Below are 68,036 nucleotides of genomic sequence, written 5' to 3'. Positions count from 1 at the left end.
CCTTTTGGTTTTTCTGTGAAGGATCTACGTATGGGGAAGGTAATAACGAGATGCAATAGTTCGGGGGACCTCTATCCTGTAACCACACCCACTAGTTCATCCACTTGTCTTGCCAAGACATTCACCGCAGCTACCACTCCACCTACCTGGCATGATAGTCTTGGACATCCGGGAAATTCTATTTTAAGTACTCTTAGGTCTAAAAATCTTATTTTTTGTAATAAGGAGCATGACTCTATTTTTTGTGTTTCTTGCAAATTAGGAAAACATACTCGTTTGCCGTTTCATAATTCAAATAGTAATTCTTCCACTGCTTTTGAAATCATACATGCCGATTTGTGGACTTCTCCTATTCGTAGCATTAATGGTCACAAATATTATCTGGTTTTATTGGATGACTTTACTCACTTTGTTTGGACAATACCCTTAAAATTCAAATCCCAAACTTTTCAATCACTTCTGAATTTTAGAGAGTATGTTAAAACCCAATTTGAGCGTCTCATCAAGTCCTTTCAAAGTGACCATGGTAGAGAATTTGATAATGATCCTTTTAAGTCTTTTTGTATCACTAATGGGTTAGTTTTTCGATTCTCGTGTCCTCACACATCATCTCAAAATGGGAAGGCCGAACGCATGATTCGTACCTTAAATAATATTTCCCGCACTCTTTTGATGCATGCTTAGATCCCACCTTCCTATTGTCATATATCTATTGAAACGGCAACACATCTTTTAAACATCCTGCTACTAAAGCTCTAGCTAACTCCACTCCTGCTTTTGCTTTATTTCGCAAAACACCCTCATATGACCATCTACGTGTGTTTGGATGTCTATGTTTTCCTAATCTATCCGCTACGGCCCCGCATAAGTTGGCACCCGACATGTCACATTTGATGAATCCACCTTTCCGTTTCGTAATTTGAGCAAATTTCGAAACTCGGATTATGAATTCCTAAATTCTGATCCAAGCCCTTTGCTTTTTCCTTTGTGGCGTCATCCCCAAACCCAACAATTTGGTTAGGCCCAGCATTATAGCCCACCTTCCAGCCCAACATGCGCCACTCCCCCTTCTTTACATGCACATCAGATTAGTACGCAGGCAGGCTGCGGAACGGGCCCTTCACACGCGGGCCACCTGCAGGGACTAACCTGTCCTCTCCCTCATCTAGCACGACTACAGGCCCACACTCCCCTCAACCCACTCCATTGACTATACTTAGCCCACAACAACACACACAACTTTATTCTCCTCAACCTATGCGTGGAGTGCAACTTATTCAACCCACTAGACCTCCACCCCCTTCCCCGCCTATCACTCGTTTCGAGGAATTTTCAAACCAAACTCCAAATATAACTCTGCTAATATGACCATCACTTCTCATGAATCACCGCTCCCCAAGACATATAAAAGTGCTCTAAATGACCCTAATTGGAATGCGGCGATGCAAGATGAATATAATGCTCTTATTAAAACAGGGACTTGGGATTTGGTACCTAGGCCTACGGGGTGAACATTGTTAATTGTATGTGGTTGTTTAAACACAAATTCAAGTCTAATGGTGATCTTGAAAGGCACAAAGCTTGTCTTGTTTGTGATGACATGTCACAAGAAGTTGGTATGGATTATGATGAGACCTTCAGTTCGGTAGTTAAACCGGCCACTATTCGTACTGTTCTCAGCTTATCTATGGCTAAAAAATGGTCGATACATCAATTAGATGTCAAAAATGTCTTTTTACATGGTGATTTGCAGGAAACTGTTTATATGCATCAACCTCCGGGTTTTGTTGATCGGAGAGCACCCTCCCATGTATGTCGGCTTCGTAACGCTCTATATGGGTTGAAGCAAGCTCCTCGACTTGGTACCAGCGCTTTGCGAATTTTTTGGTCAAAATGGGTTTTGTCATTGCTAAAAGTGACAACTCTCTTTTTACTTTCCGACAAGGTGATGATATGGCATATTTGCTTCTTTATGTTGATGATATTATATTAGCTACCTCTTCTGACAGGTTGCATGAGGGGATCATATCTCAGTTGAAAACTAAGTTCCCTATGTCTGACTTGGGCCCTCTGAGTTATTTTTTAGGGATTGCGGTGAACCGTACTCCCTCTTATTTGCTACTTTCACAAGAAAAGTATGCACAAGAGATTTTAGAGCGTTCGGGTATGGGATCTTGTAAACCTGCAGCTACTCCATCTGACACTAAGTCCAAACTTAGTGTAGATGCAAGACCACCTTTTCGGGATCCTACTTTGTATCGCAGTTTAGTAGGTGCTCTTCAGTACCTCACTTTCACCAGGCCAGATATTGCATATGCGGTACAACAGTTGTGTCTTTTTATGCATGATCCTCGAGAACCTCATTATGAGGCATTGAAACGCATTCTGCGTTATGTTCAGGGTACTATTGATCATGGTTTACATTTATATCCGACCGCTTCTCATCGTTTGATTACTTACACTGACGTTGACTGGGGTGGTTGTCCCGACACTCGTCTTTCCACATCGGGTTATTGTTGTTTCCTTGGGGACAACCTCGTTTCCTGGTCATCTAAGCGTCAACATACTTTATCTCAATCGAGTGCAGAAGCAGAATATCGAGGCGTCGCAAATGTTGTCTCTGAGGCATGTTGGCTCCGTAATCTTTTATTGGAGTTACATTGCCCTCTTCGACAGGCTACTATTGTTTATTGTGATAATGTTAGTGCTATCTACCTTTCTGGCAACCCGGTCCAACACCAACGCACCAAACATGTAGAGATGGATATTCATTTTGTTCAAGAGAAGGTTTCTTTAGGGCAGGTACGGATTCTCCATGTTCCTTCTAGATATCAGTTTGCAGATATTTTCACGAAAGGCTTGTCACGAGAATTATTTTTGGAGTTTAGATCCAGTCTTAGCGTACGAACTCCTCCCGCTAGGACTGCGGGGGTGTGATAGATATTATATTTACGATAATAATTGTTGCAGATTAGGATAATTTTGTATATATTCTGTTATACCTCGTATCTTTATCATAATAGGATTACGACTCTTGTAAACCTCTATAAATATTAAGCAATGGTACATACTCCAACTCAAGGAGTTTTCCCGAAATCCAACATATATGTATATATATATATATATATATATATATATATATATATATATATATATATATATATATAAAGTGAACAAAAATAAATTAAGGCATATAATTATAGCAAGGGTAAACAATTTAACGAGCAGATCGTGAGGTATTTGACTCGAAACTTTAACGAGCATGAGTTGAACAGGTTTTATTAGCTCGAAACTTTAGTGAGAACGAGTTGAGCGCATGTAAAAAGTTTTTGAGTCTAGTCGAGCACCCTTCAACTCGTTATCGACTCGCTCAATAAGCACCCCTAGTATGGATGAACAAAGTTTCAAACTTAACGTTTGATCTTTGGATCCAAAACCTCATTGAAATCCAAATCAAATGTGAAAATTTAATTTCAAACCTTAGCTAAATTTATTTGGTCCAACATGTATGCCCTTAACACACATCTACAACATTTTGGATGAGAGGAATTGAAAGAAAAAGATTTATATCATTACTCAATAACCCATATTTAAATCTAAAAACTATCCATAGTTGATTTAAGAAATAAAAATAAAGGAGGTTAAGGTAAATCCCCTTAATAAAAATAAAAATTGAGTGAAAGAAACAAGCAACGTATGTAGCTTGATTCAATTCATTGTTGGTGAGCATTACATCTTTTAATATATTTTTGTGTGAGTGCCTTTTTTACTGTGTTAAACCATAGAAGTAATCGTTAAATGTGATGTGTTAATGTGTTTCCTTTTAGCCCATAAAAATCGATTTAAATATTGTGAAAACAAAGGTGAAAAATTGTTTTGAGGTAAAGATTGAGTAATCTTTACGAATCAATGCAGAGTTGATTAAGACAATACTAATAGTTTTTGGTACAATGCAAGTTAACATGGTTAATTTGAGGACAAATGTCAGAGTCAACAGATGAATATGATCCATTATACTTCCTTCTTTTTTTTTTATTTCACCATAAGGGATTTCACGCTTGCCAATGTATTACTTTGACTATTAATATCTTTAGTTATATTTTTATAAAAATTATAAAAAATTAATATTTTAAAAGTAGATTTTGAGACGAATCTAACTAGATGTCACATGACTATGTTATTCCTAATGGATAAATCACAAAAGATGGTCAAAGAAGATTAAATGAATAGTGTAAAAGTCTTTATGGTGCAATAAAAGAAAAACGGAGGTAGTATGTAAGTTGGTGCTAATGTTCAAGTAAGAAATAATGCTCTGAATCAGGAGCTAGGAAATTCGGGAGCTAGAAAACTTGTGTTGCGTAGTTGGGACGTTGCAGCAAGACATGGGCATGCCTCGACGAGGGAAGATGCAGTGAGACACACCCATGCCTTAAGGAGACATGGACGTGCCTCAACGCAGAATATGAGCACCACATTGGCACGCCCATGTCAAGACATGCACGGGTCGTTTTGTTTTCAAGTTACTGCTTTGTTTCTGATTCAGGGCACGCCTATGCCCCTGTGACACACCCATGCCTTAGGGAGACATGGGCGTGCCTCAACGGAGAATGTGAGCACTCACACTGACATACACACCCATGCATGTCAAGAGATGCCCGTGTCGTTTTGTTTTCAAGTTACTGCTTTGTTTCCGATATAGGGCACACCCATGCCTGGGGGGTTTTTGGTCGATTTTGGCCGATTTGTTTATGGGATTTATTTCTTTAATTAAAGTCTTTATTTACAAGTATAGGGGTTATTATAAATACTCTTAGGTTATTTCCTACCCAATATGATATTATTATCAATCTACCCAATATGATATTATAAAGTACAAGTGTTGCAATTAACCATCAACGGAGGGAGTATTTCATTAAGTTCTAGTTTAATCTACTCCCTCCGTTAATGGTTAATTGCAACACTTGTACTTTTTGCGGAAACCAAAACAAAAGTTTTAAAAGTTGTTTAGGAGAGTGTTATTGTATAAAGGGGCATGTGATTAGTATTAAAAAAGGAGGGAAGTGGGGGCCCGTTTTTTTTTTTTTTTGTAAGGAAAGAGAATCTGAAAAAAAAAAATTGGGGGGAAAATTTTTGGGTTAAATTTTTCCCTCATTTTTTTTACCCCCTTTTTCCCACCAAATTGTTGACTCTATTTTCACATGGAGTAATTTTTTTCCCTCCAAACATTTCACTGTTTTAAAACCCCAACATTGTCCCCTCCAATTAAAATTTTCATTCACTATTTAAAGTCCCTGCCAACAGAAATCAACATTGAAAAAAACCTGCAAATTTTTCCCTACACTTGACTTTTCCAATCAAGTGAGGGTATTTAACATACAACCTGCCATATTCTCAATTCAACTGTCACAGACAAATTCAAAAGCAAAAGTCAAAAATTTTCATTACACCATTGTTAACAAAAGCAAGCTACCAGTCTACTACTAATTAGTCCTAAGTTAGAAGCAGCATCTTCAATCCTCAGAAGAGTTCTGGTTCAGCACAGCATAGCCCAAAAAAAATCAGCCACCATCTTCATCACCAGCCCCAGAATATGTGGAACTCAGGTTCAGTAAAATGTCAAGCATGGCAGACATGTTCACTGATGGTTTTTTCAGCATTGACCAGATGCTCAACGAAGAAGGCAACATGGAAGACCATTATTCAAGCAATGAGGGAACTCACAACTATCAACACAATGAGAAACATCAACAGACAACACAAAATGCCAGAGCCAAGAAAGAGCTCACTGTTTCCCAGAAAAGACAGATTGCATATGCATTTTTATTAAACAGAGAGGGTGGGGAATTACCCAGAGGGTTTATAACACAGCAAGCACACAAGTTCCAGGTACACAGGATAACTATTCACAGACTATTGACAGATATTAAGTCACAAATGGAAGTGGGGAATGTGATTGATGTTAGAAGCAAGAAGGTGGGAAAAACAGGATCAAAGCCAACAGAATACACAGATGAGTTTTTGCAATCAGCCCCTTTGTACAAGAGGATAACAGAGAGAAGCTATGGAGCTGCCCTTAAAATATCACATGTCACCATCCATAAGTTAAAAAAAAAGGGAGAATCAGAACACACACAAGCACACATCACCCTGCACTGACAGCCAACCATAAGATTGCAAGACTGAAATGGGTGTTAAGTCATCTACTACCAGCTGAAGACAATGGGGACCCACGGTTTGTGGATATGCAGCAAGTAGTGCATATTGATGAGAAATGGTTCTACTTGAACCCAGAAACCAGGAAGTTCTACCTCCTGCCCAATGAACCTAACCCTTACATGTGCCAACAGTCAAAAAGGTTCAAGGTTAAAGGCATGTTCATGGCTGCCATTGGGAAGCCAATTTTTGGCCCCCAAGGAGTAGTATTACATGATGGAAAATATGGGATGTTTCCATTTGTTTATGAAAGCATAGCCAAGAAAAAAAGTAAAAACAGGGATGTTGGTGCTGTGGAAACAAAAGCAATACAAAATGTGAACAAAGAGGCAATCAGGGCCATGCTGTTGGAAAATGTGATACCTAGCATCAAAGCTAAATGGTCATCCCACCTATCTAAGGAAATTTGTATTCAGTGGGATAATGCAAGACCCCATTAAATTCCCAGAGATGAGGAATTTAATGCAGCCTGTCAGTCAGATGGTTTCAATATCAAGTTCATTTACCAGCCAGCTCAGTCCCCTGACCTAAATGTCCTAGATTTGGGGTTATTCAATGTGATTCAATCCATACAGTACCAATCATTTCCTACGAACTTAATGGAACTCATTCAAAAAGTGAAAGAGGCTTACGACTTGTTTAATCCAGTTCTAAACAAGTATTGCTGGATAACCTTACAATGTTGCATGGAAGAAATATTGAATCATCTGGGGGGGAATAATTTTAGCCCACCACACAAAGGGAAGAAAAAGCTGGAAAGAATAGGCATGCTGCCAGAGGTTCTACATGTGGACAGGACTCTTGTTCAACAGGCTGTTGAACACCTCAACAACATGTTCATACAAATAGGTGAAGGCAATGAAGATGATGAAGGGATGCAAGTTGATGCAGACTAAGACACCATAGACAACACCTCAAGCCTACAGTGAGACTGCCACACATAACTAGTGAAGATCAAGCAAGCAACTAGGTAGTGTTTATTGTTTTATTTAGGAAAATTTTTTGTGTTGCATTGGTTATGTGTATTTTGTTTATATTCATGGTCTATATGGTAAGGTATTCTTGACTAGGTTATGTTCAGCATGTGTAAACTTTTGACAATCCATATCATATTAATGGTGAAGTTTTTATGTACAAGAAGCAATTACATTGTTATTAGTAAACTGTGAAACAAAGACAGATACATTAGAGTAAATCCATCAGATGGGTGTTTTGTTTTCACAAAAAATGCATAGATGGTTCCCTCAACAACAACTTCTAGTTAAAGTTGTTGGAGCAATCCCAGTCATGCAATTTTTTTTTCAAATGAGTCCCTTCATCACTTGGATTTTAAAAAGGCCAAAAACACTCGGTTAAGGGACTCCTAGGTAAGTTGGGACCACACAATTAGGCCACAATGTTTTGTGATTTAGCTAAACAGAAGGGACTCAACAGCAGGGGACTTATATGCATGAAGAGAAGCTTTGTGATTTAGCTTTCAAACCATTCAAAGTAGGCAACATATTCATCATCATTCATCAAATCACAAACCCCAAAGCCATGACTGCCAATTAACTGTAACAAAATGACCAACCCCAACAGAAGCTCACACAACAGACTAACTCCCAAACACAACCAAACAGAAGGGACTCAACAGCCACAATTTTTACTGAAAATATCACAAACAGCCACCACAATCCCAACACTTAGAAAACACCCCAACAGCAACTTTAATAACCAACTGTTATCATAACAACACAGACATGATCAATAACAAGGCAAAGCATACCCAACAGAAGCTCAGAAAGCAGACTAACTCCAAAACACAACCAAACAGAAGGGAGTCAACAGCCACAATTTTTACAGAAAATATCACAATCAGCCACCACAATCCCAACACTCAGAAAACACCCCAACAGTAAAACAATAAACCCACTGTTATCATAACAACACAGTCATAATACTACCATCCACTTCCATAAATAAAAATAGAGGACTAAAAACCCCATTTTAAACAACATCAACGCCCACAATTATCAACAACAACCCAGATTTAGAAATCATGAAATTAACCCAGAGAAATTACCAAAATCATGCACGAAATTAGGCCAATGGACACAGAATAGCAAAAAGGGGCTATTTTTCATAACCAACATGCAAATCAAAGAGTTAACATCATTGAAAAAAGGAAATCCGACAAAATTAAAGGTAAGAAAAGAGTTACGCTGCGTAATTAGGTACTAGGGTTGTCATTGACAAGACCCTTAGCAGCCTCGTCAACAGGGGACCCAGATCTACCCCGTTTCTTGCCACAAACCACTCCAGCAGGCCCAGATGTACCACCATCTTCATTTTTTTCAGGCGTAGGGGCTACGGAAAGGGGTTCAACAGCCTCACTGTTCACCACATCAACAGAACGCCCCTCCGTCTCCAAACCCTCACCGGTTTTGCCGAGATCTGCACCCTTAGACTCCTCACCTTCCTCATCAGAGTGGTAAGGGGCAAGCTTTGCACCCACACCATACATACGACGCATATCCAGGTAGGTAGCCCTACACGTTCCAAACAGCCGCATCTTCCCAGTACGGCGCTGACATTTGTAGGTAGCAATAACTTCGTACTCTGGTATTTTCTCTTTTGGGGGACTCATTGTTATGGGGTTTTCAGGAAAGAAACTGGGAAAACCAGATCTGGATGAATAGGGTTTGCACGATGAGAGAGAGTGAGGTGAACCAGAAAGACAGAGGAAAGGGGGGGTGTTTCGTAAACCAGATGTAATGAACAGAGGAGAGAGAAGAGAGATCAGGAAATTAGTAGGGGTTGAAGGGCCTCATTAATGGAGGTAGGTGAGAGGACGAACACAGTGAGCAATGAATGGAAGATGAAAAGAGGATGTGATGGATGAGTGGGAAGAAGAATCTAGATGAGGGGGGTTTTGGTGGGAATAATTAGGATAGATGTTCAGATAATAGGGTTTTTAGATTATAATAACAAAAGGGATTAGTTTATAATCTAATTTTAATAAGGGTAGAATGGTAAATTTATCATTAAAAAAGTTACTGAAAAAGGAAAAAAAAAAAGATGTGTTGCAACTAATAGGTAGCACCTATTATTAGTAAGTGTTGCAACTAACCGTTAACGGAGGGAGTAGTTAAAAAGACATTCATGCTTTTGATGCATACAAACATACATTGTTAGAAAAATAATACGCCACGCCCGCCTCTGAAGGGAAATTCCTAATATAACAAAGTACATTGAATATATACATTACGAAATCTTAACCCAATAAATATGTTCCTCGTAACTAAGTACTCTGTACTTCGTATTATTAAGAGCTTCCTTCGTAAGAATGGTCCTCTTATATTAATCCTTTTGTCAGTACTTGTTTGTCCCATTGGTCTTTACACGGTCTCCAAGACTCGTCTTGTAACATAAATAACTTTATTTTTATAGACATAAAAATTATAAAAACTTGATATTAATAAAATATACTCCCTCCGCATTTAATTATCTGCAACATTTACCATAAATGGATGCTACCTATTATCTGCAACAAATTTTTTTCTTTCCTTTTTTAGTAAATTTTATATAATAAAATGACCACCTTACCCTTACTTTATTTTTTAAACTTTGTTTAATATCTTATAATTACACTTATTTACCAACTAATTACCACCTTACCTTAGCTCAACCCTACCTACCACCAGCCCAACCACCAGCCCAGCCCAGACGAAACTAGAGCACCACCCCCACCACGACTACACCCCATCGCCGCGCCAATCTCCGACCACACCCTAGCTCGTCACCCCATTCTTCGACCAACCCCATCGCACCCTAGAACCAGACCCCACTACTCCACCACAACCATTAATCTGAATTCGTGGGTTTTGCGGTGGGTTTCGTGGTTAGACCTGGGGTCGTGGGTTGGGCGGTGGGTTTCGATTCAAGATCTGGGGTCGTGAGTTGGGTGGTGGTTTAGATTCAAGATCTGGGATCGTGGCTTGGTGGTGGGTTTCGATTCAAGACCCGGGGTCGTGGGTTTCGTGGTGGGTGTCGGTGGTCTGAGTTCGTGGTGGGTGTCGGTGGTCTGAGTTCGTGGTGGTTCTAGGTCAGTGGTGGGGGTTGCGTGGATGTGGGATTAATTATCCCTTCCCTCTCCTTTTAATTTTCAGTAGTCATGCTTAAGAAGTTTTGCCTAACAGTCCGTAAAAAGTACAATTGTTGCAAATAACTAAATGCGGAGGGAGTATAATGAAACGAATCCAACAAGACAAGCTCACATTACTATAATACGGAGTACCTCTTATCAATTAATGAGAATTTGTCAAATTTTTTTATGTTTAACCCATTATTTGTAATGGGGCAAAAAATTAAGAAAAGATGGATTTTGTTTTTTTAGACTACTCTGTACCTGTATCATCATGTAACCTCAACCAAATATCAAAATGAATAAATCAATTATATTAAATTTCTTCAATCAACAACAAAAAATATTTATATATTTAAAGGATTATTAATACAGGTTTAAAAAAAAAAGGATTATTAATTCATAAAATACTAATGATAAAATAACAAGCAAAAATATTGCAATCAAATTTGTCAAGTTACCTTCCTCTATTTCCTCGAAAAAAAAATTAAAAAAATAGCCCTCTTTCAATTAAAGATGAAATTCCCATACTACCCTCACCACGAAAGCCGCTCAAGTCAAGTGTACAAGGGCAAATCCGTCCAAGCACCAGAAACATGACCATTTTCACAAACATAAGCTCTAACAACAGGCTCTCCATCATCATGAAACCCAAACCCTCTCTTCAAACAAAACGCTGAGTGCAAATCCCACGTCTCTTTACAACTACAAAACGCACAGTTTAGATCAATACTACTCCGATTCCCGTCGTTTATCGTTCGCCACACTCGGGTTCGCTTGAAGTTCTTAAAAACTCCTCTAAACAACATGTAATTCCGCTTGTCCTCAATATGAACACACCCTGGCCATTCACTTATGTACAAACAATCGTCTCGAAATCGACTCGCTAACAACTTACTTCCTTGTTCCCTACTCAGGTTCCACACTCCTGAAGCCAGGTGAGACCGTTGCGGCCTCGAGACCTTACGTCTCTTGGCCGCCTCATTGTTTTCATTGTTTGTAACAATAAACTCCGAGTCCAGATTCGACAGCCCTGTGGTTATCTCCATAGGGGTGGTGGACTCGGAGTTATCGTAGATTGTATCGAAGTACAAATCATCGTATAATGACCAACCCCCAAACTCGGGGTTATCATTATTACCACTATCGATTTCATTTGAGTTAATATCTGTTACAATTTGTGTTTCAATACCATTGTCATCCTTGACGGTTGCTAGTTCTGATGTTGACGACGACAACAACGAATCAGATATCGTATTGGTTTCGGTTTTGGTTTGGATTAGGGTTTCGAGTTGTAGATATTCCTCGGTAGCTCCGATTTCGCGGCCGAGACCGAAATCGGAGTTATCGAGCAAAACCCCGGCATGGAGGAGACCAGGGCAGCAAACAGCGCTCTTCAACAAAGAATCCCAACCGTCCGAAGACGATACCGAAAGAAGATCGGAAGAAACAGAAGGAAGAAAACTTAGACATTTTGATCTACAACATACCGTAGATATCAATGAGCTAAACTTCTTACAAACGCAAGACAAACGCGCCCAGTGACGCGGATCATCTTCTAATAAGAAGAATATCTTAAGGGTTACGTCGTCGGATAGCTTTGAGAAGGTGGTGTCTGTCATTGACGAGACGGTTATCGTTGATTTTAGACTCTGACGGTGGTGGTGTGGTGGGGATTTAGATGGAGGAGAAAACAAGAGGAAAGAAAGAGAAAGAGATTATGATGATGATGAAGCGGAGAAAATGGAGAGGGTGTTTGGTGTTAGTTAAGTTGGGAAATTTGTGGAGGGAAATGCATGAAGAAAAATGTTGGTATCGTGTCAATATCTGGTCCAAATAAGCAAAGTTAAGGTGGGGTACTTTAATTTATCTTTGTTGGGTGTATGTGAGTGTGAAAGTTTGGTGTTCTGATGGTTTTTTTCTGGTCAGTATTAAAGCATGTGGTATTAAAAGAATATAATAATGTTGTAAAAAAAAAGAATATTAATAATTTAACAAGTTGTCAGTATGAAGAATGAGAATGAGTACATCTGGTTGGACTGAGAAGCCGTTGAATTGCTTGGTATAACAAAGTACACGATCCAATGGCTAATAGGTTGTGTATTACGGGGTATTATCAGGTAATGTTGCATGCAAATTCAATATGGTGGCATACATTTACAGAGAGAAGTATTTTACTTTATCATCTAAAGTTTTTATTTTGCATAAAGTCTTATATGTGGCTAGTCACATGTTGTGGTTACTTCACATGATCGCATACAAAACAATTAAATAAGTAATAGGGGGTTACGGTGATGAGGAAATAAGGTTACATTGACGCGTATGTAGGTTACTTTAATGAGAAATAAGAATTACTCTCTTAAATAAATAGAATTATTCTTTTACTTTTTCAATAAAACAATAGGGAGTTACTCAAATGAACAAATGGAGTTTACTTATTTTTTACATTACTTAAATTCACTTGTACAATGAATTTGGGTTACTTTTATGGACAACAGGAGGTTACTCTTATGAAAAATTGAGAATACTCATACATATAAATGAATATTACCCTTATAAATTAATGTGGTCACAGTCACACCGTATGGCTAACCATATAGAAGACTTACCCATTATTTAGGTATGATTCTCTTTCTCAAAAATAAAAATAAAAATAAAAAGTTACATTCGTCTCACATTGACTTATACGAATGAAGTATGTTTAAAGATAGGGCAATCGGATTGATCAGGTTGGGTATGGGTATAATCAAGTTATTTTGAATTGGGTGATTTATTTTTGGGTCTAGTAGTGGACAATTAGGTTGTGTTAAAGTTGAGTCTGATCATATAGGGTTTTGAATATGTTTGGGTTTTAATAATATGTGAAAGGGTCGGGTCAAATATTGGGTTAAGACTTCGGATTAATTTCGGTTGGATGATTTCAAGTTAAGGGTTCTAGACAAGTTCAAATTTAGTCGATAATTCAAGTCACGCTCGAATCAATACGCTTGCACATTACAAAATACAAAATATAAAAATAATTCATGTCGACGATTAAGCTGTTTGGATCAAGGTAAGAATCGATTCATGTCATTTCAGGTATTAGGTAACTTTTGATAAATCGAGTCAGATCACTTTGGGTATCAAATCAAAAGTAGGTCATTTCGTGTTGAGTCGGGATTTGGATTGTTGTTCTAGGTAGGGTCGGGTATTTTGAGTCATATAAATAGTATGGATTAGTTTTCTCGGATTTGTAAGATATATATTAATAATTAAGTTTATATAAGAAATAATCATATACATTCTTCATATAAGAAATAATCATATACATTCTTAGAAGAGCTGATAAGATTAAATGAGATTAGATTAAGGCTTAATAAGTTTTGATAAGACTATCTGTTATGATATTAAGATATGTTAAATTATATTTGGATAAAATAATATAGTACTTTGTATATGGGCAATAAGATAAGAAGAAATAAGTTGAAATCAACAAACTAAAGTACTCCACCTTATCTTATACAACCTTTGTTTTATGCAAGCAATAATATATTAGGAAAATTGTTACTCTCTAATAGGTGTTTGATTTGAATTAAAACATCCCTCACTTCAAATTAGGGTTTTAAATAACTACTCATAAAAGTACAAAAATAAAGTATAGTACTTTATTATATATTTATTCTAATAATAATAAATTAAAAGAAGCAACTTTGTATATGGGCCAATTAAAGAAAGATATGCTAGGCAAAATCTCTTGGTAGGTAAACATAGATGTGGATGTGGTCCTAATGCTTAGAGATTAAATTAGCGTCCATAAGACGTAATCTTAAGATTTTAAAATACATAAGAAGACTAATATATATATATATATATATATATATATATATATATATATATATATATATATATATATATATACATATTTGCCATTTTTCTAGTTCAAAATGTTACTTTTGCCATTTTTGGTGACTCAAAATGTTAGTCACATTTGCTTTTTTCAAGTACCATTAATATTATTTTTTTACCAAAATTTTATAACATTTGCAAAAATATTTGTGCAAATTTAACTTTTCATGTAAATTTTACTTTCTCATGTACTTTAATTACTTTTTCTCTCTATTTTTTTGCATACCCAATGTAAATTTACTTTTTCAATATAATTTCTTTAATTCTCCTTAATTCCCGTAATTTTTCTTCAAATGTGACTATCAATCGAAGACGGAGGGAGTATAATATAAGATTGTATACTACCATTGTTGTATATTATTTGCAACGATTTGATATAAAGTAAAGAGAAAAAATGTCTAATCGTTACATATAATATATAATTAGGTAGTAATAAGCTCCATGAAAATCATTTCATATGACCGATAATGTTAAGTTGGACATAGTGGCATACCCATGTGCTTTTATCTCTATCCATTTGCTTCCTTTTTCTAGTTCAATAAATGTATGGCTTCAATTGTGTCTACTGTTTCATTACTTCCTAACAACCACAACTTTGTCTGCGCTAAGTGATCCGCCAATTCGGGAATCTTCGAATAAAAGGTGCTACTAGTATTGCCTCTCCCTTGGTTATTTAATTTACATTAGAATGTCAGAGATCCTCTCTTACCGAATTGGGAAAAGCTGTCACAGTTCATATACTCTTTTGTTTCATAATAATCAATGCATTTTTTAAAGTCAATTTCATTTGTTTAGTTATAATGACAAACTTTTAAAAATTAAAGACATTGTTAGAGATATGAGATATGAGATATTAGAAATTATATAATCATGGTGATACGTGGATTTTTAATGGTATATGTGATCATTGTGAATAATTATATGTGATTTGGTTAGGTTGTAGTGTTGAGTGTACTTCCTCCAATATTGCATCTTTTATGGAGATGAAGAGATGGCGTTATGCTTGACGCAATATTTTTTTTAAATAAAAAGGTTTTCGGCTCTCTTATGTTGTGAAACAAGATATATTGGTTCTCCTAGTGCCGTGAGATAAGGTTCATGTGGTTGTCCTCTTTGTGCTGTGAGACAAGGGTTTTAAATATTTTGAGTGTGGTTTATTTCGAAAAAACCAATATTTGTTTGAAGTTCGGTTTTACTCGGGAAAAACCAAATGAAATATGACAAGTTCGAGAAGAATAGACGTTCTCGTTGTAATTTTATTTTTGCAGGTTCGAAAAGAATGGTGTTCCTGCTTGTAAATTATTACTGTCGTTACGATTGCGGGAGGGTGTTAAAGATATGAGATATCGGAAAATATATGTGTGATATATTTTCCGTAGATATCATTAAGAGCATAATATAATTAGGTTTATTTATGTTAAATATATTACTTAGAGAATATATGTTTAGGTCTATGGTTGTGCTAGTATATCTTTTAGGATTGTTTCTCATCTTATGAATGTAGATTTTGTATATACTACCTATGTTTCTTATTATGTGCAACAAAGGAATATTTAATGTATCACAAATAATACCCCTTTATTGCATATAATAAGAAACGGATATAGTATGTACTCTATCTATCCATAAATAATAAATATTCTCTCTTCACCCTGATTTTTCAAGACAAGTTATTAACTTTTTTATATATTGAGTAATCTTGATGTATGAACATAAAAGTGGGGAGAAGATTCATGGACCACTTTCAAGAAATATCAATTACCAAGTAAGATGCTATATCAAGGGAGGCTATATACTTATACACTACAATCAAGAAAGATCGCATTAATTCTCCAATCAATTATCAATACATACATCCTATAGTATCACCTAATCATCTATGAGCTACATGCCTATTGCCTATATCTACCATTCTTCTTCTTTTAAGTAATCATCCTTCTCCTCATAGCCCCTTTGTTCGCCAAGCAATGCTTAGCCTGATGCTAAAAGTTTGGCCTCGTGACTTAAATATGCTTTTTGTGGTGAGATTTCTTTTTTTGTAATCCTCCACTTTCAATAAGTCTGACCAACTAAGTTGAGTTGACTTGACATATAAGAGATATCGATACAATAGGATCCTATAAAATAATAATAATATTAAAAATAATAATAATATAAAAAACTCATAGCCTTCATTCAATTATTACTCTCTACCAAAAAAAAAATTAAATTAAATAAAATAATTTACATTTACTTTTAAATCTATTATACTAATTTATTATTTTCCAAAATCTTGTCACAAAATGAAAGTCTCATTTTACCCAAAAAAAAATCTTACTACTTGAAATAAGTCTAGTTTGACCTTTAATTAATCTTTTACTCGGCTTTTATTAAGGAAGAAAATTAGGAGTTGAATTAAACTTAATTGATTGGAACTAAACTGAAATTAAGCTAAAGTAAACAGGCTCTTAATCAACAAAAACTCCATTAAGTTTTCATTTCATTTACAACAAAAATCTTACTAATTTTTGTAAACTCCATTAATCAACTAAACACTAGCTATATAATATTTTGTATTACCTTTGAATTGGTCAGATCCGACAACTTTGTTCAAAACGTTTGCAAAAGGCATATTAAACTTTTACAGTATTTGAGATGTTGCATTACAAGTTTACATCTCCGCCCACATCGTTCTCCTCTAGATGCAACTCCGCCTAAATTATCTACCGACTCCAATATAACTTCCGCAATTCAACAGACTCACTCATAAAGTAGAGCAAATCACAGAAAATACACCAAAATCCATCCTCCATTTCATCAATACCTACAGCCACATATTGCACAGCCAAAACGTTGAGAGCCTTCACATAATGCCCTTGAAAGATTGTTATGATACCCTATCGGTTAGAGCTCAAGCACCCGAGATTGATAGTATCAAAGACAACAGAAATGGAGGAAGGTCTTAATGTTCAGCTAAAAACTTACTAAAGAAATACTTTGCCATAATGGATTAATGGTACAGGTTATATGATCAGGTTAGTTGCAAAACAAAAAGCCTATTTTTCAATCACAAAGTTGAAGTGTTGAGGACTATAATCTTGATTCTCATCAGGTCAGAAGTTCAGAGAAATATGACTTTCTTGTTGATCGAATATCTCACTAATTTGTGAGCGCCAACTACAAGAAATTTGGCTACACTGCTTGATGTTACCACGAGATCAGAAAACCATAAAATCCTTACCATATATAACTAGAGTGATTAAAAATAATAAAAACAGTTAACTGAAGCAATTCTATGTTTATCCATACAAGAGTCAAAGTTTACCGATGACAAGAGCCTTGGTCATCACAAAGTGAAGTACTAATGTTTGCCAAGACCCTTTGTACCAAACATATGATACTAAAATTTAAAAACAGTCAGCTAAGTACACAATCATACTTGAGAAAAGCCAGCCTTCCAATATCTCTATTTGCAGTTAATCTCCCACAACTAAGACCAATTAAGTACTTGCAACCAATATGGAGATTTGCAACGGCTAAGGCAATTGAACCAACACAGCTTTACCTGTAATCAAAATTTTCAAAATGAGATCTTGCAATAAAATAATACGATGTTCTACAAAAGCAAGAATATAACCATTGTCTAGTAGATAGACTTGTACCTGGATGGACTCTTGCTCTTACTCTTGCTCCTACTCCTGCTAGGGCTCTTGCTCAAACTCTTGCTCCGTTCCCGACGGGGGCTGGGGCTACCCTTCTTGGGGCTTTTGCTCAAATTTTTCTTTTGCTGCACATGGACAGAATAACATAAAACAAGCCTAACTAACTAATTATCCTACCCAAACGATAAAAAAAGGGTCCTAGAGCCCATTCAAAGTAATGATAAATAGGAGGTTATATAGTTCAACAATTTATAACCTATAACAAAAATTAACTCTTTAATAAAAGCAATAGATGTGAACTTACAGTTGGCACTGGGGACCTGGACCTTGATCGTGATCTGCAAAAGTTCCAGAAACAATGCAATTTATTATCCACATGTCCTCAACAATCTTTCAGACCTTGACCCAAAAGCCTTGATTCCTCTCGCATGACAGTGTAACCATATTCATACTCAGGCAGGAACAAAAAGAAAAGTATCTTTAGCAAGGGATTAAAATATTAAAGCTTTTAACATCTATAAAACCAGGCAAACAAGCCCTCTACATGAAACGTAAACCTTTTGGAACAGCACCACACTACAAGTCAATGCATCATAGATATGAAGCAGAGCATCCCTTCCAGATTGTACGAACAAATCCAAAGAATCCAGATTGCTCCAATATCCAATAAGCAATTAGTCCAGTAATCCAGCTTTAATAAGGCAGTCCATGATCTTCTGTGTCCCAAATCTAGCACCCATGGACATGTGATGCTAAATGTATTAGAACAAACAGACCACGAAGGTATCCAAAGCTGCCACTCAAAAAAAACAGCCGCATACCTCACAACCAAAAGATTTGAGACATTTGAAAAATAACCCATCCTGATCCTAATTTGCAATCCCCATAAAGCCGCAAATATCCAGATCCTAATTTGCAATCCCAACATTGCTGCACATATCCAAATCTAAACAAACAAACATGCAATCTTCATACATATATATTTTAAGGGGGAAAGAAAGCAGTCTAACCGAGTGCCTATTCATCCCACCAGAATTCATATGGATGTGCTAGCATCAGAGCAAAAAGAAAATGTACACGAGAAGAGTTTACTAAAACCATCTTCCCAATCCTCCCTCCTCTCAGGCCAAAACAACCACCACCCACTGTAACAATTGACAGGGTTTGAAAAGGACCGACCCATATCATTATTCTGCTTACACATACTATATTAGCAGATACATTTATTTTGCATTATTTTTTAGCTGTCCTCATCCTCCCTCACCACAAGGTAGGGCTCAGTGTTACATTTTTCTTTCTATTTTTGTTAGAGAGGGAGGGGGGTGGACTCCCTCTTCCCACTCCTCTCACCCCAAAAGAAAAGGGGTTGATAGAGAAGAAAAATCAAACATTGATGATACTTTAGAACAGATAAGAAAACAATAAAACATACTTCTAAGCTAGAAATGGTTTGTAGCTATAGTGACGTCCCATCAATATCTAAGACCATTCATCTTTATCATCTAAGATATTATAGCCTGAAATACTAGTGAAAATAGATATTTGACATTTATTAGAGCAATTTTCTGGAATAACAGGCAGGTAGGAGAACACAACATACCTAGACAAAGAGGGAGACCTTGATCTAGACTTAGATGATACCGATCGAGAACGAGATCTAGCAGGTGACCGGCGTGAGGCCTTCTTGGGGGATTTGCTGCATTATATGAAGAGTAAGCATAAATAATCCACTCATTTGTAACCAGATATATTACTGAAGCTTATTCTGCTAGATGAAAATTATTAAACCTTGGACTTCTGCTCCTACTATAACTACGACCACGGCTTCGGCTTCTGCTTCGACTGTGGCTTTTGCTCCTACCCCTTGGACTACGACTGCCTTTATATTCCTTCACCTGAAAATATTTAATAAAAGGGGGGTTTATACATATTTTACAGATACTACACTTCAACTGCTGATTTAGTGTCGCAGATGTAAAAGTTACTGTGATGAATAAATGTGAAGTGAAAGAATGATGGCCCATACACGAACATATGACCGGGAAAATGCATTGCGAAATTCTGAGTCATCAAGCTTCCTGATCTGTAGTAACAAAGTAACAAATTTTAGTAATTCATGGCTACAAAACCGAAGGAGACAAGGAATGAAAAGAAATAACATACAGCATTCTTCATGTCTTCATAATTGGTGTAATCTACAATCCCAGTAGTACCTGCACAGAAAATATCAATCGATTTGGTCAACAATATACAATGCTAACTTTTATCATTCTAAAACATCAGGCTATTAAACGCAATAGGTATTGCAGCTATGTGCAGGACCAAACAAACAGAGTAAAAATTACATAAAAGTTAAAATACAATTTTGAAAAAAACCCTTGCAAAAATTACATGAATTTTAACTTAACAATTTGGAAAACAATCCTTCCAGCCTAGCTAAGAGTGATCTTAGTCGGGACACCTCTAACTTTAAGAATATCAAACTTCAACCAATGAACTTCCAAGATGCTTAAACTTGAATACAACGGTCAGACTTATATATGGATCCAAGGGTCAGCTACAGAAAAATTCAAATTCAAAGACTCAGGGACACGTTTGTTAAATGTCCAGATATTAAATATGGGCTCGGGGACCAGCAAATTATTTTATAATTTTGTATTCAAATTTTTTTCCAAAACATAAAGAGAAAAAGTAAATATGCATTACAATTTTGAAACTAGCAGACTGCATGAGAATAAAACATAGAGGAAAGGAGGTTTATTTGATAAAGAAAAATAAAGGAGTGCTGCCAGCTGTATAGTGTAAAGTATTTAAGTTGTCAAGTTAAAAACTTAATTGTTGACCAATTTACCCCCTCGTACTTCCAACACTGCTTTATTAAATGTACACACTCCTCTCCCTCCTCTCTTTGCAGCAAACAAATACAATGACAGCCTGTAAATGTGATAGTGGCTCAAATCACTCAGGCAACCAAAACACCCAGGTTCTCATTCTCTTTATCCCTGATTCGGTGCCCCGATGTTCCTATTTTGTTTTAAAAACCCTAACTAAGATTATCTGCCCTGCCTCTTGATTCAGTGATGGGTTAGGTTCCCCCCCCCCCCCTCGTATCCCGTTTCTCCACCCAGGTTGGGTCGAATGGGTTTAAATGGGGTAAATGCTGCCGAGTCTGAACATCAAAAGCTCATAGGAAATCCCTCTCCACTCTTCTCAACAAGAGGTAATTGACTTATACTATAGACAAGCTCTATACTTATCATATAACATTTCTTCTTCAAAGGCTGCAATATCCAGGCAGAAGTAGTCATAGAATAAAGGGTCATACAACTGATACAAGTATCAATTTATTAGTAGAAATAGTACAATATCATGCACCCAAAGCTCCTTTTCAAGCCTAGAAATCTAAACAGACTCTATAAAATATAGCTGAGGTAATTTCTCACTAACTACTATAAGTTAGACCACCACCTGTCCACCCTTTGTCCTTATCAGTTGTCATTCACACTACCTGTCAGTTGTCATGCACCTAGCTAGTTCAAAGGTTAACCTCCTACCAAAAAAGGGGGGAAATGTATCTATCCCATTGTGCAGAATTAATCCTAAGAGCAGCATTCACATATTGCAATTATTCTTTGCGAAATAAAGAGTTGATCCTTCACTCTGCCCCTCAAATGGGCAATTGGTTTCCAATCTTTTATTCAAAGATATTATTATCCATCAAATACAAACCTAGTAACTGTATCAGATGACCAACACATTTTTTTCCAAACTCCCTCTGTAGTACCTCTTGAAGAAATACACTACACTCACATCAAATACAAACCTAGTATTTGTATCAAATGACCAACACAAGCTTTTCCAAACTCCCTCTGTAGTACCACCATTTTCCAAACAACCAAAAATACACTGAAGGAAAACCACACGCCAAATTCAGATGCACAACTTTAGATCTAAAAGTATACAAAGAAATTTTCTATAGGAAAAATTGCCAAAAATAATACAAACTTTCACCCGTTTGCTAAAAACAAGTTGAACTTTCGATTTTTTTAAAATAATACAAACTTTAGGGGTATTCTCTTTAAACGAGACAATTTACCTACAACCTAAATGACCGGTAATTTTATTTTTATTTTTATTTTAATATATTCATTTAACAATTTTTTTTTACAAAAAAATTCATTTCACAACTTAGTTAACTCATAATCAACACTTAAACCATGCTTAATTAATAATTTTTTAAAAAAACCACTTCTCCTCCCCCTTCTACCAACCACTCCTCCCAACCACCTACCATCCCTGCCTCCCCCATCAGCAGTGCTAGTCGGACGCCCCACCCAATCGTCGCTCGGAAACCCTCTCCCCGTCGTCGCTCGGCCACCCCCTCCCCAAACCATCACCACCGAAGCCCCCTCCCCTAAAATTCCTCTCCCTTTACACGAAAACCCATAAAATCCCCCTCCCTACCTACGAAAACCCCCAATTGCACCTTTGTCCAGCCTCGAAAACCCTAGCCGGAAGGGTTTTGGCGGCGGGCGAAGAGGCAATTTGGGGTTTCGTGGGTTTTTGAGTGAGTTTCGTGGGTTTTGTGGTGGGTGGGAATCGGGGAAGGTAGCGGGAGGGGTGGAATACCACAAATGGGTCGCCCACACGGGGGAGGGGGTTGAAACGCCAGCCGGCGACCAGGGCGCCACCGGGGTAGGGGGATGGGCAAGGAAGGGTGGTAGTGGGGAGGGGTTTTTTAAAAAAAAACAAACAGGGAGGTTATTTTTAATTTTTAATAATAATAAAAAATATCTTTTAAATAAAGCAAAACAAAAAATAAATAATTTTTTTTTATTAAATTATCAAACCAGTAAAACAATGGCACGTGTCTTATTTACCTATTAATCAAGTCAATAACAGGTCATAACTTGTTTAAAGCGGTTACCTCCTAAAGTTTGTATTATTTAGAAAAAATCGAAAGTTCGACTTGTTTTTAGCGGACGGGTGAAAGTTTGTATTATTTTTGACAATTTTTCCTTTTCTATAAATAGCCCAATGTATAAAAAATAAGCTTAAGACACGCTGAAGCAGTGAAGCGATAAGGGTTATGCAGCGCCTAGATGCGCGCTACAGTACGCCTTTTTGAAGTGAGGCGCACTATATGAACAGTTGAAAAAAATTGGCAGAAATTTGCTTCATGTGCGCCTCAGGTGCGCCTAATTAAAAAAGCCTAATCCAAGCCAAAAAAAGCGGTTACCCCCTATCGCCTAGGCGCGCCTTTTCAAACACTGAAATAGCCCCGTCTCTGTAACCAAGACTGAACAAAATATCGCTAAAAATTCCCAGCAATATCAGCCACCGGATTTTTTGGCCCTTGATCACTAGGCACTAGCAAGAGTTCTGATTGGAATTTATATTGATGGGGACTACAAAAAAGGGGAAAGCATAAAAGGGTGTGCATGGTGTGGTGGTGGTCTGGTGGATATGACAAGTGCAAATGTACTGAAAGGAGACATTATTTCAGCAAATGATTTGGCATCAAAACAACAAAGTCAATGTAATAGACAAAGGATTCCCCCCCCCCCCACATTACATTCTTCTATAAATTCTCAAAACAAGACCCAAGAAATTCCCAACCCAGCGACCAATGGCTGAACAAAAAATTATTACCTACAACAAATTTGCAAGCTTAGTCCCAAATGTCACACTGTATTGAACTTCCATTTCACAAATCTTTGCCATTATACCAAATAATTCACTGTATAGTGACTATAGTCCATTGCTGCATTCTGTTTAAAAAAAAGAAGAGAGAAAAAAAAAAAAAAAAAAAAAAAAAAAAAAAAAAAAAAAAACCTATTTGCAGCCAAAAAAACTTTAAATCAACAAAGTAAATGGCTACTTTCCAACAAGAATTAACAAGCCACCACTCATACCTGAGTGCCTCACGCTGTCACAACAGGTACCCACCAAAGGCGAGGATAGATTTTACATACATTTGGTATTAAAAAAACAGTGTAATAACATTCAACAAGGGTATAGAACTACTATTTAAAAAATCAGTTTAGTATTGCCTCTGCATTAAATGATTAAAATATCCACATGAAAATATCATACTTAAGGGTCAAAAAACTTACCACCACCATCACGAAAAACTTGGGAAAAACAAACATCTCCTGCCTTCCGCATGTGATCCTAGAAAAGTTGGCAAATCAGAATCACATTCGGATTTAGAGGAGAGACAATAATATTTGGAGATGTTGAGATTGACATGTGACCAAAAATATCAACTGAAATACGTATATACCTTTAAATCTTGCCAGGAAGCAGAAGAAGGTAATCCACTTATCACCACTGCATTGAAGGCAATAGTAAGAAATAAAAATTAGAATCCAATAGCTAGCCAACTAATATTAAATCCAGGGAAACAATCAAATCCAGCACTTACCACGATACTCAGTATGTTTAGAAACGCCACGGCGTCCTCCACCACTGTGACTACTATAGCGGTCAGTTGATGATGAGTTCCCACGCCCACCATGAGCAAGTTCAACCTTGAAACCATCAAAGTAAATTTGCCATGTCAACTCTATGCTCTATAGAAGAATATAGCAAATAGTTATATCTAATATGTCGAGCAGTAAAAGTATCACAAACTAACCCGCAGACGATGTCCATCAAAGTCATAACCATCACGGCCATCTATAGCATCTTGAGCATGGCGAGCCTCCTCAAACTGTTACAGAACGCAATAATTACAGCCATATAACCAGCACAAGATGAATTTTTGAAAACAAAAACTGCAATGGTGTGGCACAAACATTTGCTAATATTATTCCTCTCATCATTCCTGTTGCCATTTCTCACAAATCAAAAGAAAAGCTCACCTCAACAAATGCATAACCTGGAGGTCTTGGTGGAATCTTCAAGTCAATATGAGCAATGGGTCCATACTACAACAAGAAATCAGCAACATCATAAGCACGTGTTTTAGACTTTTAGTCTTTTAAAGCATTAAAATTACTTGTGGTTAGCTAACAAATTGCTAACTTCAAGTAGCCTAATCATACTTGAAAACTAGAACAACATCACAAAACTGATAAAAAGCCTCAATCCCAAAACGATAGGGTTACCTACACAGACCAGCATGTCATCCCAAAAAAAAAAAAAATTACTCCTAGACTATACCCTAAAACATTCAACCTACAAAAAAATTGGCCAGCAATACAGAATCCACCCCCTCCTCAAAAGGTTCTAAAAAACTTACCCTGCATAAGAGATTTAAATAGTAAGCAAGCATTTAAATCACCGAGTTTTTTTCTCAAAGACAAGACTTCACAATACCAAAACACCAAGAGCTCTCATTGAAACACTTAACATAGTTATACTCTTCATTAACTGTAATTTTGATCCACATAATGCTTAAAAAACACATTTCCCACAAACAAAACATCAATAATGCATTCAGAAACAGCTGCGACGAGTGAAAACCGAGCTCTTCTACTTCGAAAAGCTTTCAGTAATTAAAAGGGAAATGAAATTAAACACCCTCCCTCCATTATCTTTCCCCAATCAGTATCCAAATAAAGGAAAATGAATTAAACCAAATTCCTTTCACTTCGAATAATCTCATCCAAACACATTGTAAATGTAACAAATAAAATTAATCAATCATACAAAACACAATTAAACAAAAACACCTAAAAATTATTATACCTTATAAAACAAATCTTCAACTTCCCTCTCTCTGATATCCCCAGGAAGGTTACCCACATAAAGAGTTCTCCTTGAACGGCTGCTCATTGTTCCTGAAACAATTAAAGTATCAGTATAATCAAATTCAACAAACAAAACCATGTTAATTATGCATAAATTCAAATCGAATTCGAAAAAATCATGAAAAGATCTGAAACAAAAATAAATTCGCATAAAAGACTAATTATTTACCAAATCCTAATTCTAGGGTTTTGCGAAGGGAGCTCGAATTTGATAATTGACTGGAAAATTGATGATTTGTTCGAAAGAATAGAAACCCTAGGAAAGAGTAATAGCAGAATTAAGAGAGAGAAAGAGATTTACCAGTAGCAGATTAACGCGCACGATATGAAATGAGCGAAGGACGCTTACGGCGGAACAATGAATGAAATGAAAGATATGAAAAACGAGTTTGTTGAGTCAAGTATTACACTATCTTCATACACTCATATTACGTCACCTTTATTTTTATTTTTATTTTTTAATTTGATAAAAAAAAATATAGGCCATGTTTGGGGAAAAAGTTTAGTAAAAATCAGTATCTTAAGGAAAAAAATATAGGCCATGGTATTATTTCTGGTTTTTGGTGGGCCAATAACGGTGTGAAGAGTATGCGCTGGGTGCGCAAAGAAATCCTGCATCTACCCAAAGGAATGGGAGGCCTAGGGATAAGGTCGATGGCTCTTTTAAATGATGCTTTGCTTTTCAAACAAGTTCATCGTATGCACTGCAATCCACAGTTGTTAGTCTCAAGGGCGTACGACCCTTCTCATCCCTGCACCTTATGTGTAGGACATCCTATCCCCACCGTTCGTGGAAATGCTTCTTGGGGTCGACGGGGCTTTCATAAGATTGCTAACAAATTCATTGCAGGGTTTGCTTGGAAAATAGGCAACGGAGAGAGAGTGAATTGAAATATGCCAATATGCGTTGGGTGAATGGCAATGTTCCAGTCTTACATTCAAACCAACTCTTAAGGGGAGTATGTCAAGGTCGGGTTGCGAACTTGCTTCATTAAGGGCCTGCAAAGTAGTAGAATACAGAAATTGTTCGTCAACGCTTTGAATGGGAGTCGGAACAACAGATTTTAGCCATGGAACTACCGGCAATAGAGGAATCCGACTTCCTCTATTGGTTCCATCATCGTTTTGGCTCCTACACAGTTAAGACTGGCTATGCTTTTCTATCTTCTTCTCAGGAAAGGGATGCTTTACAGGATTCCGAGAGAGACTTTTTAGGGTGTTGTGGAAGCTTAATATTCCACCTAAATGGAGTCTTTTTATGTGGAAGCTGGTTTCAAATGGTTTTGCTGTAAAGGCAAACCTACGAGGAGTCCCAATTCAAGAAAATTGTGACTACTGTGGTGACGGAAAGGAAAGTACTCAACATCTTTTCAGAATATGTACTATAGCTCAGTATGCTTGGAAGAATTGTTCTTTGTGTATTAACCCATAAATTGATGGATCTACTCCGTTGGGACCCTGGATCCAGAATTATATCCTGTTGTTCTATAGCGAGGATGGCCTACATAGTGCCAAGATACACACTTTCATTTGTGTTTTATGGGGTCTTTGGCGAGGACGAAATGGAAGGGTGTTTAGAGGTGACTCAAGTTGCCTAGCAACCCTCCATAGGTATTTTGAGTCCTTTATGAAAGAATTAAAAACCTTCAATGACACGGAGGTGGAGAGATCTAGCCCTAACCAATTGCAGTTAGGACCTCCTCCGGGCTTTCTTAATGTAAACATAGGGACTCATCCCTTTCCCCATAACCACCCCTTAGGGGAAGGTCAGGAAATTATTATTTTAACGGATGGCTCATGGCAGAAACATTCGGGGAATGCTGGTATGGCTTGGGTTACCACTACTGATGAGATAACGTACGCTGATGGTGGAGGGAACTTTACCAGAACAAGCTCTACTTTGCATGCAGAACTTTTGGCGTGCTTGGGTGGCATTCGATGGGCGAAGGAGTTAGGGTATGAAAGAATAACAGTCTACGCGGATTTGGCTATTATTATTCATCTCTTGAACAAACGGAGAAGACTGAGGTTTCAACTTTCTGGCTAATACAGGAAATTAGAAGGATGGGAGCCTTATTCCAAACTTGTGTTATTTGGAAAGTAGGGCGGGAACAGGTGAACCGAGCTCATACGCTGGCTAATCGGCGTAGGGTTTCTCTATCTAGTTTTACTGATTTGTAGTTCTCTTTTAGTTTCTGGTTGTCAAAAAAAAGAAGAAGAAGAAAATATACCAAAGTAATTTCAGTTCAGCAAAATTAATTTCAGTTCATTAGTTGATTTTGACTACCTAATTTTATTAACTTATTTGACTAACTTATTGTACAGCTTATTGTATAAAAGTGTTTGGTAAATAGCTTATTACTTAAAGTGTTTGAGTATACAAAATGACTAATAAAGACAATAGCATATTTAACTTTGGAGGATTAGTTATTTCATAAATGATATATGTATTTATTGTTAAACAAATTTACATGCTAGGTATAATTATTGAGCATATAATTTTATTAATGATGTTGTGAGATAATTTTTTAGGAGGAGATAAGGATTGCTAAAATTTGGATTATAATAGATATGAATTAATTTTTTATAACAAAAAAAAAAAAAAAAAAAAAACGCATGACCAATACAATAAAATAAAATTTAAAAAAAACAATAATCAAAACAAAGAAATTAAGGAAAAAAATTGTTTTAGAAAAAATAAAAGTTAAGGAAAAGAAATTGATAAAACTAACCTTGAGAAGTTGAGAACCATATCTTCTATGGAGTATGTGGACGGCTGAGGGAAGAAGTGAGAGTATTAATTTTGCTTTGCTTGATTGTATGTCATAGGGTTTACAAGAGGGCAAAATTGTAAGTTAAATTCATCAAAATAAATCAGATCTTTGAATACGCTGCTTTACCTAACGTTTTGGAAAAAGCCTTATTGAGGCAAATAAACTCTTTCAATAAGCTTGCCTCAATAAGCTTACTGCCAAACACTTGTATTAGTTTATTCGATTTTTTCACTATATACCACTGAGTTAAAGCTTAATTCACCATATATCACCAAAAACTTTCTAATACACCATGTACCAATGAGTTTAACATAAATGTCACAACATGCCCTTAATGACTAACGACGTTAACTCCTTTAGGCATTAAGGTTATTTGTGCCACGTGGCTATCACTTATTGGCTCTTATTAATATTATTTAATTAATTACATAAATAAAGAATTAAAAACTTTTTAAAAAATTAAATAAACAAATAAAAAAACACCACCAACCTAGCCACCGCTAGTCCGCTACCCCTCAACCTAGCCAACACCCCTGCCCCCACCGGCGCCACCTCCCTGACGGCAACCATCATAACTCACGACGATCCACTTGAACTCGCCCATCCCTTTCCCCTAAACCACCATCCTCTCAAGTCCCACCCTAAAACTCAAAAAACCCTCTCTTCGGCGACCAAACCTACTTGTCGGCGCCCAAACCCACCTTCCCAGCGCCGACGAACCTATGTCAACCCTCAATCTTCCAACTCCACCCCTTTCCCCCCTCTGAACCACCACCCCAAAACTCTAAAACCACAAAATCAAAATCTAGGGTTTCGATTTTGGGTTTTGGGATTTTGGGTTCAATTTTGAGGGAGGGGGATCTGGGCCGCCGACATTGGGTTTCGGTATGGTGGTTTTCGGCTTAGGTGGAAGGGCTACGGGGGGAGGCGTTTTAGGCGGGGAAGGAGGGAGAATTTGGGTTTGGTATGGTGGATCAAAGGAGAGATTCGTGCACGGGCGCAAGGCTGGGTGAGAGTTGGCGCCGACCCGTTGGTGGTTCAAGGCTGGGAGCGGGCAGGGAGGGGCTGGGATGCTAGGTGGAAAATGTGGGGAGGGGAGATGGTTGACAGTTGGTGGTGGTTTTATTTTTTTCAATTATTTTTATTAAAATTTTTTAATTAATTAATTGATTAATTACGAGTATTTAATTAAATAGTTTAAATAAGAGTCAATTAGAGGCTGCCACGTGTCACATTTAACTCTTCGTGACTAACGGGGTTAAGAAAAAGGGCATGTTGTGACATTTATGTTAAACTCAATGGTACATGGTGTATTAGAAAGTTTTTGGTGGTATATGGCGAATTAAGCTTTAACTCAGTGGTATATGGTGAAAAAACCGTAGTTTATTTAACTAATCAGTCAGCTAAAGTTAATCAAATAAGCTAATTACCCCCAATAAGTTGTTTACCAAACAAGGCCATATGTTGTGTTTGGTAACCAGCTAATTTGACCAATATTAGCTTAATGACTATTAAAGAAGCTAACAGAAAGTGTTTGGTGGAAAGTTTATTTAAAGAGCTTATTCTACTAAATAAGATCTTTTAAAAAAAGCTTCTAAAAGGAGCTTTTTCAAATAACTTATTCAATTATTGTGATGGAATGACATTTACACCTTCATTTACTTTAGAATCCTTTATGAAATATTGTAGACACCTAATTGTGTCTCCCCAAAAACCAAACCCATTGATGAATACCTTTCACGTCTTTGATTATCGAATGAAGTGAAAGTGTGAAAAGTCTTGTGATGCGGTTGTTTTAATAAAAATAACTCTTCTTTCTGTTTTCGAAAATGAACTCTATTTATGTAATGTTTAGTCCAATTTAGTTTGGTCCATGATAAGGGTCCAATAATGGTGTAGTTGGATTAAGCTCGAAAAGAGCTTTCCAATGATATATTATAAGCCCAATTCCGATGAATAATGATGACGTTATGACCAAAATACTAATTTGGGCATGAAATAGTTTTAAATGGCCCAATTATATAGTGGAGGGCCTATTAAGTTATTATGATTGATTTTAATCTTCTTGAAATAATAGAAGGTTATTTTGAATTCTAATAGGATTAGGATTAATAATTATATCTTTTATGAAAAATAAAGAATTCTATTTGGATTAAAACAAGTGTTTCAAAGTGATTAAATATGATTTTCAAATATAAGTACGGACATTAATTAATCTAATTTAATTAGATTAAGGATTCCGTACAGATTTTAGAAAACGCGTGAACCATCGCAAAACGACAGAACTAGCGAGCCACGACAGAGGTAGTTTTATTCCAGATAGGATTCAGTCTTTTTCTGATCGTTTCCGAGCTATTTTTCTTATAAATAGGATTGTATTTCCTCTTTTTTATTCATTCACAATCATCAACAATTTTCTATTCTCTTCTCTCTCAAGCTAATAGTTTTTCTTTCTCCCTCTTTCTAAGTCTTCCCTTTTCAAATAAAATACCGCGTTCACGAGTTCTAGACTAACCTAGTCAAGCTCGAAGTTGTGTTCGCCCTTTACGTGAAAGAAAGAGATACGAGACAACAAAGTAAGTAGATTTATTGCTATATTTTTGTAGAAAGCATGCTTAGGTCTTATTAATTCCTAGTATCATGTTAGGATGCTTTTATTGATTCCTAGTATCATGTTAGGATTTTTTTGAATGTTTTATAGTATCATGTTTAGTTTGCTTCTTATTTCTTCTATCATGTTAGGGATAAAGCTTTAATCTTTATTGCTTAGTGACATGCTAGGATTTGTTATTAATCATGTTAGTATCATGCTTAGGATCTTGCTAATATATTATTATGCTTTGATTGAGAATATTATTATTATTATGATGATGATTGTTGTTATTATGTTACTTGATAATATTGTTATTGCTTGATCACGCCTTCTTTTGCAGGTTTAAAGGGAATTTATATTTGTAATTACGTTTAATAAGATAATTAATAATCTTGTTTAGGCTAATGAGATCATAATTCAAGTGATTGTCAATAATAGATTTGTTTGTGCATTAATATTCAACCAACATAGATTAAACGAGTTTAGGGTTAACTTATCGATTGTATGTTAGTCAGAAAGCGCACATGAATATGAGATGAATAAAGTAGAGGCCTATTTTTAGGGCAGGTCCAATATCTTTTAGGTTGGATTTGTACCTTCATCCCCGAATATCCAGTCATGGTTCTAGACTACTATGGAGTTAGCGATCTCATGGATCGTGAAGGGGTGTAACCATCACCCTGTGAACGGTTACAAGTTCCTAAACCTTATTGGCGACTCTTTTACTCTGGCTTCCTTCCCTTTGGACGCCACCATACTTTAGTGTATGATCATAGTGGAACTCAAGTGTGGGATGCTTGAAATATTCCCTACAGTTACCTACCCCACAATTAGCTTATTGGTCATTTCACATACTCAATCAGCTTTATACAACTAGCTATTTACCAAACACTTTTATACAATAAGCTAATAAAATAAGTTAGTTAAATCAGTTAATACAATCAGCTAGTCAAAATCAACTAACACAATCAGCTTTAGCTTTTAGCTTTAATTTTCACCAAACAGGGCATATGAGTAGAATCTTAGGAATTCTAGCAATAAGGGCATAACAATCCTTTTACTATTTACCCACTTGCGTGCGCACACACACACACACCAAAAAAATGGAAAGGAAAAAAGACAGTATAGTAAGGCCGGGGAAATGGGTTGAAAAAACAAGTGTTTCTTCTCCATGCAAGTGTCGGAATTTTGTTATTCAAGTGTCGAAATTTTGTGGATAATTGAAGAACCCGAAAAATTACCAAATTAATTACAACATTGCTATTGAGTATTGGCGGATGAACAGAGGTTCTCTAATTTATATTATCAAAAAAATCAAAATCAAAGTTCATTATACTTTATATCTAAAAGAATACTATCAACGACAAATAGAAAAAAGGAATACCATCAAGGATTGTTAGAAAATACCATAAGGGTTGTTGGTATCTGAAAAATTACCATCAAATATTTTTGGAGAATACCATCAAGGACTATTGGAATCTAAAAGAATACCATCAAGAAGTTGTTGGTATCATAAAAAGTACCATCACTAACAAAATATAGAACAAGAAAAACACCAAATACCATCTGTAGGGAATATTTCAAGCATTACCCCTAGCTTGAATCCCACTGTGATCATACAATAAAGTACGGTGGCATCCAAAGGCAAAGAAGATAGATCAAAAGAGTCGCCAACAAGTTTTAGGAACTTGTAAACCGTTCACGAGGTGAAGGTTACACCCCTTAACGATCCAGGAGATCGTCAACTCCAATAGGTCTAGAACCATGACTGGTAGTTCGGGGATGAAGGTACAAATCCAACCTAAAAGAGATTGAACCTGCCCTAATAATAGGCCTCTACTTCATTCTGATTGTATTCATGTGCGCTTTCTGACTAACATGCAATCATTAGGATTAACCCTAAACCTGTTTATCTGTGTTGGTTGAAAATTAATGCACAAATAAAACTATTATTGGCGATCACTTGAATTATAATCATATTAACCCTAAACAAGACCCTAAACAAGATTATTAATTATCTTATTAAGCGTGATTACAAGTACATATTCCCTTTAAACATACATAAATGATGTGATGAAGCAATAACAATAAATAATCAAGCAACATAATAATAATCATAAAAATAATGATAATTATGACAAATATAATAATAATCATCATCATGTTAAAACATAATAATAGCAAGATCCTAGGCATGATACTAACAAGATTAATAACAAACCCTAGCATGTCACTAAACAATAAAGATCAGAGCTTTAACCCTAACATGATACTAACAATCATAAATATTAGGAAGAGAAAGGGAAGCATCGCAGGAATCATAAATTGTCATATTTGATATTAAAAATTATAGTTGTTACCCTAAACATGATACTAGGAAAATCAAAACGCCCTAACATGACACTAGGGATCATAATAACAACCTAAGCATGATTTCTATATCATAATAACAATAAATCAATTAAAGCACTTACTTGGAGGCCTCACATCTCTTTCTACAAACAAAATACACACGTTAGTAACTTCAAGGAAAATAATAAGATAAACAATTAAATTAAATAATTGAAATAAAGAATTAAGAAAGTTTAGACTAGATTTGGGACCAAACCCTCAGAAATTAAAACCTTTCACGTCTAGGGCGAAGACAACTTCGAACAATGCTAGGTGTGTCTAGATCTTGTGAATGCGGAATTTTGTTTGAGAAAAACTATTTTAGAAAAGAGAGAGAGAGAGAGTAACCAAGATAATCTTGAAGAGAGAGAGAATTGAGAATTAATTGTTGTTGATGATTAAAAACGGAGGTTTTAGAAGGCTATTTATAGAGAAAATCAGCCGGATGGATAAAAAACGAATCCGAGTTTTGAAGAGAATAAAACGCATTGGCGCCAGGCGCCAGACATTAGCGCCAGGCGCCAAACCTAGCGCCAGATGTCAATCATGTCGTTAGACGCTAGAAACCAGTTTCTACGCGTTTTCTTAATTTGATAAAATTTAGCCGTACAGGAGGGCAAAATCGTATTTTCCTTAAAAACACTTCTTTTCTTCTGATCAAAACTCTAAAAAGTCAACTAAAGTCAATTTATCAATGCTAATTAAATTAGGAATGAAAAGAACCTTTTAGAAGAATCTAGAAAACTATAATCAATTCTAATTGCATTAGAAATGATAAATCAATATTAGACCCTCCTCTAGATCATTGGGCCTGATGAGTGTCATTTATGGCACTCATAGGGTAGTCTTATAGGATGATTTCATATTACTTTTTATGCTTTCTTATCTTATTTTTGGTCCTTTTTCCTTTAATTCCTTTCTTTCTTTCTTTCCTTGTGTTTTTCGTGTTTTCTTCGTGTTTTCCTTTTATTTGGTTCTTTTTCCCTTTTATTCCTTTTCGTTGTTTGTTCTTGTAGGTACCTAGGATTTGTCTTAGCAAGGGAATCAAGATGGGCTATATTGACTAAGCAAGGAGGAAATAATCGACTTGGAGAGGGCTCAGAGAGGGCATGGAGAGGGCATCAAGCCCTGCCAGTCTGCCGCGGGCGTGGGCTCATATGCACCAAATTGGCAGATTTCGACCAGGAACTATCCGCGGTCTGGCCGCGGGTAGTTTGGAGAGCCCGCTCGTACCAGAGAGACCGCGACCCTCTAATCACCCTTTGGGAGCAGGGGATTCGCCGCGCTTTTGCCGCGGGCGCGGGTGCTTTTGCCGCGGGCGCGGGCTAGAAGACCCGCGGGTGCGGGTGTTGCCCAGAAAGCCCGCGGAGTTTCTAATGGGTTCCGTACCCATTTTTCCGCTGGTGCGGGGTTTATTGGAGAGGGCGCGGGAATCCCGTTTTTCTTCTTTGCCTATAAATACACTTGTAATTCCTTTTTGAAGATAACTTTTAGAGAGAAGTTCTTGGTATTGGATTTGTATTTCAACATTGGATCAATTGTGCTTGGATTTCTTCATTTTCAATCATTAATGTTAGTAAGATTTTCTTCTTCTAGTTCATCTCTTACTTGATTGATTTAGTTTCATCTTTGATTGTTTGCATTGCTTGGATTTGAATTGGATATTGTAGTTGATATTGCTTTCTCTTGATTTTGATTTAGAATGATGATCAATGCTAATTCTAGTGATTTGTTCTTGAGTTACACCATGATCAGTGAGTAGATTAGTTGCTAGGGAGAAGGGGAAGCATGCTTGATTGATAATTTGTGCTAGTTGATGATCTTTGATTGATTGAATTTTTGAAATTAAATTGGTTGACATAGTTTTGCATGTGATTAATTAGATTAGGAATGATCAACCTTTAAGATTAATCTAGATTGCATTGCATTTCTTAATGACATGACCCGTCAAATTGAGAATTGCTTTAATTAATTGAGTTTTATTGTGAATTTCCTTGATTAGCCATTCATAGTGTCCCCTAGTTTGGCCTCTAGGAGATAGCTCTTGAACTCTCTTGATTGCTACTATTGTTTGTCCTTTGCAATGCTTGAATCAAACGAAGAAATTGTCGATTAGCACGATTATTGAATTAACATGTGGAACCAATATCCCTAGCATTTAGCTTATTGAATTACTTGATTAGTCTAATTTTGCTATCATAACACGAAAAATTTTCTCACTTTAATCTCCGAAATAGCTTGATTTAGGCTAAAGATAACACCAGCTAACTCCTTTGGGTTCGACCCTATACTTACCTATACTTGTTTTGGGTTGGTTTAGGATTTTATAAATAGTGTTTGATTTTGGGATAGACAATTAACGACTAGTTTATTCCTCTATCAAAATGGCGTCGTTGCCTTAGTTGTTGAGTCTATTTCATTTTAATTGAAAAAAAAATATATAAAATACAAAAAGATTTTGTTTCTTAAGGCTACATTTGTAGCCGTGCTACTAATATTTTCATTGAGTTTTGCATGCATAGAGCTCGTGATCGATCCATTGTGCCTTTTGACCCGGAAATCGAAAGGACTCTTTCAAGGAGAAGAATTGCTAGTCGATCCTTTGAATTTAGTTCTTCAAGCGAAGAAGGATTTGAAGAGGAACTAGGCATGGGAGATCAACCAAGAGTTGCTTTGAAAGAATTGGGAATTCCCGGTGCGTACAAGTTTGAGAGTGGAATTGCTCCACCTACAACACCGGCGAATGACTTCGAAATTAGGCCGACTATGATCGCTTTGATCGAAAGGAGACAATATAGCGGAGCTAAGAATGAGAGTCCGTTGAACCATCTCAAGGAGTTCGAAAAGTATTGCAACACTATCAAAGTGAACGGAGTTTCTCAAGAATTCATCCGGCTAAATTTGTTTCCATTTTCTCTCATAGGCCGAGACTTGGAGTGGTTGGATAAGGAGGTAAAGCCAAATTCCCTTCGAACATGGGACGAAGTCACCAAGGAATTCTTGTCCCGATTCTACCCACAAAAGAAAACCGCGGAGGCTAGGTCTTTGATTCAAGGGTTTTAGCAAAGACCTAATGAAAGCCTCTACGAAGAATGGGAGAGGTATAAAGAGTACCAAAGGGAATGTCCCCACCATAGAATTCCAACCTATCAAGTCATTCAAATTTTATATGGTGGCCTAAGTCCTCAAGGCAAATCATGCCTTGATGGGGGTGCCGGAGGTCCCATAATGAATCGGACGGAAGAGGAAGTGGTGGACATTATAGAGGACGTGGTTAAGTACTATAAAGATTGGCAAGATGGTGAGAGGGGTTCAACTAGCAAGAGTGGCTCTTCGGTGTACTCTATAGACCATCTAAATGCGATCAACAACTTATCCTCACAAATGACAAACTTGGGGAAAGAAATGACCGCGATTAAGGCCAAGTTGGAAGGCTCCTTTTCTTCTCAAGCTTCGAATTCTCCCTCCCAATTTAAGGGGAGAGGTACCTTTTCTAACTCTCAAACCCCTCCCTCTTCAAATAACATGCCTAGTGGTTGCTTGTTTTGTGATGCATGTGGATCTTATGATCATGACTCTTGTAATTGCCCTCATGCTTCTCCGCAATGTGGTGATGATTTTGATAATAGTGAGAGTGAGCATGTGAATTATGTGTCAAATAATAATGTGCAAAGGTTTGATAATCAAAGAGGTTAATGGAATAGGAATTACCAAAACCAAGGTAATTTTGACAACTATAACCAAGGTGGTGGTTATAGGAACAAGGGAACCAAAGTTCTCGTGGCAACTATAACAATCAAGGTTATAGTAGTCAAAATCAAAACCAAAATTATGGTAATCAAAACCAAAGTTATGGAAATCATAACCAAGGTAGTGGAAACCATAATCAAGGTTATGGTCAAAATCAAAATAGGGGTAATTGGAACAATCAAGGTAGGGGCAATTTTCAAAATAATTCTCAAAGAGATCCCCCACCCGGATTTGTTCCAAAGACTCAAGGTGAAAATTCCTATTCACAATCTTCTTCTTCTAGGACCAATTTGGAGGAAATAATTGAAAATCAAACCAAGTTGTTGAACACATATATGGCCATTAGTGACAAGAAGTTCAATGAAATGATGACCCACAACAAAATGATCGAAAACCAAATTTCTCAACTTGCTATTGATTTGAAAGACCAAGCAAGCCCTTCTTCTTTACCTTCCCAAGGCCTAGATCCCAAGAAACCCGTGAATGCTATTGTTACAAGGAGTGGTAAGGTTCTTGAGGAGAGATTGCCTAGGACGAGTGATAACAAGGAGGTCCCCAAGGAAGTTTTGGTTGAGAATGAGGGAAGTAGAGCATCTTTAGATGATGTTGTGGTTGAGACACCAAGAGAGGTGAGAGTAGAGAAAGAGATTGTGAAACCCAAGCTCCCTTATCCCCAAAAATTCATGAGACACAAATTGGATGAGCAGTTTGGGAGATTTATTAATATGCTCAAACAACTTCACCTTTCTCTACCTTTCACCGATATGATCAACCAAATGCCTAAGTATGCCAAATTCCTCAAAGACATTTTGAGCGGAAAGAGGACTTCTGATGTTGTGGAGACAATCAATTTGACTGAAAATTGTAGTGCGATCATCATGAACAAAATGCCACCCAAGTTTAAAGACCCCGGAAACTTTTCCATCCCATGTGCTATTAACAAGATGCAATTTGATAATGCCTTATGTGACTTAGGAGCTAGTGTAAGCTTAATGCCATATTCGGTTTATCAAAGACTTGATCTAGGGGAACTCTTACCTTCTAACATTACCTTGCAACTAGCCGATAGGTCAATCAAGTTTCCAAAAGGTAAAGTGGAAGATGTTCCATTGAGGGTTGGGAAGTTTGTGTTCCCGGTGGATTTTGTTGTTTTAGAAATGGATGAAGATGCTACCATTCCAATTATCCTAGGTAGACCCTTTCTTGCTACCTCGGGTGCTATGATAGATGTAAAGTGTGCAAAGATTTCCCTTAAGGTAGGAGATGAGGTCATAGAATTCGATTTGAATGAAAGCATAAAATATCCAAGTTCTTCTCTTGAAAATTGCATGATGATTGACTCTCTTGATCATGTTGTGTCTTCCATGCATGAGCACTTGCTCACCTCTAACGATTCTCTTGAGAATGTTTTGTTGAACAAAGACAAGCTAGGTGTACCATGCAAGGAGGTAGCATTGTATAAGGAATTGCTTAATAGAAGCATGGAGGAAGTGGATGAACAATTATGCTTGAAGATCACAAGCCATGAAGCTTTGCAAGCGGCCGCAACAAAAGAAGGTAAAGGTGTGCCTATGGTAGAGCTCAAACCTCTACCATCACACCTTAGGTATGAATTCTTAGGCCCAGATTCCACTTATCCCGTAATTGTTAGTGTATCTTTGAGCTAGAGCCAAGCTCAAGCGTTATGTTGTGTCTTGAGAAAGCACCAAGGTGCTTTGGGCTATACTATCGATGATCTTAAAGGTATAAGCCCCGCTTTGTGTACGCACCATATAACGCTTGAGGAAGGCACCCTTCCTTCTATTGAACGAAAAAGAAAGCTACACCCTCAAATGGGAGAGGTGGTGAAAAAAGAGATCACCAAGCTCTTGGATGCGGGAATCATATTCCCCATCTCAAGCTCTAGGTGGGTTTCTCCCGTTCATGTCGTTCCTAAGAAGGGGGGTATGACCGTAGTCAAGAATGAGAGTGGTGAGATCATTCCAACTAGGACGGTCACCGGTTGGAGGATGTGTATAGACTATAGACGTCTAAATACATCCACCAAAAAGGATCACTTTCCCCTTCCATTCATTGATCAAATGTTAGAGAGACTAACAAGGCACAAGTTCTATTGCTTCCTTGATGGCTATTCGGGATTTTTTCGAATTCCAATCCACCCCAAAGATCAAGAGAAGACAACATTTACATGCCCCTATGGGACCTTTGCCTATAGGAGAATGCCCTTTTGGCCTTTGTAATGCCCCCGCAACTTTCCAAAGGTGCATGGTGAGCATTTTTGGAGACATGTTGGAGGAAGAAATGAAGGTATTTATGGATGATTTCTCCGTAGGTGGGGTTTCATTTGAAGAGTGCCTAGTTAATCTTGAGAAATGTTTGGCTCGGTGTGTAAAGGTTAATCTTGTCTTGAATAGGGAGAAATGCCATTTCATGGTGGAGGAAGGGATATTGCTTGGGCATAAGATCTCTCATAAAGGAATGGAGGTGGATAAGGCCAAAATTGAGGTTATTGAGAAGCTTCCACCTCCGGTGAATGTCAAGGGAGTGAGATCATTTTTGGATCATGCGGGTTTCTATAGAAGATTCATCAAGGATTTCTCACTCATTTGCCAAGCCCCTTAATGATCTTCTTCAAAAAGATGTTGAGTTCGTTTTTTATGATAAATGCTTGGAAGCATTTAATAGATTGAAGAAGGCCCTAATATCTACCCCCATTGTTCAAGCCCCAAGATGGGATTTACCCTTTGAATTGATGTGTGATGATAGTGATTGGGCAATTGGAGGTGTTTTGGGACAACGTGTGGACAAGAAGCTTTATGTGATTTACTATATGTCCAAGACACTAAATGGGGCCCAAAAGAATTACACAACAACGGAAAAAGAATTCTTGGCCATTGTTCACTCTTTCGAGAAATTCCGGTGTTATTTGTTGGGTTCTAAGACCATTGTCTTCACGGATCATGCGGCTCTCAAGTATCTCTTTGCCAAGAAAGAGTCCAAGCCAAGTTTGATTCGTTGGGTGCTTGAATTACAAACTTTTGAAATAGAGATTAGGGATAAGAAGGGTGCGGAAAATGTTGTGGCGGACCATCTTTCTCGCCTTGAGGGTGATCAAATTCATGATGATGGTCTACCAATTGAAGATAGAATGCTTGATGATGTTTTTTATGCCATTAAGTTTAAGGATCTCCTATAGTATGCCGAATTGGTGAACTTTCTAGCATGTGGGGAGTTTCCACCTTCTTTCTCCAAGAACCAAAAGAAGAAGCTCAAGAGGGAAGCAAGACATTACTTATGGGATGAACCAATCTTGTATAAACGCGGGGTGGATGGCTTGCTTCGGCGTTGTGTCCCGAATGAAGAGGTGCCAAGTGTTCTAAAGATGTGCCATTCGGATCCAAGTGGCGGTCATATGGGCGTTTCAAAAACCGCCACTAAGGTTCTTCAATGTGGTTTGTGGTGGCTGCATCTCTTCAAAGATTCATGGGGCTTTGTAAAGTCATGCAACCGATGTCAAAGGGTTGGGAATATCTCCAAGAGGAATGAGATGCCTCAACAGCCTCTTCTTGAGTTAGAGGTGTTCGATGTTTGGGGGATTGACTTCATGGGACCATTCCCATCTTCATATGGTAATCAATTCATACTTGTGGCTGTGGACTATGTTTCTAAATGGGTTGAGGCCATTGCCTCCCCTACTAATGACCACAAAGTAGTGTTGAAGTTGTTCAACAAAATCATCTTCCCAAGGTTTGACGTGCCTAAGGCTGTGATAAGAGATAACGGATCTCATTTTGTTCACAACGCCTTCCAAAAGATATTGAGGAAACATGGAGTGCAACAACGGTTCGGCCTCCCATATCATCCTCAATCGAGTGGCCAAGTCGAGGTCTCCAATCGTCAAATAAAGCTCATTCTTGAGAAGACGGTTGCAAGGAATAAAAAGGATTGACCGGACAAGTTAGATGATGCTCTTTGGGCTTATAAGACGGCTTTCAAGATGCCTATTGGTACCACTCCATATCGTCTTGTCTATGGCAAGTCTTTCCATCTCCCGGTGGAGCTTGAACACCGTGCTTTATGGGCAATAAAAAAGATAAACTTTGATTTAGAAAGTGCGAGGGAGAAAAGGTGGTTGGATCTTCATGAGCTAGAGGAGCTTAGACTTGATGCTTATGACTGTGCTAGCACCTACAAAGCTCGTTCCAAAGAAGCTCATGATAAGCTTATTGAGAAAAAGGAGTTTTGTGTGGGTGATAAAGTCCTCCTCTACCACTCGAGAATGAAGTTATTTCCCGGAAAGCTCATGTGAAAATGGAGTGGTCCTTTCTTAGTGAAAGATGTTTTTGCTAATGGCACCGTGGAGATTTATCCTTTGGATTCCTCATCTTCTTTCAAGGTTAACGGTCATTGGCTTAAGAAATATTTTGATGGAGTGTTTGTTGTTCTTATTCATAAAATGATTCTTTTCAAACCACCTTGAGTGGGGTGATAAACGTCGAGCTAACGACGTTAAACAAAAGCGCTTACGGGAGGCAACCCGTATTCTCATCTTTACTCTCTTTTCCTTCCTTTCTTTTATTTTTGGTTTTTTGTTGATTTTTGCTCTTACCCTTCCTTGTGTTTTTGGTTTGTTTTGTAGGGTGCCTTCATTCATCATATATGGACTAAATGTGTTTGTTTAGGGTGATAAGAGGTTTTAGAGTGCAGGGGAGAGGGCACCAAGCGGGCTTGGAGAGGCCTCGGGTGCCCTTGCTTTCAACAAGTGGAAATCGGATCAGTAGCTGTCCGCGGTCTCTCCGCGGGCGCGGGTGCCTTAGAGAGAGCGCGGGGGAAATTCAGAGAGGGTGCAGCTCATTTTCTAAAAATTAGACCAGGAACTCTCCGCAGTCTCTCCGCGGGCGCGACAATTTTGGAGCGGGCGCGAGAGAATTAGAGAGGGAGCGGCCCCTGGTCAAGTATGAAATTTACGGATTTTCCATAAACTTTTCGCGGTTGCCCCGTAGTCTCTCCGCAGGCGCGGCAATTTTGGAGCGGGCGCGGCTTTGTCGATAGAGGGCGCGGGGATCTGGGTTTTTAATAGACCGGGTTCCTCTCTCTTTCTCTCTCCTCTTTTATTTTCCCTTTCACTCTTAATTTTCCCCATTCTCTCTCTTCCTACTCTCAAACCCTAACCCCCAAATCATCTCTTTCACTCAATTTTACTCAAATTCACCCTTGTTTTCTCTTAAATTTCCATCCAAACTTCCTTCATACTCCATTTTCATCAAGTTTGCTCTTCTTTCTCGTGGTTTTCTTCGGGAATTTCGAGTCTACTCGGTTTTGTGCTTGATTTGAGTCTTCAATCTTGGTATACTTCTCACCTTTGTTTTATTTTTTTCAATTTCAATTGATTTTTATGCATTTGTTGTGAGTGGCCTTGATAAAGCTTGAGTATGATGTTTTTGGTTGTTTGTTTGGTGGTTTTGGAATTATTTTGGATGTTTTTGTGCTTCTTTTTGTGATAGATTGTTAATATTGTTGGTTGTTGAATTTTTGGTTGTTTGTTACTTGTAACAGGTACTTTGTAGTTTGTGGTGGTTTTGGGTGGTCTTGTGAACGGAGGTTTGTTCACTTTGGTGGTAGTGTTGAATTTGGGTGTTTTTTGTGATTCATTGTGTTGGTTGAACTTGAAACTATGGATTTGTTGAGGAGAGTTAAGAGTAGCAAGAGAAGTTCAAACCGATCCCCCGGCCAATCCTCTCGTGGCCAACCTTCAAACACCGAACCCCCTCAAACCCAAACTACTCAAGATAATGCCCCACCTCCTCCTTTACCCGCTCTCAAATTTCATAACCGGGCTAAACACACCCCTATCTATAATAAAATGAAATCCCGGAAATTTAGACCGTCCCGCAACTATTTTCCCGAGGATATGGAAAAATTGGGTGTTGATGCCGATCTTAACATTTTGCTCCATAATCTTGGTTTGGTTGAGTTTGTAAAGTCATCCCCCCGAACTTATTTGGAACCATGCATTGAATTTTTCTCCACCTTTGAGTTTAATATGACGGGGGATACCGACTATATCATCTCTTTTCAACTTTTCAATTCCAAGTATACCATGAACCTTGAGGAATTCAACAAAGCCCTTGGTTTCAACCCAATACCGACATCTTTGAGCCCTTGGTTGCCCTTCACAAGACCGAATACAATGAGGTTGCTTGGTGGAGAGTCATATCTAGGAAGAAGTCGTTTAACTCTAAGGAATCGCTTGCTAGCGAGATTATTCACCCGGCTCTTCGTATTCTCCATCGGATTCTTGGGTATACAGTGTTTAGTAAGCAAGATCTTGGGTAGCTTTCGAGGGAGGAGATCTTGGTGCTTTGGATGGCTACAAGGCCGGATTTGGGGCCAAGGTTGAATTTTGGGTATCTTTTCATGAATTGTTATAAATTGATCACTAATGGGAAGAAGACGGGTGAGATTCATTGTGGTGGTATGATTACTAGATTGGTGCATTATTTCAAGCAAGAGCGTTTATTGAGGTCTTGCACTCCGATTGGAAAGAGTGAAGACATTTATTTGGATATGAAGCAACTTAACACCTTGAGCTTGCACCATTTTTTGCTCCCAAACCCGGCTGCCACCTTAATCACTCGAGAGGCTAGGATTGTTTGGAGGATTCCCGAGGATGATGGGAGGGTTGATAATGTTACGGAGGAGGATGCTTGTGATGAGGACGATGATGAGGATGATGGGCATGATGGTGAAGGTGAAGAAGGAGAAAGTGGTGAAGAAGAAGAAAATGAAGAAGAGCAACAACAACAACAATGGCAATTTCAGCATGAACAGCAACAACAACCGCATCAAAGAGGAAGAAGAAGATAACAACATCACCAACAAGAAAACCAAGGAGATGCATATCTCCGTGAGATGGAGGCTATGCGTGAGCATATGGAGCGCATGCAATTGAGCGTGCAAGGTATGTATTCAAACCATCAAACTTTGTCTTTTCAAACTAGCGCCCTATATGACGCTAGTGTGCGTAGGGGGGAGGTCATTCCTCCGGTGAACTACCCTTATGTGCCGCCCCAACAAGGGCTGGTGCCATCTTGGGGTGGTGACAACCTCCCCACGTACCCATATTGGAACGGGGTTGCGAACCCCGATGAGCAAGGCGTGACTTCCCAGATGAGTCCGGTCATTATGACTACCGGGTCTCGGGGGGAGTGATTGTCGGGGTGACCCCGACTACTACTATGTTCACCCCACTCACCCCGAGCTGTGTATGCAACCGGAGCCTTTTGACCAATTATCCACATCTCAACTTGACCTTTTTAAGGGTCGCTATGGGTTCCTTCCCGGTTATACCGGAGGTTGGGATGTGGATGATGGTGGTTCCGGCCCTAGTGGCCAATAGTTTTCCCCTTGGTTGTTTCATTCCCTTTTTGTTTCCTCCCTTTTAGCTTTGCATGTTTTTAAGTATCGCGGTCGATGCCCTTATTTTGTACGGGGGGAATCAAATAGGATGTTTTAGGGTAGGTTTTTGGGGAGGCACCTTGGACTCTTGGGGATGTGTTTGAAAGGGATTTGATGGATTTCTCTTGCTTCGCTCTTGGTAGTCTCGTTGGTATGTTGTTTATCTTGTTGTCTTGGTTTTTGATGATGATGATGTTTTGTGGTCCCTTCTATTGATGATGATGATGATGGTTTCTCTGGTTCTTTGTACATAGTTTTCGCGTAAGTTTACTTTTGTTTGGAAGTTACTAACAATTTCATTTTGTATATAGTCCTTTTCTTTTCTTTTTCTCACCTTGCTCATAGCCACTGCTTTGGTCTTCGAAGCTTCTTAGAGGAGGTCGTTCTTGCTCCTTTATTATTGCAGCATAGCTTGGACGCTTGGTGAGGCCTTTCTTGTTTTATCTCTTTACTTTTCTTCCTTTACTTTTCTTGGTTGCTTAGATTAGGATTAGTTTTAGGAGAGTTGAACGGTTCGAGGATGTATGATTATAACACCTAGTGTGTTTGGGGTCTTTGGCGATGTGGCCATTTGACCGCTTGTTTGTCGATTGGGAAATACGTGTTATGATTGCATCTTTGTCCTTTTCTTTGTTCTCATACTTTTCCTTTATCTTGGTTTTCCATATTTTCTTTTCTTTTCTTTTCTTTTCTCTTCTTTTTGTTCTTGGTTTTGTACATAGCCTTTCGAGGCTTTATTTTTCCACTCTTTCATTCTTTTTTTGACTTGGATTTGTAAACAATGGACTCTTTCTTTTGGATAATAACCTTACTAGGTGGTCATGGTATGAACGGTTTGAGAATACATTTGGTTGATTCTAGGATAAAGCATGCTAGGGTAGTTGTCTAGAACTAGGGGGATCATGAAGCCGGATTCTTCTTGTTTGTGGCATGTTGGTAGTTGCTCCCTATCTTCGATTTGACAACCTTAGTGAGTTTTTGCTACAACCATGTGAGATTCATACTTTTTCAAGCTTTCATCATATTCTTGCATGAGCGGCATGGATCCTTGACTTTCTCAAACTTAATCTTGAATCTTAACATATGATTCCTAAGACCGAGACCGAACCACCTAGGGAGGACAAAGGCATCTTTTCGGGGAGGTATTTTTCCTTTTTCTAGGATAGTTTCCTTATTTTTACTTTTGGGTTTAGGGATACATTTGCCTACTTGCTAGCCCTTTGAACTTTTTTTTTCCCTTCTTTTCAAGCCACATATTTAGAATTCTTGAGCCTTTTATTTCATTTTCATTTTTTTCTTGGTTTTTGTGAAGCAGTGGTCAATGTTGGAAGATTGTGGTGTATAAGTTTGGATTTTGGTTCAAATTGGTGAACAAGGTTGAGTTGTTTATATTTGGAAAATAGTGGAAAATGACTAAGTAAAAGCCATCCCAAATAAAAAGGCAAGGACTAATGCTTTGATAAAGTAAGAGAAAATTCAAAAAATTCAAAAACTTCAAAAAAAACATAAAAATCCAAGTGTCTTTCTCCCTTTTATGCATTAAGGACAATGCTCCTTTTAGCTTGGGTGGAAAGCGTTTGCGCTTTTTGTTCTTATGTTTGTATATTGTTGCTTTGAATAAGCTTGGGGGTGTTAATTTGTTTTTGTTTGGTGATTACTCGATTTTGGTGTTAAGATTTGGCCAATCTTTGCTTCACAATTTAGGTTAACCACCAAATTTTAAATTTAGCCTACCTTAACCCTTTTTGCCTTACGTTACAACCATTGGGAAGACCTTTTGACCTAGGGGTTGAGTCATTCATCGGTGGAGGGAATCATGGGTTATAGCCAAAGGAAAGGAGATGCGAAGTCAAGATGTCGAGTAAGCCAAAAATTCGATCTTTTTCCAGTTCCTTCGTGGAATCTATGAGACGCTCACTAAGGGGAGATATGAGATTAGTAGGGGGAACGCGGTAAGATCGTTTGGGATGAAAGTGGAGTGTGACAACTAGTTCCTATGCTTAGCATATTTATGTTTCAATCAACCTTAGGTATCTTATAACGTGCATACCATTACTTACTTTAGAAAGGTTGTTATTCATTTGAACTATAGTCACTTTGTAAAGTCCATTTCACAAAGATTTTTATTTTTATTTTGTTTTTCTTTATTTGCTCTTTATTCTTGTATTTTGCCTCATTTTTTCCTTCTTTTGTTTGTTTAATAAGAGTTATAGGTTATCTCTAGGAAACCTTTACGAGAGCATCACTCGTCCTCTAGAGCGATCTAGGGGTTTTAATGGCTTGTCTTTTGTTGCTAAAATTGACCGTGATTCCTACGAAAGTGAGTTAGTGTATATTCTCACCTCTTTCTTTTTCTTTTCTTATTTTGAATAAGCCCTTCTTTTTCCTTTTTAGCCTTTGTTTTGCTCGGGACGAGCAAAAGTCTAGCTTTGAGGAATTTGATGAGTGTCATTTATGGAACTCATAGGGTAGTCTTTTAGGATGATTTCATCTTCCTTTTTATGCATTCTTATCTTATTTTTGGTCCTTTTTCCTTTAATTCCTTTCTTTCTTTCTTTCCTTGTGTTTTTCGTGTTTTCTTCGTGTTTTCCTTTTATTTGGTTCTTTTTCCCTTTTATTCCTTTTCGTTGTTTGTTCTTGTAGGTACCTAGTATTTGTCTTTGCAAGGGAATCAAGATGGGCTATATTGACTAAGCAAGGAGGAAATAATCGGCTTGGAGAGGGCTCAGAGAGGGCATGGAGAGGGCATCAAGCCCTACCAGTCTGTCGCGGGCGCGGGATCATTGCACCAATGATAGGCGTGTCGCGTACCTAACAAAAATAAACCTAACTAGACCACTACTATGTAGACGGGCAAGCAAGGGTCGGATCCCAAGAGACTACAGTTCAACTAATTAAATAGACTCAAGTAAATACTAAGCAAGTAACCAAATCAAATAGTTGAGAATTAATAACTAAATATCAAGAGCGACGATTAAACTAAAGAAAATGATAATCAAATACTAAAAACATCCAAGATCAAGCATTACCACGAATACAATTAATGCAATAATATTTCTACCCCTAACATATAATTCAATTGATTAAAGAGGAAAAGTAATCCCTGAATATTACCAATGGTCTCTCCCGAGTTATCAATGGCTTCCCTAATCGCAATCAAGCCTACTTCCGTGGAATCATGTAAATTAAAGACTTTGAGCACATTACTCTAACTTCCTAATCATCCATTCAACTACTCCCGTGATGAACTTCAAACCCTTAATTGATTTATTCAAACCCGTCAAAACCCAACTCCCGTTGCGATTAAAACAATGGATTAATAACAATACTAATTATCCCTAATATAGTATTGGCATGAGCACAATCAATTAAGCATATCAATTGCAATTATCATTAGAGAATTTAAAGAATTAAATCAAGCATTAATCATATTCGGGTTCCGCTAGATCTTGGAATAGGGAAACTACTCACACATATTAATGAAATCAAGAATAATAATCAATAAAGAAAACATAATTAACAATAATAAAATAGAGAATTGAGAGAAGAAATCTATACTTCGAATTAATTATGAAATCTTGAATCTTGAAAGCAAAACCCTAGAAAATAATATGGAAGAACGTAATACCCAAAAAGAAGTCTAAAATAATATCTGAAAAAGTGATAGAGTGATAAATAAAAGATTATCTATAACCTATTTATATCCTCTCATAAAACTAGGTATTTCTATCTTAATAGGACTCCTAAACGCTGCCAAAACGAGCTGCCACAGGTGGGTTGTGGCATGAAGAAAACCGCCACAACCAGGCTGTGGAGCGGGCTGTCTTCGCCTCTCCTTTGCTCCGATAATGGACGCCCACAACCAGGTTGTGGCCATAAGGTTGCACGCCACAACCAAGATATGGAGTAGGCTGCCAAAATGCTCCATTGATGCTAGAAACGCTCCATATAAAGAAATATCTCGCGATCAAAATAAATTCCATGCAAATCGAGCCCTATTCCTATAAAAACAAAAACAAACAAGCCGAGAAGTGTAGTATCGAAATAGAAAGAATAATAGCTCAAAAAGATTAGGAGAATGAAGAAAACACAATAAAACATGACCAAATATCACATATAAATCGTATATAATATCATGTTATTGATAAGTGGCATTTATGCCACTATTTAGATCCTCTAATTGCGGTATTTTTCTACGTTTGTCCCTTGTTTGTACCCCTTTTGCTCCGTTTCTCCCTTTATTATGTTTTTGTGCTTTTCCTCGTGTTTTGTAGGCTTTTGGAGTTGATTTTAATAGAATGAAGAGCTTGGAGAATTGGAGTTCATTTGAAGAGCTACAAAGGAAGTTAAGGAGCAAGCAAGCAAGGCCATACGGACAGCGCGGGTCGTGCTTTCAGAATGGCGCGGGCGCGCCAAGCCAAGCGCGGGCGTGCCTAACATTGGGGTTGAAAATATTGAAGGAGGCAGAATGTAGGCGCGATTTGGGCGCGGCTTAGGCGCGGGCGCGCCTAAGATAGGCGCGGGCGCTCCTAAGATAGGCGCGGGCGCTCAAGGGCCTGAACTCCGAAACTAACCTTTGTTCACTCTTTTAGCCATAACTTTTTATCTACAAATTGGATTGAGGTGATTCAAATTGCATTGAAAACTAGATTTGAAGTTCTTTCCAAAGGTAGGTCGCACGCCCCCAGAAGCCTCCTAGAACAGAAGTTATGGCCATTTGAAAATGAATGTTGCTGTCAGGCCAATCCCAATGCGCGGGCGCGCAGGCCTCTATCGCGGGCGCGCACGAGCAGCTACGGGTCTTTTAAATGCTTCTTCCTCTCCTCTTTTTGGCCAAGTTTTGGTGGTGGGTTTCTTTGGGGTTTTCTCTCTCCTCTTTGAGGGGTTAAACCCTAACATCTCTCCATCAATCTTCACATAAATTAGGCTTAGATTTAGTTTTAATCTTTGTTTTTATACTTTGCAATGTAGATTAAGAGTAATTTAGGGTATTTTAGAGAGAGAAAGTGAAGAGCTTCAATGGTGGATTGAAGAAGATGAAGATGCAAAGTGACATTGTTTTGGATTCCTTTTCAATACTTCAATGAGCATTCTAAACTCTATCTCATTTATTGTTCTTTCTTAATTTCTTGCTTGATTAGAGTAGTTGTTTAGTTTAATTGCTTCTCTTTGTTCTTCTTGTTGGGTTTTGTGTTAGTTGTTCATGATTAGTGAGTAATTCCCTTTACTAAGGGATTGGTGATAGCATGTGGTGAATCTTGAATGTATTAGGCTAGACAAATGTTGGTTATATGTGATTAAATATACCTTGTAACCATGTTTTACTAATTACTCCATGTGAATGGCCAATCATGTGTTGTAATTGGGTGGATTGAACTAAGTTATGACGATAGTGTAACTTAGGGATATCCATTAGGTGATCGATTCTATGCAAAAACCTTAACTTTCACAGCTTATGACGATAGTATGAGCATGTGTTAAGTTGGGAAAGCCTTTGACCCCGATAGGTGGTTAGATGGTATTGTTGGTATTGCCTTATATGAGATATTTGGTTTGCATGTAAACTCATTTCCATTGCCTAACTTTATTGAAGATCATTGTCATGTTTGACCCTCTCCCTTGGTGTTAGTTTAACTTAATATAAATCTCATTTTTGTTTATTGTTCTATCCATCCTATCTCTTTGACCTAGCTTAATTGGTGGTGGTGTTGATAGTGTTTATGTCGTCTCCGTGGTTCGACCCTCTACTTACCACTAAACTTGTTTAGTGTAGGTGTAGGTTTATAAATATTGTTTGGTTGAGGGTAGTTAGTCCAGCGACCTAATTATCCTTCACCAAAATGGCGCCGTTGCCGGGGACGGCTTCCATTATTGTTGTATTACCTTATTGAGTCTAGGTCTTTGCGAATATTTTCTTTTCTTTTTGTTTATTTTTTTTGTTTAAAAAAAAAAGGGAAAAAAAAGGGGAAATTCCAAAAATATTTGAGCTTTCTTATTTGGTTGCTATTCACCTTCCAAAATGCAACTAAATGAGTTTGTTCCCTCTTTTTCTTTTTCTTATTTTAATTTTTCTTTTGATTCTTTTGATTTTTCTTTTCCCCCTCCCCTCAAGCATAGAGTTTCTTTCAACTTTGTGCTTGCTTGTCATATGAGCATCGTATATGCTCTATTTCTTGAAATGTTTTCCGATGCGTATGACAAGCTTTTGCGTTCTTTGTCCGGTTATTTACTAATAAGGTCAATCTTGGACCTTAAACAAGACTTTCTCGGGAAGTAACCCGTGTTTATATTGCTTTTACTTTTCTTTTATATCTTTTAATTTTGTTTTCCTCTTGTTTATCTTTGTATATAGGTACTTGATGTCTATACTTTTGCGCATGACCTTTGACCGAGAACCATAAGAAGTAGAAAACCAAGGAATATTTGTAAATGGAAGTTGAAGCATCAAAGAAGAGCAATTTAATGGAAATGAGGAAAATGACTTAATTTGCGGGTTTCTACACCCACCTAACATTTTGGTTCACTCTTTCCATCTCCTCTCTTTTGTTGCTTTACCCTTTTATTTTCATATGGTTTGAAAGATAAATGTTTGTGGTTTTGTTGTTTCCTTCTTCCCTTTCTTGGTCTCTTGATTGCTTGATTTACCCCCCATACATACCAAGGTTTATTTTTGACTTTGGTTATTCTATATTTGGATGGCCATGAGTGCCTTATTGACTTGACTTTTGGTATGCATGGCTTTGTCGTTGATCATGCTCTCTTCTAGCGCAATTTGTATATACATTCTCAAGTTGTTCTCGTTTTGTGAATATTTGTTTGTATAGCGTCTTTTCCTTTGAAAACAAGGCAAGTTTGCATATGTGTTTTGATCCGTTCTTGTTTTGGTCTTACTACTTTGAACTTGTGTCCTTGAATGTTTTCCTTCCTAATTGGTAATGGTATGCACGGTTTGAGAGTGTTTTGGGTTGAGTTAAACATATTTTAATGCTAAGGTAGCGGTTTTAAGAACTTTGGGATACTTGTAGCCTTAATCCATGGTTGTGGTAAGACGGTGTCGCTCTCCATGGTGGATATGAACCCCTTAGGTCGGTAATTGCTATACAAATCCCGTGTGAGGTTTATTTGTTCTAGCCTTCATCAACTTTGTTGAGTGGCATATTTGGATCCTTGGTTATGCATTTTCAAATCCAGAGTTTGACTTCTATCTACCCGAGATCGTGACCGAACCCTTTAAGGGAGGACATAGGCATTTTTCATTTTCTTATCCTTCTTTTTGTTTTGTTACAAAATTGGTTTTCTTTTAAATTTGCCCCTCTTGCTAACCCTTTGAGCCTATTTCCCTTTCTTGATTTTGAGCCACATTACAAACCGAATGACCTTTTGTTCCCCTAAACCTTTTGTTTATGTGAAGCATGTTGGTTTGAGAATTGTTTTGTGTTGATTTTGAACGCAAATGAGAAAGTTGTAGTTCTTTGGTCAAGCAAGTGAGTACACTGTGTTTCTATTCAGTGAAATAAGAGCAAATGCTTATGAAAATCCGTCCTTACTCAAATAAGGTAAGGACCAAAAAAAAAAAAAAAAAAAAAAAAAAAAAAAAATTCATATCCCTCGTGTTTGAGCATTGAGGACAATGCTCCGTTCAAGTGTGGGGGAGTCCTGTTTCTTAGTCTTGTTAGTGTGTGTTTATTGAATAAGTGTGGGGGAATACCACCAAATTTTTAAATTTTTCAAAATTTTTCCCACCTTACACCCCAAGCATACCCTTACAACCAATAAAAGACCTTTAGACCCTATAGAGTTTAGTCTTTATCGATGGAGGAAGATAGTTGTCAAGCTTATAGAGAGAGAGTGCATAGCCAAGACGTCGGGATAACCTTCTCATCGTTTTCATTTCTTTATCTTTTTCCGGTTCCTTCGAGGAACCATGAGAAGCCCACCTAATGGTTGACTTGAAGCTAGTGGAGAGAACGCGGCTAGCTAGTTTGGGATGAAAGGTGAATTGTACGGCTCTTAGTTCTCTATGCTTAGCTTAGTCTATGTTTCTTTCAACCCTAAACATCTTGGAACGTGCATACCCTTATTTGTTTAGAAAGTTGTGCATTCATTGGTGCTTGTTTCGTTCCAAAAAGTCCACCAAGAACGTCTTGTTTTTGTGTTTATTTTATTTGTCTATGCATTGCCTTGTTTGTGTTGCTTTATGTGTAGAGTTATGGGTTAAACTCTTTGGAAACCCTTACGAGAGCACACTCGTCCTCAAAGGCGACTTTGAGGTTTAAATGGCTTGTTGTTTACGCTAAAAACAACCGTGATTCCTACGAAAGTGAGTTAGTGTATATTCTTTTTCACCCCTCTCCTTTTAGTGTTATTAGATCCTTTTTCTTTCTTTTTGTTTCTGCTTTTGTTCTTGCTTGAGGACAAGCAAGAGGCAAGTGTGGGGGAATTTGATAAGTGGCATTTATGCCACTATTTAGATCCTCTAATTGCGGTATTTTTCTACGTTTGTCCCTTGTTTGTACCCCTTTTGCTCCGTTTCTCCCTTTATTATGTTTTTGTGCTTTTCCTCGTGTTTTGTAGGCTTTTGGAGTTGATTTTAATAGAATGAAGAGCTTGGAGAATTGGAGTTCATTTGAAGAGCTACAAAGGAAGTTAAGGAGCAAGCAAGCAAGGCCATACGGACAGCGCGGGTCGTGCTTTCAGAATGGCGCGGGCGCGCCAAGCCAAGCGCGGGCGTGCCTAACATTGGGGTTGAAAATATTGAAGGAGGCAGAATGTAGGCGCGATTTGGGCGCGGCTTAGGCGCGGGCGCCTAGATAGGGCGGCGCCCTAAGATAGGCGCGGGCGCTCCTAAGATAGGCGCGGGCGCTCAAGGGCCTGAACTCCGAAACTAACCTTTGTTCACTCTTTTAGCCATAACTTTTTATCTACAAATTGGATTGAGGTGATTCAAATTGCATTGAAAACTAGATTTGAAGTTCTTTCCAAAGGTAGGTCGCACGCCCCCAGAAGCCTCCTAGAACAGAAGTTATGGCCATTTGAAAATGAATGTTGCTGTCAGGCCAATCCCAATGCGCGGGCGCGCAGGCCTCTATCGCGGGCGCGCACGAGCAGCTACGGGTCTTTTAAATGCTTCTTCCTCTCCTCTTTTTGGCCAAGTTTTGGTGGTGGGTTTCTTTGGGGTTTTCTCTCTCCTCTTTGAGGGGTTAAACCCTAACATCTCTCCATCAATCTTCACATAAATTAGGCTTAGATTTAGTTTTAATCTTTGTTTTTATACTTTGCAATGTAGATTAAGAGTAATTTAGGGTATTTTAGAGAGAGAAAGTGAAGAGCTTCAATGGTGGATTGAAGAAGATGAAGATGCAAAGTGACATTGTTTTGGATTCCTTTTCAATACTTCAATGAGCATTCTAAACTCTATCTCATTTATTGTTCTTTCTTAATTTCTTGCTTGATTAGAGTAGTTGTTTAGTTTAATTGCTTCTCTTTGTTCTTCTTGTTGGGTTTTGTGTTAGTTGTTCATGATTAGTGAGTAATTCCCTTTACTAAGGGATTGGTGATAGCATGTGGTGAATCTTGAATGTATTAGGCTAGACAAATGTTGGTTATATGTGATTAAATATACCTTGTAACCATGTTTTACTAATTACTCCATGTGAATGGCCAATCATGTGTTGTAATTGGGTGGATTGAACTAAGTTATGACGATAGTGTAACTTAGGGATATCCATTAGGTGATCGATTCTATGCAAAAACCTTAACTTTCACAGCTTATGACGATAGTATGAGCATGTGTTAAGTTGGGAAAGCCTTTGACCCCGATAGGTGGTTAGATGGTATTGTTGGTATTGCCTTATATGAGATATTTGGTTTGCATGTAAACTCATTTCCATTGCCTAACTTTATTGAAGATCATTGTCATGTTTGACCCTCTCCCTTGGTGTTAGTTTAACTTAATATAAATCTCATTTTTGTTTATTGTTCTATCCATCCTATCTCTTTGACCTAGCTTAATTGGTGGTGGTGTTGATAGTGTTTATGTCGTCTCCGTGGTTCGACCCTCTACTTACCACTAAACTTGTTTAGTGTAGGTGTAGGTTTATAAATATTGTTTGGTTGAGGGTAGTTAGTCCAGCGACCTAATTATCCTTCACCAGTTATCAAATTCCCCCAAGCTAAACCTTTGCTCGTTCTCGAGCAAAGTAACGAATAAATAAATCAATACTTCACCCCAAAAGTAATCAAAATCAAGAACAACCAATTCAAGGTAAACCTAACAAATATGCTTCAAAAATCAACCAATTTCATCCACCCAATCACTTATCCTCCCTAACAATTGTCAAGTAGAGCAAACCACAAGAGTATATAGAATTCAAGACTAGTGCTCGCACACTTGACTTCTCATTTATGTGGCGAGTAAAAACCGTACTCGTTCGCTCTCCATCCCAACCCCATCACGTGAACAATGCCCTCCCAACTCACGCACTCGTGTGTTTAAAAAGACATACACTCAACCTAATAGTCGACTCGGAATATGTCAAGTCATTCCTTGTATTGATAACTAACTACTTTCACATTCACACAACTCTATGCACAAAGGTCGGAAGGTCTTTAAAGCTTGTAATGTAAGGTTAGGGTAAGAGGTAGGATAAATTTGGGAAAATGTGAGAGAAAAGCAATGCTTAAGGGAGCTAAAATCCTAACAAAACCAAAGCCAAAAAATAAATAATGACCAATCATCTCCAATATAACTCAACTTCACCAAAAATTCACCAAACATAAATCCAATCATATCAAAAATTTCCAACACTTACAATTACACTCATAAAAATATAACAATGTAGAACTTGTGTGAATAAACAAACTTTGAACTCTTCAACTTGATTTTTCTTATTGAAGCTCATTTTTTTCTTCTGATGAACCTTCACTTAGAACATTTGAATCATTAAACCATTTTTTTTTTCCTTTTGAAGTTCACTTATTTTTTTCTTTTCAATTTTTTTTTTGAACTTCAAATTTTTTTTTTAATTATTTTTTTCTCCATCATGCTTTATTTTATTTTATTTTTCACAAGAAATTCAACTCTCGAATCATTAAAAACAAACCACAATGAAAAACAATTACAACTTCTTAACACCACCCAATTGTGCAAATAATGAACACACTACAAACTCTCTCACCTCACTCACTAATAGCTCCCCCAAGCTAAGCTGGGGACTAGTAACCAATGGGGAAAAATCGGCTTGTAATGTGGCTAATAAATAACAAAAAGGTCATGGTAACAACATGGGTAACAAGAAGGGAACAAATGTATCTAATATCGTCTGAAAGCCACCTAAGAGAACAACGCATTCGTCCTCCTCAATGTGCATAATAATGAGTCGTGAAACACTACTTATAGTCACAAACCAATACTCAAATTCATTGACATACCAGGAACTAACACACATTCCTCACCAAATCAACTAGTCAAGCACTATATTCACAAGTAGTTGGATAAAATTGACGCATGTTAAGGCATCCAAGCAATCAAATTTCAAATCATGGCTAAACTATCCACAATAATCATCATCATATACCAAGAATCAAAACAATTTTCAAGTATGGGGCATAGGGAAGCATGATTTATCATTTATTGGAATGTATTTTGTAATTTTTGAATTTTTGAATTTTTTTTTTAAAGCGGTAAGACTATACTAAAAAGCAACAAATCTATACTAAACAAAAATGTACCATGCGTACAGAAGAACCTCCCCTGCACTTAAATATTGCAATGTCCACAATGCAATAATATGACATGAATAAATAGGGGGAAAAAGGCACTCACAAAGCTTCATTGAGGGGGGAAATGAGGAAAATTTTGAGATCCTCCTGATTGAATCCTACTGTTCAAGGTACCAAGAAAAGTGGATATCGACACCAACTGTTCACCGCGGAGTGGCTGCCGAGTGGACTGATTTGCTCAAAGTTTCAATGCATAATGAGAGTGTTGTCGCAACTAGGCTGTGGAAAAATCAAATTTGTCGCAACTAGCTTGTGGACTAGGCTGTTAAACTTGTTGTGATGCGAAGCTCCAATCTTTGTGGTAAGTTGCTTTCCCCTGCATTCACAATTTCACATATTTGTATAAGAAGACAAATTTGTGCAGGTACACTGAGTGAATTAAAGGAGCTAAAAAAAAAATTAATCTACCTAACTTACTAAAAACAAAATAAGGTAAAATCAAAGACTAAAACAAAACTCTAGAGAAGGAAAACACTAACTATACTACTACTATTGACTAACGACACAAAGGAAAAACAAAATAAAAATAAAGAAAAGAAAAATAATAATAAAATAAAAACTAAACTAAGTACTAAAATCGACTACCCCAATATAATTTGAAAAACAAGCTCATATCTTTTTTTTTTTTTTTTTAAATATAAATGTTATATATGTAAATATAAATATAAGAAGGTCCAAAGAAAAATTTTATTTAAAAAAAAAGGTAAGAGTAGGAAAAATTGGGTTGCCTCCCAAAAAGCGCTTGTTTTTAAGGTCATAAGCTCGACCTCCTTTAGTAGCTCAACCCGGATCACCACCACGCAGAGAGGATTCTCTACGGTCTTGTCTATAATTGTGTTCACATGTATATGACTCCTTCAAACTAGAGTTGATATAATTTGTATCCGAACTCATTTTGATGTAGCTAAACCCATCATGCGGTGGAATATAGTCATTTTTGCTCACAAGATATCTATTAGAAACACACTTATCAACCAAAGGGTTAGTAGCATCAATTCTCAAACAAGTACCACCATCAAAAGTGAAATTATGGTCATTGAAAAGCTTAAACACAACTTGCTTATCCTGAGCTCTAATGGTCACTTGTCCTTGAGGAACATCTATTAAAGCTTGACTTGTAGCAAGAAAAGGGCGACCAAAGATAAGTGGGATCTTATGGTCTTCTTTCATATCCACTACAACAAAGTCAACAGGAAAAACAAGTTCACCAATCCCAACTAATACATCTTCAACTACACCCTTAGGGAGTCTTACCGTTCTATCAGCCATATGAAGAAATATAGGAGAGGGTTTAAGGTTTTTCAAACCTAATTTGTCATATACTGAAGAAGGCATTAAGTTAACACTAGCACCCAGATCACACAAGACCCTATCAAAATATGTTTCGTTTATCATACAAGGGATAGTAAAACTACCAGGATCATGCAATTTAGGTGGTAAGCTATCATGTAAAAGATCACGACATTTCTCCTTTACTACCAAACATTCTAATTTCTTATCATTATGATCATGATCTAGAATTCCTTTCACAAAATTTGCAAATTGAGGCATTTGAATTACAAGATCGGAAAAAGGAATGGTAGCATATACCTTCTTAAGAGTCTCAGAATACTTCCCAAAATGCTTATCGAGCACAACTTTTGATAAACTTTGCGGGAAAGGCATCAGCTCCTCATATGCTTGTGGAGCAACATATTTGGGACCTTCTCTCTCATGCTTCTCTGTTCTTGACTCCACATTACACACTTTCTCTTATAATCCTCCCGTAAACAATTCATCACTCTTCACGAAAATTGCATTGCATTGTTTTGTTTGGACTTTTACTTGATCTTGAAGAGTTGTTAGTTGACTCACTTGTTGTGAAAGTTGAGAAAGATGAGTTTCTATCCTCTTATTTTGAGCAACAAGCAATTGAATCGAGTTTTCAAAATATTCATTTTACTTTGCTTGTAACTCAAATTGCTTTGATATAAGCTCTTGTTGTTGACGTTGGGAGGTAGCAAAAGTCTCCATAATGGATTCAAGATTTGAAGATTGAGGTAGTGGTTGGTGCATGGATTGATGATTGATAGGTGCCCTTGCTTGAAAAACGGGTGGTGGTGGAGGATTCACTTGAGCCTGATTGTTCATATATGAGAAACCTTGATGATTTCTCCACCCTTCATTAAATGGCCTTGTGGAGGTCGTGGTATAAAAAGCATTAGCTTGCTCAATCGTCATTCCATCATAATTGGGTTGACACTCCCATGCAGTATGGCCATGTGTTCCACACATTTGACAAGTTTCCATTGAAGGTCGAGGAGACCTGACTTGGATTTGATTGACTTTATGAGTTAATGCCTGCATAGAATTAGTCAACATGGTTGTAGCATCAACATCATTTTTATTACCTCTATTGGTAACATTTCGCCCCCCTGGATGGTAATTATCATTAGCCGCCATCTTCTCAATCAAATCCTTCGCATCAGTTGGGTTCTTAGTCATGATAGAACCTCCGGACGCAGCGTCAATGTATATGCAAAACTCATGGGTCAAACCATTATAGAACGTTTGGATCAACATCCACTCTGGAATACCATGGTGAGGGCATTGTCTCTGCAGTCGCTTAAATCTTCTCCATGCCTCATACAGGGATTCATCATTAGATTGATGGAAGGTAGATAGCTCGTTTCTTAATTTTGCAGTTTTCTCTTGCCCCAAAAATTTCACTAAGAAGGCCTTGACAAGCTTATCCCACGTATCAAAAGAACCAATACCTTCATCTCGTAACCACTCCCTTGCTCTATCCCGTAGTGAAAAAGGGAAAAGGCGTAGTCTAATAGCATCATCAGTGACACCATTGAGCTTCATAGTGTCACATTTCTCCAAGAAACTGTCTATGTGAGTCACAGGGCAATCGTTCGGTGAGCCCGCAAAAGAATCACTAGAGATGAATTGTATGAACTGGGGCTTCAGTTGAAAGCTCTGAGCGGTGACAGGTGGTCTAACAATACTGGAGAGGAATCCGGTTGTTGTATCAGGAATGCCATACTCTAAAAGAGATTTTGTTCCTGGGTCGACCATGTTTCTTGTATGTCGATTTCTCCTTTTTCTACCTCGTTGTCTTCTTGCACTAGCTTCGATCTCAGAATCAAAAGGTGCTAAATCATCTGAACCTGAACTTCGAGTTTGCATGCAACAAAGAAACTAAAACGGGAGATCAAAGACACAAGGAACAATAGCCGAAGAAACAAAATATATGCTTAGTAAAAACGAATCACAAATAATTAGTATAAAACCGTTAGTCCACGGCAACGGCGCCAAAATTTTGACAGGGTAGAGTCGTATCCCCTAATCAAAAGTAATTCCTAAATCCTCTAACTAATGTAGATAGGGGAGTAGGGTCGAATCCACAGAGAAACAAGTCTTTCTATTCCTAATTAATTAATATAATCTAGATTATGAAGTAACTAATATTTATATTTGAATAATAAACTAAACTACGGAGATCAAGAATAAGGAGAAAATAATATATAAAAGGATCTAGGGCATAGGTTCACCAATAAATAATATTCCAGGGTTGAATATAATAATCATTCATCAATGCATAATTAATCAGATTATAAAGGGCTTTCGCTACGTATTATAATCACACAATTAATTTACCGGTATTAAATCTCATCTTTCGAATCTCGACCTATCCATTTATAAATTAACATGCCTATTAAAACTAGACCTAAACATTAATTCTCATCTGTCGAATCTCGAATCAATATTGTCAAACTCATGCATAAAAGATCTGAGCAAATCTAGTCACAGAGCATTAAATCAATCAATAGGAAATTAATCTAGCATTGATAATCAACAACAATAAATTACCCCTTCATATTATTTATGGATCCCCAAAAACCCTAGAAATAAAACTACTCACACATATTAAAAACTAAACTAATCAAAGCAATTAAATAATAGTTATGAGCTAATAATAAATTATTAACAAACTAATACGAGATTAATCAAATTAAACTGTTGGCAAACAAATCTCCAAAGTTGCGTAAATACTGGAAACCAAAAAAAACTAAACTCAACTCCTAACAAAAACTATCCAAATCCACTTAAACTAAAACTAAAGAAAAAGCCTACGTCCCGTTGCGATTAAAACAATGGATTAATAACAATACTAATTATCCCTAATATAGTATTGGCATGAGCACAATCAATTAAGAATATCAATTGCAATTATCATTAGAGAATTTAAAGAATTAAATCAAGCATTAATCATATTCGGGTTCCACTAGATCTTGGAATAGGGAAACTACTCACACATATTAATGAAATCAAGAATAATAATCAATAAAGAAAACATAATTAACAATAATAAAATAGAGAATTGAAAGAAGAAATCAATACTTCGAATTAATTATGAAATCTTGAATCTTGAAAGCAAAACCCTAGAAAATAATATGGAAGAACGTAATACCCAAAAAGAAGTCTAAAATAATATCTGAAAAAGTGATAGAGTGATAAATAAAAGATTATCTAAAACCTATTTATATCCTCTCATAAAACTAGGTATTTCTATCTTAATAGGACTCCTAAACGCTGCCAAAACGAGCTGCCACAGGTTGGTTTGGCATGAAGAAAACCGCCACAACCAGGCTGTGGAGCGGGTTGTCTTCGCCTCTCCTTTGCTCCGATAATGGACGCCCACAACCAGGTTGTGGCCATAAGGTTGCACGCCACAACCAAGCTATGGAGTAGGCTGCCAAAATGCTCCATTGATGCTAGAAACGCTCCATATAAAGAAATATCTCGCGATCAAAATAAATTCCATACAAATCGAGCCTTATTCCTATAAAAACAAAAACAAACAAGCCGAGAAGAGTAGTATTGAAATAGATTGAATAATAGCTCAAAAAGATTAGGAGAATGAAGAAAACACAATAAAACATGACCAAATATCACATATAAATCGTGTATAATATCGTGTTATCAACCAAATTGGCAGATTTCGACCAGGAACTATCCGCAGTCTGGCCGCGGGCTTGCCGCGGGTAGTTTGGAGAGCCCGCTCGTGCCAGAGAGACCGCGGCCCTCTTATCACCCTTTAGGAGCAGGGGATTCGCCGCGCTTTTGCGGCGGGCGCGGGTGCTTTTGCAGCGGGCGCGGGTGTTGCCCAGAAAGCCCGTAGAGTTTTTAATGGGTTCTGTACCCATTTTTCCGCGGGCGCGGGGTTTATTGGAGAGGGCACGGGAATCCCGTTTTTCTTCTTTGCCTATAAATACACTTGTAATTCATTTTTGAAGATAACTTTCAGATAATTTTCATTAGCTTAATTTTAGAGAGAGAAGTTAGAGAGAAGTTCTTGGTATTGGATTTGTATTTCAACATTGGATCAATTGTGCTTGGATTTCTTCATTTTCAATCATTAATGTTAGTAAGATTTTCTTCTTCTAGTTCATCTCTTACTTGATTGATTTAGTTTCATCTTTGATTGTTTGCATTGCTTGGATTTGAATTGGATATTGTAGTTGATATTGTTTTCTCTTGATTTTGATTTAGAATGATGATCAATGCTAATTCTAGTGATTTGTTCTTGAGTTACACCATGATTAGTGAGTAGATTAGTTGCTAGGGAGAAGGGGAAGCATGCTTGATTGATAATTTGTGCTAGTTGATGATCTTTGATTGATTGAATTGTTGCAATTAAATTGGTTGACATAGTTTTGCATGTGATTAATTAGATTAGGAATGATCAACCTATAAGATTAATCTAGATTGCATTGCATTTCTTAATGACATGACCCATCAATTTGAGAATTGCTTTAATTGATTGAGTTTGATTGTGAATTTCCTTGATTAGCCATTCATAGTAACCCCTAGTTTGGCCTCTAGGAGATAGCTCTTGAACTCTCTTGATTGCTACTATTGTTTGTCCTTTGCAATGCTTGAATCAAACGAAGAAATTGTCGATTAGCACGATTATTGAATTAGCATGTGGAACCAATATCCCTATCATTTAGCTTATTGAATTACTTGATTAGTCTAATTTTGCTATCATAACACCAACCATTTTCTCACTTCAATCTCCGAAATAGCTTGATTTAGGCTAAAGATAACACCAACTAACTCCTTTGGGTTCGACCCTATACTTACCTATACTTGTTTTGGGTTGGTTTAGGATTTTATAAATAGTGTTTGATTTTGGGATAGGCAATTAACGACTAGTTTATTCCTCTATCAGGGCCGCACATAAATATCAAACCGGGCCCAGTTTAGTAACTCGGCCATAACTTCCTCATTATTCATCGGAATTGGGCTTATAATATATCGTTGGAAAATTCTTTTCGAACCCGACCCAACTACACTATTATTGGACCCTTGCCACGGACCAAACCAAACTGAATTGACTGTTTTCTTAAAATAGGTTTTCAAAAACAGAGGGAAAGAAAAGAAATAAAAAACTAACCGCAACACTAGCCTTTCCACACTTTCACTTCATTCGATTATGATTCGACGTGAAAGGTACTCATCACTGGGTTTGGTTTTGGGGAGACACAAATGGGTTTCTACACCATCAAAGATTGTTGGTATCTAAAAGCATATCATAAAGGGCTGTTGGTATCTAAAAGAATACCATCAAAAATTATTGGAGAATACCATCAAGTCCGGAATTGGGATTTCACCATCATCGTAGTTCGAAATTGGGATGTTCAAATCCAACAACCCCGCCATTAGCAATTAAATTCGATAGTATTTGCTGAAATAATGAAATTGGTATTTTGTTGTACTTTTGAATTACTGAGTCCATTTTGCCTTTTCCTTCTATGTTCGTTCGAAATTTAGATCAAATTTGCAAAGATATGAAATGATGGGTTCTGGTGAGAAAAGAAGACAAAACATTGAACAAGCATAACAAATATGTTGTTTTAGCGTCAATTTTTGGCGCATTACCCATACATGTTTTCGACTCCATTTGAGGAAATGGAGAAGAAATACTTAGTGTTGCAGATTAGCTAATTTATTTATTTATTTATTTATTTACAAAAGGTTTAAGAAAGAAAACATACATGTCCCTTTCAACCTGTTTCCCAACCTACTTTTACCTCAGCTTTTACTGTCCTTTTCCTTTTCAATTTGCTTTTTTTTTGGGCAAATGGGTAAATAGTAAAAGGTTGATTATGCCCTTATTAGAGTCATGTTCTTTGGGAATTTAATGTGTGGAGGATGAAATGGGGATGTGAAGTGAAGATGACATGAGATAAAGTTTTGGGGAAATTCTCATATTCAATCTGTTTCTTGAAGTAGATCGTGCACCCATTATTCATTAGCTTTTATTCTTGGATTTTGAATTGGTTTCGATATTGTCAACATTTATCCATTCAGTTTCTTTTTTATTTTAATATTTTGAATAAGACCGAGTACCTGATTTTGGAACCGATTCCTACAAGTTCCAAGAAACTTGGATCCTATATTAACTGAATCCAAAATCAAATCTAATTCTTTGAACTTGGTCATAACTGGTTTCGAATCCGGGTCTTGAGAATATGTCGGGTACCCGGTTTTGCTCACCCTTAGTCAGTACAATGAATTCAAAAACAAAATAACTAAATTATAATTGAAATAAAATGAAGTTCATACAAGTACTAGGTTAGAACTAGATGGCTGGTAATGATTTGGGGGAGTGGCTGTGAAGGTAAAGTAATGATCAACCTCGTGATACGACGGTACCAAGTCAGGTTTTGTGTCATGACTGATGAACAAGTCCCAGTGAACGGGTTACCTGTACTACCAATGCCTCTCGTCGACTCCACTCATGCACAAGCGTCGAACGTTGAGTCTCCCAGTTATGTTGTCCTCTTCGATCCTTCTTGTGTAGAGCAATGTTTGTGTCAACTTCCTGAGGGATCGACTGCTCTAACCCGAACTAACGCATGACTCGATCTAGGAGGTGGAACTCAACGACGTTAAAGCAAATCAGAGGGGCTCCTGTACACCAAATGTGAATGTCAAAGTGACAAATTTCTAGAAATCGCTCCATCACCGCCTCGCTATATGGCTACCAAAATAGGATTGTTATTTGTATAAGTTAATGATCACTTAATAATAACTATTATAATGAACGTATGCCGTACCATTGCATGAAGAAAAAGTAATCCACCAATTATACCTAATCCTCATGCTGATGGTCAAACACATACATCTCGATAATACGAGAGTCCAAAAGTAGTATGCGCACACGAAAGATGTAAACAAATCCAACTATAAATATTATTTGATAAAAATTCTTAGTTCTTAATTAAAGAATATTTATGAACCAAAACTTTTAAGTTATACACTACTTGCACGTCAAGGAGTCAACCTTTCGCTCATGTTGAGTCCCTAAAATGTCCTCCTCCTCCTCTTGAGGCAAATCTCTAGGCCTCCTTACGTAGGCCGGATTGACCAATAATGCAAATGTGCTTCCATGACCACAACTGCACTAAGATGAGTGGACCTCTAATATGACATGCTCGACAAAACTAATGGTACAAAAACCAAGAGTCACACTCCCCCAATTGTAAATCGAAGTTGTATCTTAATATCTCAGAACCGACAAATAGTAGAGTGACATAGCATCACCACTCTTGTCATCGAAGAGAATGGGATCCCATGAGAGTAAGAATGTAAGCGCGACTATGTCGCTGAATAGTAACGTCATCAGCCCCCTATGGAACTTGTGAGAAGTGTGGTCTAAGCCACATGGAGGACCAATGAAAGGTCGAACTCCAACACTAGGTCGAACTCTAAGAAATTCCTCAACAAGGTCATGTCACCCCTCACATGGGGACCAATAAAAGGTGGCCCGTGAACTCTCAAGCCTAAGAGAACGGCGATGTCTTGCAAAGTAATGGTGGCCTGTCTCACCGCAAAATGGAAAATATGTGTCTCCTTCCTCCATCTCTCAACCAACGCAGTCAGAAGAAAACATTCAAGTAAAAACCCTCCACTCGCTAGTCTATGTACACACATCATAAAGCTCAACATGCTTCACATAGTCTAGTACTCCACCCTCTTCCCTATGCACATCCCAAGCTGATCACATGCTCTCGAATTGACAAAAATCTATCAGCTACGCTACTCCAAACATCATGACTCATATGAGAAGTTTATAACCATAGAATAGATGAATTAATTAGGCCTAGTCGAATCATCAAATCCATGGGACTTGCATGATAAGAAGAACATTTAATTAATTTTAAGCATGCAAAAGGTAAAAAATATCATTAAAACACCAAAAAAAAAATTAATAAGTTTCCTTTCTTAAAACATGAATTAGGCATTTTAGTACTCATTACCCAGATGATCCAACACCACCACTAATAATAGCATATGTCTTCTTGTTATGCCCAGGTCGTCGACAAACACTGCATGCCTTCTTGACATGATAGGGACTCTAATCCATTTCATTGTGAATTCTAATGGAATGTCAGGCTAGGCCACTTTTCTAATCCGAGTTGGCTACAACATTAGGCCCATTGTAAGTGGACCAATGGCAAGGATCAGAAACGGGTGGCATTCCTAAAAAAAGAATCCACAAAGTCTGAGTGTGATAGGCTTCAATGTCGACAAAATGCTTGGACATGATAGCATGGCAGCTTGAATATTTTTAGCTTCTCATAGGTACATGTCTTTCTCATCAAATTCACGGTGTGGGAGTTACCACATTTACCCGCTTTTCTCCTTCCACGACTCGTCCTAATTAAGCTGATACAACCCTATGACATCATAATCAAAAGCAACAACATTATGGTGCATGTCTTTCTCCATGTTGGCCTCTATCGTCTTTGTTGCCTTATTCTGATAACTCATGGCCCTCTATAAGCCTTCTTTTACCCTAACTTTGTCTAGCTGCAAAGTAGGAGTTAACTCCAAAAAGGTCATTTGTCCTAAGCCTTCTCTTTTCTGATTACTTCGTTGCTTAATTTCTTAAGATCTCTCAGTGCCTATGTGCACACCTTATCATTCGTTCCGACTTCTTTATTTGAACTCATTCCGTGGGTTTTTAAAAGCCATATATTTGCATTTAAGAATTATCTAACTGTAAAATAAATCTTTTAAAAATTTCCTTTAACAACTTTATTAATATTTGAAATATAAAACCCTATAAGGAAATATAGGTATGATGAAATGCAAAGACTATAAACAACACCCTAGGTATGAGTAGTTGTTCCACATATACATATATAGGAAACATAAAAAATTATTGGTAATCATAAATTTAGCTAATTAACTGTCCCATATGTCCCAAAAATGATTGAGAGTGTAAAGCAATAAATAACCAATTATAATTGTTTGACGATGTCAAACATGACTTAGTGGTCAAGTATAAATAATCATGTAAATAAGTGATGGTTATTATCTCTGTCGAACCCCAACGATTAGCTTCTTCCCAACATCAGCAACATCTTCAACTATTTTGACACTAACGAGGAAGCCGTCGTGGACCCTGAAATCATTAGAGATAAACCATGAAGAAGTTGGTGAGGAAGAAGATGACGAGGATTTTACAACGATGACTTTCTCAAGTAATATAAGTTTTCCTCTTTCATTTAACTACAATTTAAGGAGTTCAAATTTTGTAATTTTGTAATTTTGGGGTTGTGAAAATAGCGATTACCAAAATGAGGGTTGAATGATTCCCTCAGATTAATAAAGATATTTGAGTGGTTATGCAAGAGTAATTCAAATATAACTAGTCTTTTGGCCCGTGCAATGCACGGGTTGTTTATAGGCATATAATATACTCCCTCCGTCCCGTTTTTTACATTCCTATTTCTAAAATTACACGTGAATTGAGAAACTTGGAATAAAACAAAGAACAATAAAACAAAGTATAATGGGAATTACAAGACATAAATTGATGTCTTTAAATAAAATAAAGATTGAATAATATTAAATGATGCACATGTTATCAATCATTTGAAAAGAAAAAGGACTAATAACATTTTTTGGTAAAAAAATAAAAGGACCAATCATATTCATCTAAAGTAATGCACATAAATTCTGAATTTTTCAAAGGCATTAATAAGAGTGAGAAATCTGAGAATGAGAAAACATTAATTTCAAAACAGAAAATAGGGATTATTTGGGATATATGGTAAAAATTTACTTACTAAAAAAGAAAAATAGGAATGTAATTTTGATACCCCAAAAGGAAATCATGAATGTAAAAACAAAAATTTTTGTGTGCCCCGGGTGTACAATAATATACTGTACATCAGAAATTCTCACACGTGCCACTAATAAATTCATTATCTCCAATACTCTGTATTATTCTCTCTCCTCTCATCAAACAAACTACCAAAGTAATGACCACATTCAACCTCAAATTACAAGAAGGTTGATGTTGGGATGATCTCTCACAGCGTTTCAATTGATCTATGTTTCTTAGTCTGCAATCGATCTTTCGTTGATCAAAATTCGAACCCTAACATTCTTTAATTGTGATATTTTGCTCTCAATTTTATCTGATTTAGGTTTCTAATTGATATTCCGGTCATGATTTAGAAAACGAGTGAAGTATATATTAGTCGAAAAATCAGGTATTTTTGTCCACTTTAAAATAAAATTTTCATTGTTATATAAAGAATGATAAAGATTGTTAGCTTTCTCTTCATTTCCAATTAACTGCTTTTTTTATTTGGG

General features: G+C 37.3%; 6 protein-coding genes and 1 pseudogene across 10 annotated transcripts; 4 read left to right on the top strand and 3 right to left on the bottom strand.

Annotated features, from left to right (window-relative positions):
* Window positions 1-6,242: 6,242 nt before the first annotated feature.
* On the top strand, window positions 6,243-7,109 carry LOC110728293. Its single transcript, XM_021907966.1, has 2 exons — window positions 6,243-6,559; window positions 6,662-7,109. The coding sequence occupies exons 1-2, from the start codon at window positions 6,243-6,245 to the stop codon at window positions 7,107-7,109; spliced, it is 765 nt and encodes a 254-aa protein (XP_021763658.1).
* Window positions 7,110-10,251: 3,142 nt separating this feature from the next.
* On the bottom strand, window positions 10,252-12,309 carry LOC110727873 (phytochrome A-associated F-box protein-like). The gene has a single exon (XM_021907455.1). It carries the CDS (start codon window positions 11,959-11,961, stop codon window positions 10,897-10,899), a length of 1,065 nt encoding a protein of 354 aa, XP_021763147.1. The 5' UTR covers window positions 11,962-12,309; the 3' UTR covers window positions 10,252-10,896.
* Window positions 12,310-17,421: 5,112 nt separating this feature from the next.
* On the bottom strand, window positions 17,422-26,050 carry LOC110727872 (serine/arginine-rich-splicing factor SR34-like). Of its 5 annotated transcripts, none has more exons than XM_021907451.1 (14): window positions 25,924-26,050; window positions 25,561-25,652; window positions 24,732-24,797; window positions 24,506-24,580; window positions 24,293-24,398; window positions 24,152-24,198; window positions 23,982-24,039; window positions 20,029-20,078; window positions 19,892-19,948; window positions 19,654-19,760; window positions 19,466-19,561; window positions 18,170-18,203; window positions 17,866-17,990; window positions 17,422-17,768 (listed from the first exon to the last, which is right to left on the bottom strand). In XM_021907451.1, the coding sequence occupies exons 2-14, from the start codon at window positions 25,645-25,647 to the stop codon at window positions 17,765-17,767; spliced, it is 912 nt and encodes a 303-aa protein (XP_021763143.1). In that variant the 5' UTR covers window positions 25,648-25,652; window positions 25,924-26,050; the 3' UTR covers window positions 17,422-17,764. The 5 variants fall into 5 exon arrangements, 4 of the variants coding, with proteins under 4 accessions (XP_021763143.1, XP_021763144.1, XP_021763145.1 ...); XM_021907452.1 differs by lacking the exon at window positions 25,924-26,050 and adding an exon at window positions 25,792-25,914; XR_002512586.1 differs by lacking the exons at window positions 17,422-17,768; window positions 17,866-17,990 and adding exons at window positions 18,423-18,594; window positions 18,687-18,811.
* Window positions 26,051-37,465: 11,415 nt separating this feature from the next.
* Window positions 37,466-39,370, top strand: LOC110728292. Its single transcript, XM_021907965.1, has 3 exons — window positions 37,466-38,113; window positions 38,504-38,704; window positions 38,798-39,370. The coding sequence occupies exons 1-3, from the start codon at window positions 37,466-37,468 to the stop codon at window positions 39,368-39,370; spliced, it is 1,422 nt and encodes a 473-aa protein (XP_021763657.1).
* A 1,757-nt stretch (window positions 39,371-41,127) lies between these two features.
* LOC110728291 lies at window positions 41,128-41,439 on the top strand. The gene has a single exon (XM_021907964.1). The coding sequence runs from the start codon at window positions 41,128-41,130 to the stop codon at window positions 41,437-41,439; it is 312 nt and encodes a 103-aa protein (XP_021763656.1).
* A 15,710-nt stretch (window positions 41,440-57,149) lies between these two features.
* Window positions 57,150-58,034, bottom strand: LOC110728290. The gene has a single exon (XM_021907963.1). It carries the CDS (start codon window positions 58,032-58,034, stop codon window positions 57,150-57,152), a length of 885 nt encoding a protein of 294 aa, XP_021763655.1.
* Window positions 58,035-63,580: 5,546 nt separating this feature from the next.
* LOC110728289 overlaps window positions 63,581-68,036 on the top strand; it is a 5,868-nt pseudogene continuing 1,412 nt past the window's right edge.

Source organism: Chenopodium quinoa, unplaced genomic scaffold (assembly GCF_001683475.1).
Source record: "Chenopodium quinoa cultivar QQ74 unplaced genomic scaffold, ASM168347v1, whole genome shotgun sequence".
Classification (NCBI taxonomy): Eukaryota; Viridiplantae; Streptophyta; class Magnoliopsida; order Caryophyllales; family Amaranthaceae; genus Chenopodium; species Chenopodium quinoa.
The sequence above is the reverse complement of the archived record's forward strand: the minus strand, read 5'-3'. Positions and strand labels throughout refer to the sequence as shown.

What these genes read in the sequence shown, in the direction of transcription:
- LOC110728293 (XM_021907966.1), top strand. Translation starts at nt 6,243, where the DNA reads ATGCAGCAAGTAGTGCATATTGATGAGAAATGGTTCTACTTGAACCCA. An exon ending in GAGGCAATCAGGGCCATGCT is followed by an intron (nt 6,560 to 6,661) that starts GTTGGAAAATGT and finishes TTAAATTCCCAG; the next exon opens with AGATGAGGAATTTAATGCAG.
- LOC110727873 (XM_021907455.1), bottom strand. Translation starts at nt 11,961, where the DNA reads ATGACAGACACCACCTTCTCAAAGCTATCCGACGACGTAACCCTTAAG.
- LOC110727872 (XM_021907451.1), bottom strand. Translation starts at nt 25,647, where the DNA reads ATGAGCAGCCGTTCAAGGAGAACTCTTTATGTGGGTAACCTTCCTGGG. An exon ending in AGTTTTTCGTGATGGTGGTG is followed by an intron (nt 20,079 to 23,981) that starts GTAAGTTTTTTG and finishes TTTTCTGTGCAG; the next exon opens with GTACTACTGGGATTGTAGAT. An exon ending in CCAGGTCCCCAGTGCCAACT is followed by an intron (nt 17,991 to 18,169) that starts GTAAGTTCACAT and finishes GTCCATGTGCAG; the next exon opens with CAAAAGAAAAATTTGAGCAA.
- LOC110728292 (XM_021907965.1), top strand. Translation starts at nt 37,466, where the DNA reads ATGGCCATTAGTGACAAGAAGTTCAATGAAATGATGACCCACAACAAA. An exon ending in TATGTGACTTAGGAGCTAGT is followed by an intron (nt 38,114 to 38,503) that starts GTAAGCTTAATG and finishes TCCATGCATGAG; the next exon opens with CACTTGCTCACCTCTAACGA. An exon ending in AAGGTAAAGGTGTGCCTATG is followed by an intron (nt 38,705 to 38,797) that starts GTAGAGCTCAAA and finishes TCTTTGAGCTAG; the next exon opens with AGCCAAGCTCAAGCGTTATG.
- LOC110728291 (XM_021907964.1), top strand. Translation starts at nt 41,128, where the DNA reads ATGCCTATTGGTACCACTCCATATCGTCTTGTCTATGGCAAGTCTTTC.
- LOC110728290 (XM_021907963.1), bottom strand. Translation starts at nt 58,034, where the DNA reads ATGCCTTTCCCGCAAAGTTTATCAAAAGTTGTGCTCGATAAGCATTTT.